Below are 72,089 nucleotides of genomic sequence, written 5' to 3' on the forward strand. Positions count from 1 at the left end.
GCCAAGGTTTCTCAAGTAGCTCGGGGACCTAACACTCACCTACCTGGGCCTATGTGGGAAATACCAGGAGCCAGTGGGCAAATTACAGGAGCATGAGTGACTCCTCCCTCCTCCCATTGCTAGCATGGTCACATGCTGGAGGTAACTGGTGAGTTGTTTGTGAGTCGGCCTCATGCTCCTGTAATTTGCCCACTGGCTCCTGGTATTGCCCACATAGGCCCAGGTAGGTGAGTGTTAGGTCCCCGAGCTACTTGAGAAACCTTGGCGCGGTGCTCTGGCTCAGACATGTCCTACACCGTAGGATATGTTGGCTAATCTCTCAATTTTAAAATCAGTTTGAGGGTTTAGTAAGACCACAGAGTGCACTTGTCTTTGCTATTATTTTGTTATATTGTTATATTGATTTTCTTGGACGCCCAACCAGTGCACTGAAATAGACAGTGCACTGTGTCAAAGAACGAGTGAGCAAACCAACACATGGGACGCCACGTGGGCCGCCAAACGAAAAGGAACTACACTACTTGACTTAGGGCTCATGCACACGACCGTTGTTTAGCGGTCCGTTTTTCCTGGATCCGTTGTTCCATATCTATTTTTTTTTCTCTGATTTAAGTCCTCTTCTGTTTCGTTATTCCACAAAACATATCCGTATGGTTTCCTTATGCAATATGTTTTTTGCAGATCGGAAACAGTAAGGCCCCTTTCACACGGGCAAGAATTCAGCGCGGGTGCAATGCGTGAGGTGAACACATTGCACCCGCACTGAATCCGGACGAATTCACTTCAATGGGGCTGTTCAGATGAGCGGTGATTTTCACGCATCACTTGTGCGTTGCGTGAAAATCGCAGCATGTTCTATATTCTGCGTTTTTCACGCAAAGCAGGCCCCATAGAAATGAACGGGGATGTGTGAAAATCGCAAGCATCTACATTCACACATGGTTGCTAAGGAGACAAGGGATGGGTTACCAGGGACCGCAATTACTTTATTATTTTCCATTATAACATGGTTATAATAGAAAATAATAGCATTCTTTAATTCTGAATGCTAAGTAAAAGGTCCATTGTGGGGTTAAAAATAAAAAAAAATGCAACTCACCTCATCCACTTGATCGCATAGTCGAGCTCGTCTTCTTTCTTCTTCTTCTTGCAGAACCTGGCTGGAAAAGGACCTTCAGTGACGTCATCGCGCTCACCATGTGGTGAGCGCGGTGATGTCAGCGCAGGTCCTGCTGAATGAATATAGAAGGTTTTCTAATAAAGACATGTTTCCGCTCAGTCAAACCATAAGTTATATGACTATAGATCTTGAAACTGGCACTGGTGTTAAGAATAACAAGAAGAGACTCCATCCTCCTGATCTATCTCTGATATAGGCCTCTTTCCCACGGGCGTGTGCGCCCCGTTGCCATATTGCAGACCGCATTTGTGGATCCGCAATACACGGGTGCCCTTCCGTGGGCATTCCTCATCACGGATGCGGACCCATTCACTTCAATGGGTCCGCAAATCCAGAGATGCGGAATGGTGCGGAATGGAAGCACGGAACAGAACCCTATGAAAGCACTACGGAGTGCTTCCGTGGGGTTTCGTCCCGTACTTCCGTTCCCCAAAAAGATAGAACATGTCCTATCATTTTGCGGAACGGCCGGATCGCGGAACCAATCAAGTGAATGGGTCCGCGATCCGCTGCGGCTGCCCCACGGACTGTGCTCCTGCATTGCGGCCCGCATTATGTGGGCTGCAGCACGACCATGGGGCACACACGCCCGTGGGAAAGAGGCTATAGTCTTTGTAGTTCTTATGTGACATATAGGCAGGTAAGGAATGGGAAATGAAATGCTGCAGTCAAGAATTTTTGTATATTTTTATTTTTTTTTATTTTTAAGGGAAAAAGGGGAGGGAAGAAAAGGGGAAGGGAAGAGAATTTTTTATTTTTTGGGAAACATTTTTTTATTTTTATTTTTTCATGGAGGGGGAGTAGGGAGAGAAAGTGAAGGCAGAAATGGGGAAGGGAAGTTTTTTTTTAAAGTTTTTTTGTTTTTGGGGAAGGGTTAAAATTTTCATTTTTTTTTTTTTTCCTGGCAGGTGGCAGTACAGGATGGTGCTTGACGGTTCGCCTTCACACTGGCTCTTTTTCCAGAGGCTCTCTAGATTTCATTTTCCTCCAGAACATGCAGATGCTGAAAAAAGAAAATCTATCAGTTATTTGATATTTGCTACTTACATGTCAGCTCTGAGTGAAATGTGTGCACAGATCCTCCAATGTTTTTTCTTACATTAGCTGCTTATCAGTCCACTGACATTATAACATGTCTGGCCTTGTAATATGCGCCAAATTTATCATGAAGCGTTCAGTATTGTGATAAATCTGGAGCATCCAGTGACTGCCTGGACTAAGTTTACACTGTGTAATGTGTAATATTTATCTAAAATACTACGCCTGTTCCACAGAGTATCTTATAGATGCTACCTACCATATGCCAGCGATCAGCATGATGGTGACGGAGCCGGCCACAGATATTGCTATGAGGGAAGCATTGTTGTTCTGTAGCTCCTCTAGAAGTGGCGGCTCAGGCGCTGTGATGTCAAGCACATCAGGAAGTGTAGGGCGAGGATGGTATTTTTTTGTCGCCTGTTCCGATTCGCTGATAACTAAATGAAGAAAACAATTACATTAATAGTTAATTCCATGAAGAGAACGATAATGACATTGTAGTGTATCTTATACATGAAAGAACATGAAATATATGTCAGAATATCAGAATCGTCTGCATCATGGAGGCTCAGAAGCACTGTCAAAACAAAAAGTGGCTCCAAAATACAGAAATGGCTAAAATCTTTCCATTATAGGTTTTTTCCTTACAAATACTAATGTAAAATAGCCCCACATTATAGGTGACAATTCAGATTTTCAGAACTAGATCCTTTCTCACTAATTATCACTCACAAGTAGATATGAATCCCGTGTATCTAAGAATTACCACTCAGCATAGTGCCAGTAATAATATGTCCTTACCTGCCACGTTATAGGTGATCTTACTCACTGGCACCTCAGAGTCCAGGATGGTGGTACACGTGTAGCGTCCGGAGTCCCCCATCTGTACGCCCTTGATCACTAGATAGGGCTCCCGGGTGATTTTGGGATTGTGTTCACGAGGCTATAGAAAAAATATGGAGAATTATCAGAGCCTCAGATATCACAACTATTTATAATATAATATTTGTAATTTACATAGTCATATCATTAAGACAAAAATTTAGAAAATTGCTGATGATAATTTGCTGACATGACAGAAAGTCTGATTTTAGACCATATTGAGCAGCCTGGTGATGATATTGGGTGAAAGGACTTTCTGCTAAGTGGTTTTTGAGTAATGAAAGGAATACGTTTGGGAAGCGCTGCCTTAAGATTATGGTCGTATAACTCATACTGAACAATCTCCCAATTTTACCCTGCATTGTACTTACCAGGGTGAACACGTTGTTATAGGTGTCCTCCAGCCTTGCGTACCATTCAAAAGTACAGTCCAGAATTAGTTCTTCATATTCTGGGATTTTTATATTTATCTCTAGAAAAACAGGAAAATGAAAGAAGATATTATAGAAGTAATTGTGTAGATATTCTGTCCTACATTTAGGGGTTGTCTCAATAACACGTCTCCTTCTATAAGACCTAATAGGAAATACGGCCATCATAGAGGAGACTGATAGTAACTGGTTATATTCTGCTATCTCCTCACCTCCACAGTTTACAGTCTCTGCCAGGTGAGACTTGTGATCTTTACATGGAGAGCAGGACCGTCCAGTTTTCAGATCTGAGAAAAGAAGAAAGAAATGAAATGTGAGCCGAGCATTAAAGACACTTATAATATTAGAATAAATATGATAATCATGTGCTGGTATCTATCACCCCTCTGTCACCTGCACATGGACAGGATACTGTACAGGCTGCCACAAATCACCCTTCTAGCCTGCTTATGGACTGAATCATATTAATGTAAATATCCTCCTGCTTTGGGAAGTCTGGTGTATACCAGTGACTGGTATATTTAGTGTACGGTGAGGATTTGGGGTCCTATATATTTACTAATGTACTATATGAATGTAGATATAAGAATAGAAACTTCTACTTTACCGAAACATCTGTTGGAGGTGCACAGGCAGCTGCATCTCTCCAAGTAGTCTGTGAAAAGAGGAGACATCATATAATAGTCAGCGAGTGCTGTGTAAAGTGCCTATGTAGTGCTGCTCACCTCTGTATAATAGGCACAGTACCCACAGTTTACACACACTAGTGGGAAAGGTCCATTGGCATGCATTATATAGTGTAATTCTAGTTACTCTGGCCTATGATAAAAATCTTATACTGTACCTTGATTTTTTGGAGGGCCCCCGGCGCAGACAACCTTCTCCTCGGCGCAGGTCTGACAGTTGATGTAGGTTTGCACCATTAATCCTGGGGAAATGCACTTGTGTTATAACCGTCCAATCTTATAGATAATAATAATAATAATAATAATAATGACAAGAAGCTGAATCTGGTATAAAATGTACTTACCACAGCTGTCTGCACCTGAGGAATGGAGAAGAAAGAAGACATTACTGACCGCTCTCATTGTCACACTCAGAAACCTCTAATCTCTGGGTCTCCTTATTATTACATGATGTCAGTGCCTCTGTGTTCGTCACTTTGTTTTCTAGATTTCCATTGACAGAAATCTCTGAGCCGCCCCAGAACGGTCCGGGCCTCTATAGAACGCAGCAGCTCCTAGTGCAAACATTCCTGGCAGCCAATCAGGTGCTGGCTTTCATATGTCCAGTACAGGGTAGGAGATAACAGCAGTGATCTGATTGGTGGCTGTGGGGATCTCTAGTTTGGGTCTACATTACTATTACTACAAGTGGCCTGTGTGTGTAATACATTTATATGTCATATTATAGCAGGTGTTATATCTAGAAGAACTCACCTTGTTTATTTGGACACCTCCCTAAAAGTGAGAAATGAAGAAAAGCAGAATTACTAATAGAGAACAATAGAGAACAGAAATCCCCTGTATATGAGGGCTCTATCTATAACACAAAAGAAAACTGCACGCATAGCAATTCCCAGTATAGAACATTTTATTACAATCGCTCCCTCCTGTCACTAGGCTGTAGGGAAAGGAAAACAAGTTGAAAACATCCTCTCTGACAACCTACCAGACACGTAGAAGATAAGTACAATGGTAGACAGAAGAAGATTCCACTTACTTTGGTTTGAGTCCTGGACGATAACCTTGAGCTTTTCTTTGAGTCGCTGGAAATGGAGTCCAATGATGTGAAGAAGCTGGATCTCTAAGATATATAAAGAGGAGAAGAATGAGAGTCCGATCCCCTCATCTATCAGTCTGAGCCCCCAACACACTAATTCCTATTAATAAGAGAAGTAGAATTTCCACCTACGTATAAAATATTGTACTTACCCTTAAAATCTATATCCTGGATGACGTCCACAGATTTTTTATATTCAGACGCAATTTCGGATATAGCATATTTATCTGGAAGGAAAATAATGGTACAATAATTATCTATCTATCTATAGATTATATGAAATTAAGATAATAGTAATAGTATAAGTACCCAGTATGCCGACTTCATCCTCAAGGTAGTTCAGGACTTTTTTCTCGGTGACTTTGGCAAACCGCTTGATGTTGACATAGGCTTCTATTGAGTCAATGTCATCGACTTGGCTTTTGATAAAGGTGTTGAATTCTTCCATAGCCATTTTCCCTCTGGAGTCGCATGGTATGCAACAGAGAGACTGTCCGATGAAGACAGATGTTACGAGCAGTAGAAGCCACATGGTCTGGATAGAACCAGACATCTTTAGTAAAATCGCTTCCTGTAGCAAATAATCACTAAGGACGCAAGAGAGCAGAACTATGTCCCACTGAGAAGACAACAGCACTGCACAGATTACAGCATCAGGCGCCGGTTAAGAGACAATGTCTTTATGACATCATCAGAATATGCAAATGAGGCTCTGAAACAAGCAATTGGATTGGTGGAAAATGGGATTATGACATCATATGCAAATAATTCTCTGGAACGTGAGATGTTTGAGGGAGAAAATAAGAATGTTCACTTAAAAAACATTTTTTTTAAGCCACAACTAATACATATCAAGACATTCTTTACAGAATATACATATCAGGCATGGGTAACAGAACATGTACCACCCGTATATTCCACTGTATGATGTTATCGGAATTTGAAAATGAGGCTCTGAAACACAAAAGTTATTGTGGAAAATGTAATTGTGTCATCATTATATGAAATATGCAAGTTATGTTCTGCTAGTGTTGGGCAATATACCGGTATCCACAATATAATGCAATATTAAAAAACGGTAATATGACGATATCATCGTTTCTTAAGTATCGTGGTATTTAATGACATCATAGGGGTGGCCGCTTCCATTATAGGTAGGTATGGAAGACCTATAATGAAAGCTGGTGGTTAAGGACTGACTCACGTGGTCTTCTCTTAATCTTGAGGCTGGCAAACGTCAGAACGTAGCTGTCTGTGTCACAGCGACATCACCTAGCATATGGGCGCCGCGGCTGACTTCACAGCAACTGCCAGTGCGGAGCTAGGCTGATGCTCTGCCTCACTCCTGTGTCCTGCTGCCAGGCTGCTGAGTGGGGCCATCATCTGTCAGTCAATGCCAGGGGCCTTCTAGCTGCTGCCCTCAGCTTCAGCCTGCCTCACTTGTCCACCCAGGCCCTCAGCTGCCCTGGACTGATGGTGGTACATGCTTCCCAAGTAATATACTGTATATTCAGGGGCGTAGCTAGAATTGACTGGGCCCCATAGCAAAAAAAAAATTATGGGCCCCCTCCCGGATCTCCCACCCCCACATACCTCTCAAACCTCGCCGCCACATCCGCAGGTCCTCATGCACTTACGACGGTTACGTGTAGGACTGAGCACAGACAGTTGGTCACTGGCAACGCATTTGTGCCAGTGTAGGAAATGTATGACTCTAAATGTCTGTGTATTTAAGTAGGACTAGTCAGAACTGCCATCCAGACTGCGGGACCACTCCAGGGGTCAAGTCCTGTGAAAAAAGTGTGGGAACTCCCTCAAGATCCACTGCCACCCCTCCCCCCTCAGAAAATTTAGTGCAACTTAAAACATAAACAAAAACTGGAATTTGCACTATACTGTATGTCTGTTCAGACATAATTCGTCTCTTTCATATTATAAGCTCCCCTTATATAGAATTTACTTACAGTTCTGAAGACTCAGGGGTGCTGACAAGCTTGGCCTCACGGGTGCTGGCAGGCTTGGCCTCACGGGTGCTGGCAGGCTTGGCCTCAGGGGTGCTGGCAGGCTTGGCCTCAGGGGTGCTGGCTGGCTTGGCCTCAGGGGTGCTTTGCAGGCTTGGCCTGAGGGGTGCTGGCTGGCTTGGCCTGAAGGGTGCTGGCTGGCTTGGCCGGGCAGAAGGAGTGTGGGAGACTGTGAGGCCTTTTTTCTCCAAGCTGCTCCGGAAAAAAATTTTTTTTAATTATACCTCAGGTCAGACCACCAATCAGACCCCCAATGTTAATCAGACCTCAGCTAACAGCCCCAATAAGATCCCCAATGCTAATAAGACTCCAATAAGACCTCAGATAACACCTCAGCTCAGACCCCAATATGAATGACCCCCAATCAGACCTCAGATAAGAGCCCCATGCCTTATAACAGCCCCCAGTAGCCTTATAGCAGCCCCCAGTAGCCTCATAGCAGCCCCCAGTAGCCTCTCCATCAGCCCCCAGTGCCTCTCGCCAGCCCCCAGTGCCTCTCGCCAGCGCGCAGTGCCTCTCCATTAGCCCCCAGTGCCTCTCACCAGCCCCCAGTGCCTCTCACCAGCCCCCAGTGCCTCTCAATCAGTCCCCAGTGCCTCTCAATCAGCTCCCAGTGCCTCTCAATCAGCTCCCAGTGCCTCTCACCAGCAGCCCCCAGTCAATGCCTCTCCATCAGCCTCCAGTGCCTCTCAATCAGCCCCCAGTGCACCCTCCCCGGTATTAAAATCATTGGTGGGCAGTGCACCCTCCCCGGTTTTAAAATCATTGGTGGGCAGTGCGCCCTCCCCCCCTCACCTGTATTAAAATCATTGGTGGGCAGTGCGCCCTCGCCGGTATTAAAATCATTGGTGGGCAGTGCGCCCCCTCCAGTATTATAATCACTGTTGGGCAGTGCAAGCCCTCCCCCCCAGCATTAAAATCATTAGTGGGCAGTGCGCCCTCCCCTCGGTAATAAAATCATTGGTGGGCAGTGCGCCCCCCCCAGTATTATAATCATTGGTGGGCAGTGCAAGCCCTCCCCCCAGTAATAAAATCATTGGTGGGCAGTGCGCCCCCCCCCCAGTATTATAATCATTGGTGGGCAGTGCAAGCCCTCCCCCCCCAGTATTATAATCATTGTGGGCAGTGCGCCCTCCCCCAACCCCCCCCCCCAACATTGGTGGCAGCGACAGTTCCAATCGGAGTCCCAGCAGTGTAATGCTGGGGCTCCGATCGGTTACTATGGCAGCCAGGACGCTACTGAAGTCCTGGCTGCCATGGTCAGTTAGTCAGCAGAATACTTACTTGCGCGGTGGCCGCCGGGCGCTCCTTCTTCTTGTAACTTACAGGTCTGTGCGGCGCATTGCTTATGCTTATAGCAATGTGCCGCACAGAACTGTGATGAGTTACAAGAAGGAGGAGCGCCCGGCGGCGACAGCGCATGTAAGTATGCTGCAGAGTAACTGGCCATGGCAGCCAGGATTTCAGTAGCGTCCTGGCTGCCATTACACTGCTGGGACTCGGAACTGCCGCTGCAACCAATGATGGGGGGGGGATCGGGGAGGGGGTAAGGCCGCATCCTCAGCAGGCGGACCGGGCCCAGTGGCACTGCTATAGCGATGCTGCCCGCTGTTACATCTATCTCTCCTGGAGGGGGCCCCATGGGCCCCTCTGACTTAGGGGCCCGGTCGCAATTGCGACCCCTATAGCTACGCCACTGTGTTTATTATGTATATGTACTGCAATGTGATGTTCCAATATCTGCACTGTATACTCGTGCATCACATTACTAGTACATCACATAACATGTTACATGTTATATATTACACATATAAGGCCACTGCATTTGCAGATATTGATGAGCTATATTCATGATGGGTCATCAATATCAGATTGGTGGGGGTCTGAATCTGATTAGCTGATTCATGCAGCCACTGCTCCAGAAATTATACTGTGTACGGAGCACAGCACAGCTCTGTGTATGGTATAGCGGCCATGCATTTGCACTGAAGCTCAACTCCTATTTAAGGGAATGACAGCTGAATGTCATGGATGAGATTTGCAGATAGCTGAAACTTATAAATAAACGAGCGACTGGCTTGATCCCACACTAAGGAGCTATTAGGTGAGCCCTAAAAAAACCCTAACAGCTCTCCCTGACTGCTATGCACATACAAGGGTCTCGATGGTAGACGATTGCATGCCCACGTACCTAAGCCTGTGTGACACCTGAAAACCCTATAATAGTGAGGGAGTCAGGGTCACCTAGAATCAAGCCAGCAAGCAAACACAATAAAGTAAAGGACTTATCTGAGCAAACAGCAGACGAAGCCTCCAGCAGTGAACACCTAATCCAGGAAGTAGTATAAACCGCAAAGTGAGGCAGTATGGGAGGGAATATAAAGGAAGACGATTATGTCTAAATAAGTGACACCTGGCAGAAGGAAAGGAGATGAGAAAGTGAAACCAAAACAAAGAACATCATACAAGAGGTAGAGAAGAACGTCTGCCAGACCTTCTCACAGAAGTGGCGGTGACAGTAACCCTCCCTCTACGGGTGGACTCCGGACACTCAGAGCACACCTTCTCAGGATGAGACCTATGGAAAGCCCTAATGAGACGAGTGGCCTTAATGTCCGCCACTGGGACCCACATCCTCTCCTCAGGACCATAACCCTCCCAATGAACGAGGTACTGGAGAGAACCGCGGATAATGCGAGAATCCACAATCCTAGAGACCTGAAATTCAAGATTACCATCAACAATAATCGGAGGAGGAGGCAAAGAAGAGGGTACAGTGGGTTGGACATAAGGTTTTAATAGGGACTTGTGAAAAACATTATGGATCTTCCAAGTCTGAGGAAGTCGGAAGACAACGGGATTGATGACGGACAAGATCTTGTAAGGCCCAATAAACTTAGGACCCAACTTCCAGGAGGGAACCTTCAGTTTGATATTCTTTGTGGACAACCACACCAGATCACCCACATTCAGGTCCGGACCAGGCACACGTCTCTTATCCGCCACACGCTTATATCTCTCAGTCATCCTCTTCAGATTACCCTGAATCTTTTGCCAAATAATCGACAAAGACGAGGAAAATCTCTCCTCATCAGGTAAACCAGAAGACCCCTCTCCAGAGAATGTCCCAAACTGCGGATGAAACCCATATGCACCAAAAAATGGTGACTTATCAGAGGACTCCTGGCGATGGTTATTTAAAGCAAACTCAGCAAGGACAGGTGCACTCTGCGGTATAACTAAACCCTCAAACTGATTTTAAAATTGAGAGATTAGCCAACATATCCTACGGTGTAGGACATGTCTGAGCCCGAGCACCGCGCCAAGGTTTCTCAAGTAGCTCGGGGACCTAACACTCACCTACCTGGGCCTATGTGGGCAATACCAGGAGCCAGTGGGCAAATTATAGGAGCATGAGTGACTCCTCCCTCCTCCCATTGCTAGCATGGTCACATGCTGGAGGTAACTGGTGAGTTGTTTGTGAGTCGGCCTCATGCTCCTGTAATTTGCCCACTGGCTCCTGGTATTGCCCACATAGGCCCAGGTAGGTGAGTGTTAGGTCCCCGAGCTACTTGAGAAACCTTGGCGCGGTGCTCTGGCTCAGACATGTCCTACACCGTAGGACAGGGGTGGGCAATTATTTTTTCGATGGGGCCACATGAGAAACTGAAAATATTTTGGAGGGCCGGGCCAAAAGGCTAAACTCAATACTGCATAAAATCACCGCGTCCTGGCACAGGCGGGCGTGATGACATCATCATGCCTGCCTGCGCTGGGATTTCACTACCAAATAGACCTCAGGCCTGTAGCCTATGACAAGTCTTGTCGCCATCTGCAAATTTTAAGGCGCATTGGCGACCATTTTGGTCGCCATCTGGAGCGCTGTATTGCATCAGTGACATGAACACTCTCCACATATAATGTTATATTACATCAGTGACATCACCGCTCTCCACATATAGGCGATATATTACATCAGTGACATCACCGCTCTCCACATATATGTGATGAGCGGTGATGTCACTGATGTAATGTATTACTTACCGGTATATGTGGACAGCAGTGATGTCACTGATGTAATATATTACTTATGTGTGGAGAGTGGTGATGTCACTGATGTAATATATTACTTATAAGTGATATATTACATCTGTGACATCACCGCTCTCCACATATAAGAGGCATATTACATCAGTGACGTCATCCCTTGGCGCTGGGGTGCGCAGCCAGGGCCGGCCTTAGGTGTTCAGGCGCCCTGTGTGAGCTAACCTTGTGGTAGTGTTACCTGCAGTCCTATGTAAAACCACAGATAACACTAGTGCTAAATAATGTAGTAGTGTTACCTGCAGTCCTATGTAAAACCACAGATAACACTAGTGTAGATCATGTGGAAGTGTTACCTTCGTCCTTAGTGTGCCTCCCTGTGTCTATCGCACAGACTCCATGCTGGCGCTGCCTCCTCTTCCATCTTCATCCCCGCACAGAACGTTCTGAAGCAGCTGCGTCAAGACATAGGAACACTGTGGGCAAGGTGATACACACAGGGAGAGACATACACACAGGGACGGGGACACACACAAAGGGACAGACACACTCACACACACACAGGGACGGACACACACAAAGGGACAGACACACACGGACGGACACACACAGGGACGGGGACACACACACAAAGGGACAAACACACACACACAGGGATGGACACACACACACACACACAAAGGGACAAACACACACACACAGGGATAGACACACACACACAAAGGGACAGACACACACACAGGGACGGACACACACACACACACACACAAAGGGACAGACACACACACACAGGGACGGACACACACACACTGGCACACTCAACATCAGCAGCAAGTCCAACCCTTAATGACCCCCACAATCCCTGGGGGGGGGGGTGATGTAGTAGCAGGCAGGAAAGCACACACTGTCCCCCTGTCCTATATGAGCCCCCCCCACCCCCACCAAATACCTGTAAGTTCTGTTAGTTGCTTGGCTTTGGCTGTGGCTGCTGGCTGGGGCTCCGCCTCCTTCCTCTTTCTGCCTGTGCGGCAGCTGCATCACGCTCCAGCAGCCACTGGTCTGCTCTGTTAAAGAGACAGGCAGGCCAGGCAGCAGAGCGGAGCGCAGAGCGGCCGCGGGCCCCGCCCCCTCCTCACTCCGGACAGTGACTCCGTGCTGTTACAGGGCCGGCGGCGGCGGCGGCAACAAAAATGCCGGGGGCCGGATTAAAAGGTCCGCCGGGCCGTATACGGCCCGCGGGCCGTAGTTTGCCCAGGTCTGCCGTAGGATATGTTGGCTAATCTCTCAATTTTAAAATCAGTTTGAGGGTTTAGTAAGACCACAGAGTGCACTTGTCTTTGCTATTATTTTGTTATATTGTTATATTGATTTTCTTGGACGCCCAACCAGTGCACTGAAATAGACAGTGCACTGTGTCAAAGAACGAGTGAGCAAACCAACACATGGGACGCCACGTGGGACGCCAAACGAAAAGGAACTACACTACTTGACTTAGGGCTCATGCACACGACCGTTGTTTAGCGGTCCGTTTTTCCTGGATCCGTTGTTCCATATCTATTTTTTTTCTCTGATTTAAGTCCTCTTCTGTTTCGTTATTCCACAAAACATATCCGTATGGTTTCCTTATGCAATATGTTTTTTGCAGATCGGAAACAGTAAGGCCCCTTTCACACGGGCAAGAATTCAGCGCGGGTGCAATGCGTGAGGTGAACACATTGCACCCGCACTGAATCCGGACGAATTCACTTCAATGGGGCTGTTCAGATGAGCGGTGATTTTCACGCATCACTTGTGCGTTGCGTGAAAATCGCAGCATGTTCTATATTCTGCGTTTTTCACGCAAAGCAGGCCCCATAGAAATGAACGGGGATGTGTGAAAATCACAAGCATCTACATTCACACATGGTTGCTAAGGAGACAAGGGATGGGTTACCAGGGACCCCAATTACTTTATTATTTTCCATTATAACATGGTTATAATGGAAAATAATAGCATTCTTTAATTCTGAATGCTAAGTAAAAGGTCCATTGTGGGGTTAAAAATAAAAAAAAATGCAACTCACCTCATCCACTTGATCGCATAGTCGAGCTCGTCTTCTTTCTTCTTCTTCTTGCAGAACCTGGCTGGAAAAGGACCTTCAGTGACGTCATCGCGCTCATCATGTGGTGAGCGCGGTGATGTCAGCGCAGGTCCTGCTGAATGAATATAGAAGGTTCTTCTATCTTCATTCAGCAGGACCGGCGCTGACGTCACCGTGCTCACCACGTGGTGAGCGCGATGACGTCACCGAAGGTCCTTTTCCAGCCAGGTCCTGCAAGAAGAAGAAGAAAGAAGACGAGCTCGACTATGCGACATCCCACATCTTTTTCCCCCAGCAAAGGTCACACCCTAGGCCCTTTAATCTGAGAGGGTCCAAAAGGTCCACATGTCCCATATGAGTAGACCAGTGCTGTACACCACACATGATAGTTCATGGCCCTGTTAGGTATTTTACATTGGAGCCCAGGTGCGTGAAGTTAGTCATCTAGATTTAGGAAGGTTTTCTAATAAAGACATGTTTCCGCTCAGTCAAACCATAAGTTATATGACTATAGATCTTGAAACTGGCACTGGTGTTACGAATAACAAGAAGAGATTTCATCCTCCTGATCTATCTCTGATATAGGCCTCTTTCCCACGGGCGTGTGCGCCCCGTTGCCGTATTGCAGACCGCATTTGTGGATCCGCAATACACGGGTGCCCTTCCGTGGGCATTCCTCATCACGGATGCGGACCCATTCACTTCAATGGGTCCGCAAATCCAGAGATGCGGAATGGTGCGGAATGGAAGCACGGAACAGAACCCTATGAAAGCACTACGGAGTGCTTCCGTGGGGTTTCGTCCCGTACTTCCGTTCCCCAAAAAGATAGAACATGTCCTATCATTTTGCGGAACGGCCGGATCGCGGAACCAATCAAGTGAATGGGTCCGCGATCCGCTGCGGCTGCCCCACGGACTGTGCTCCTGCATTGCGGCCCGCATTATGTGGGCTGCAGCACGACCATGGGGCACACACGCCCGTGGGAAAGAGGCCATAGTCTTTGTAGTTCTTATGTGACATATAGGCAGGTAAGGAATGGGAAATGAAATGCTGCAGTCAAGAATTTTTGTATATTTTAATTTATTTTTATTTTTAAGGGAAAAAGGGGAGGGAAGAAAAGGGGAAGGGAAGAGAATTTTTTATTTTTTGGGAAACATTTTTTTATTTTTATTTTTTCATGGAGGGGGAGTAGGGAGAGAAAGTGAAGGCAGAAATGGGGAAGGGAAGTTTTTTTTAAAGTTTTTTTGTTTTTGGGGAAGGGTTAAAATTTTCTTTTTTTTTTTTTTTCCTGGCAGTTGGCAGTACAGGATGGTGCTTGACGGTTCGCCTTCACACTGGCTCTTTTTCCAGAGGCTCTCTAGATTTCATTTTCCTCCAGAACATGCAGATGCTGAAAAAAGAAAATCTATCAGTTATTTGATATTTGCTACTTACATGTCAGCTCTGAGTGAAATGTGTGCACAGATCCTCCAATGTTTTTTCTTACATTAGCTGCTTATCAGTCCACTGACATTATAACATGTCTGGCCTTGTAATATGCGCCAAATTTATCATGAAGCGTTCAGTATTGTGATAAATCTGGAGCATCCAGTGACTGCCTGGACTAAGTTTACACTGTGTAATGTGTAATATTTATCTAAAATACTACGCCTGTTCCACAGAGTATCTTATAGATGCTACCTACCATATGCCAGTGATCAGCATGATGGTGACGGAGCCGGCCACAGATATTGCTATGAGGGAAGCATTGTTGTTCTGTAGCTCCTCTAGAAGTGGCGGCTCAGGCGCTGTGATGTCAAGCACATCAGGAAGTGTAGGGCGAGGATGGTATTTTTTTGTCGCCTGTTCCGATTCGCTGATAACTAAATGAAGAAAACAATTACATTAATAGTTAATTCCATGAAGAGAACGATAATGACATTGTAGTGTATCTTATACATGAAAGAACATGAAATATATGTCAGAATATCAGAATCGTCTGCATCATGGAGGCTCAGAAGCACTGTCAAAACCAAAAGTGGCTCCAAAATACAGAAATGGCTAAAATCTTTCCATTATAGGTTTTTTCCTTACAAATACTAATGTAAAATAGCCCCACATTATAGGTGACAATTCAGATTTTCAGAACTAGATCCTTTCTCACTAATTATCACCCACAAGTAGATATGAATCCCGTGTATCTAAGAATTACCACTCAGCATAGTGCCAGTAATAATATGTCCTTACCTGCCACGTTATAGGTGATCTTACTCACTGGCACCTCAGAGTCCAGGATGGTGGTACACGTGTACCGTCCGGAGTCCCCCATCTGTACGCCCTTGATCACTAGATAGGGCTCCCGGGTGATTTTGGGATTGTGTTCACGAGGCTATGGAAAAAAAATGGAGAATTATCAGAGCCTCAGATATCACAACTATTTATAATATAATATTTGTAATTTACATAGTCATATCATTAAGACAAAAATTTAGAAAATTGCTGATGATAATTTGCTGACATGACAGAAAGTCTGATTTTAGACCATATTGAGCAGCCTGGTGATGATATTGGGTGAAAGGACTTTCTGCTAAGTGTTTTTTGAGTAATGAAAGGAATACGTTTGGGAAGCGCTGCCTTAAGATTATGGTCGTATAACTCAAACTGAACAATCTCCCAATTTTACCCTGCATTGTACTTACCAGGGTGAACACGTTGTTATAGGTGTCCTCCAGCCTTGCGTACCATTCAAAAGTACAGTCCAGAATTAGTTCTTCATATTCTGGGATTTTTATATTTATCTCTAGAAAAACAGGAAAATGAAAGAAGATATTATAGAAGTAATTGTGTAGATATTCTGTCCTACATTTAGGGGTTGTCTCAATAACACGTCTCCTTCTATAAGACCTAATAGGAAATACGGCCATCATAGAGGAGACTGATAGTAACTGGTTATATTCTGCTATCTCCTCACCTCCACAGTTTACAGTCTCTGCCAGGTGAGACTTGTGATCTTTGCATGGAGAGCAGGACCGTCCAGTTTTCAGATCTGAGAAAAGAAGAAAGAAATGAAATGTGAGCCGAGCATTAAAGACACTTATAATATTAGAATAAATATGATAATCATGTGCTGGTATCTATCACCCCTCTGTCACCTGCACATGGACAGGATACTGTACAGGCTGCCACAAATCACCCTTCTAGCCTGCTTATGGACTGAATCATATTAATGTAAATATCCTCCTGCTTTGGGAAGTCTGGTGTATACCAGTGACTGGTATATTTAGTGTACGGTGAGGATTTGGGGTCCTATATATTTACTAATGTACTATATGAATGTAGATATAAGAATAGAAACTTCTACTTTACCGAAACATCTGTTGGAGGTGCACAGGCAGCTGCATCTCTCCAAGTAGTCTGAGAAAAGAGGAGACATCATATAATAGTCAGCGAGTGCTGTGTAAAGTGCCTATGTAGTGCTGCTCACCTCTGTATAATAGGCACAGTACCCACAGTTTACACACACTAGTGGAAAAGGTCCATTGGCATGCATTATATAGTGCAATTCGAGTTACTCTGGCTTATGATAAAAATCTTATACTGTACCTTGATTTTTTGGAGGGCCCCCGGCGCAGACAACCTTCTCCTCGGCGCAGGTCTGACAGTTGATGTAGGTTTGCACCATTAATCCTGGGGAAATGCACTTGTGTTATAACCGTCCAATCTTATAGATAATAATAATAATAATGACAAGAAGCTGAATATGGTATAAAATGTACTTACCACAGCTGTCTGCACCTGAGGAATGGAGAAGAAAGAAGACATTACTGACCGTTCTCATTGTCAGACTCAGAAACCTCTAATCTCTGGGTCTCCTTATTATTACATGATGTCAGTGCCTCTGTGTTCGTCACTTTGTTTTCTAGATTTCCATTGACAGAAATCTCTGAGCCGCCCCAGAACAGTCCGGGCCTCTATAGAACGCAGCAGCTCCTAGTGCAAACATTCCTGGCAGCCAATCAGGTGCTGGCTTTCATATGTCCAGTACAGGGTAGGAGATAACAGCAGTGATCTGATTGGTGGCTGTGGGAATCTCTAGTTTGGGTCTACATTACTATTACTACAAGAGGCCTGTGTGTGTAATACATTTATATGTCATATTATAGCAGGTGTTATATCTAGAAGAACTCACCTTGTTTATTTGGACACCTCCCTAAAAGTGAGAAATGAAGAAAAGCAGAATTACTAATAGAGAACAATAGAGAACAGAAATCCCCTGTATATGAGGGCTCTATCTATAACACTGCAATAATACAAAAGAAAACTGCACGCATAGCAATTCCCAGTATAGAACATTTTATTACAATCGCTCCCTCCTGTCACTAGGCTGTAGGGAAAGGAAAACAAGTTGAAAACATCCTCTCTGACAACCTACCAGACACGTAGAAGATAAGTACAATGGTAGACAGAAGAATATTCCACTTACGTTGGTTTGAGTCCTGGACGATAACCTTGAGCTTTTCTTTGAGTCGCTGGAAATGGAGTCCAATGATGTGAAGAAGCTGGATCTCTAAGATATATAAAGAGGAGAAGAATGAGAGTCCGATCTACTCATCTATCAGTCTGAGCCCCCAACACACTAATTCCTATTAATAAGAGAAGTAGAATTTCCACCTACGTATAAAATATTGTACTTACCCTTAAAATCTATATCCTGGATGACGTCCACAGATTTTTTATATTCAGACGCAATTTCGGATATAGCATATTTATCTGGAATGAAAATAATGGTACAATAATTATCTATCTATCTATAGATTATATGAAATTAAGATAATAGTAATAGTATAAGTACCCAGTATGCCGACTTCATCCTCAAGGTAGTTCAGGACTTTTTTCTCGGTGACTTTGGCAAACCGCTTGATGTTGACATAGGCTTCTATTGAGTCAATGTCATCGACTTGGCTTTTGATAAAGGTGTTGAATTCTTCCATAGCCATTTTCCCTCTGGAGTCGCATGGTATGCAACAGAGAGACTGTCCGATGAAGGCAGATGTTACGAGCAGTAGAAGCCACATGGTCTGGATAGAACCAGACATCTTTAGTAAAATCGCTTCCTGTAGCAAATAATCACTAAGGACGCAAGAGAGCAGAACTATGTCCCACTGAGAAGACAACAGCACTGCACAGATTACAGCATCAGGCGCCGGTTAAGAGACAATGTCTTTATGACATCATCAGAATATGCAAATGAGGCTCTGAAACAAGCAATTGGATTGGTGGAAAATGGGATTATGACATCATATGCAAATAATTCTCTGGAACGTGAGATGTTTGAGGGAGTAAATAAGAATGTTCACTTAAAAAACATTTTTTTTAAGCCACAACTAATACATATCATGACATTCTTTACAGAATATACATATCAGGCATGGGTAACAGAACATGTACCACCCGTATATTCCACTGTATGATGTTATCGGAATTTGAAAATGAGGCTCTGAAACACAAAAGTTATTGGATTGGTGGAAAATGTAATTGTGTCATCATTATATGAAATATGCAAGTTATGTTCTGCTAGTGTTGGGCAATATACCGGTATCCACAATATAATGCAGTATTAAAAAACGGTAATATGACGATATCATAGTTTCTTAAGTATCGTGGTATTTAATGACATCATAGGGGTGGCAGCTTCCATTATAGGTAGGTATGGAAGACCTATAATGAAAGCTGGTGGTTAAGGACTGACTCACGTGGTCTTCTCTTAATCTTGAGGCTGGCAAACGTCAGAACGTAGCTGTCTGTGTCACAGCGACATCACCTAGCATATGGGCGCCGCGGCTGACTTCACAGCAACTGCCAGTGCGGAGCTAGGCTGATGCTCTGCCTCACTCCTGTGTCCTGCTGCCAGGCTGCTGAGTGGGGCCATTATCTGTCAGTCAATGCCAGGGGCCTTCTAGCTGCTGCCCTCAGCTTCAGCCTGCCTCACTTGTCCACCCAGGCCCTCAGCTGCCCTGGACTGATGGTGGTACATGCTGCCCAAGTAATATACTGTATATTCAGGGGCGTAGCTAGAAATGACTGGGCCCCATAGCAAAAAACTAATTATGGGCCCCCTCCCGGATCTCCCACCCCCACATACCTCTCAAACCTCGCCGCCACATCCGCAGGTCCTCATGCACTTACGACGGTTACGTGTAGGACTGAGCACAGACAGTTGGTCACTGGCAACGCATTTGTGCCAGTGTAGGAAATGTATGACTCTAAATGTCTGTGTATTTAAGTAGGACTAGTCAGAACTGCCATCCAGACTGCGGGACCACTCCAGGGGTCAAGTCCTGAGAAAAAAGTGTGGGAACTCCCTCAAGATCCACTGCCACCCCTCCCCCCTCAGAAAATTCAGTGCAACTTAAAACATAAACAAAAACTGGAATTTGCACTATACTGTATGTCTGTTCAGACATAATTCGTCTCTTTCATATTATAAGCTCCCCTTATATAGAATTTACTTACAGTTCTGAAGACTCAGGGGTGCTGACAGGCTTGGCCTCACGGGTGCTGGCAGGCTTGGCCTCACGGGTGCTGGCAGGCTTGGCCTCAGGGGTGCTGGCAGGCTTGGCCTCAGGGGTGCTGGCTGGCTTGGCCTCAGGGGTGCTTTGCAGGCTTGGCCTGAGGGGTGCTGGCTGGCTTGGCCTGAAGGGTGCTGGCTGGCTTGGCCGGGCAGAAGGAGTGTGGGAGACTGTGAGGCCTTTTTTCTCCAAGCTGCTCCGGAAAAAAAATATTTTTAATTATACCTCAGGTCAGACCACCAATCAGACCCCCAATGTTAATCAGACCTCAGCTAACAGCCCCAATAAGATCCCCAATGCTAATAAGACTCCAATAAGACCTCAGATAACACCTCAGCTCAACCCCAATATGAATGACCCCCAATCAAACCTCAGATAAGAGCCCCATGCCTTATAACAGCCCCCAGTAGCCTTATAGCAGCCCCCAGTAGCCTCATAGCAGCCCCCAGTAGCCTCTCCATCAGCCCCCAGTGCCTCTGACCAGCCCCCAGTGCCTCTCGCCAGCCCCCAGTGCCTCTCGCCAGCCCCCAGTGCCTCTCCATTAGCCCCCAGTGCCTCTCACCAGCCCCCAGTGCCTCTCACCAGCCCCCAGTGCCTCTCAATCAGTCCCCAGTTCCTCTCAATCAGCTCCCAGTGCCTCTTAATCAGCTCCCAGTGCCTCTCACCAGCAGCCCCCAGTCAATGCCTCTCCATCAGCCTCCAGTGCCTCTCAATCAGCCCCCAGTGCACCCTCCCCGGTATTAAAATCATTGGTGGGCAGTGCACCCTCCCCGGTTTTAAAATCATTGGTGGGCAGTGCGCCCTCCCCCCCTCACCTGTATTAAAATCATTGGTGGGCAGTGCGCCCTCGCCGGTATTAAAATCATTGGTGGGCAGTGCGCCCCCTCCAGTATTATAATCACTGTTGGGCAGTGCAAGCCCTCCCCCCCAGCATTAAAATCATTAGTGGGCAGTGCGCCCTCCCCTCGGTAATAAAATCATTGGTGGGCAGTGCGCCCCCCCCCCAGTATTATAATCATTGGTAAGCAGTGCAAGCCCTCCCCCCAGTAATAAAATCATTGGTGGGCAGTGCGCCCCCCCCCCCAGTATTATAATCATTGGTGGGCAGTGCAAACCCTCCCCCCCAGTATTATAATCATTGTGGGCAGTGCGCCCTCCCCCAACCCCCCCCCCCCCAACATTGGTGGCAGCGACAGTTCCAATCGGAGTCCCAGCAGTGTAATGCTGGGGCTCCGATCGGTTACCATGGCAGCTAGGACGCTACTGAAGTCCTGGCTGCCATGGTCAGTTAGTCAGCAGAATACTTACTTGCGCGGTGGCCGCCGGGCGCTCCTTCTTCTTGTAACTTACAGGTCTGTGCGGCGCATTGCTTATGCTTATAGCAATGTGCCGCACAGAACTGTGATGAGTTACAAGAAGGAGGAGCGCCCGGCGGCGACAGCGCATGTAAGTATGCTGCAGAGTAACTGGCCATGGCAGCCAGGATTTCAGTAGCGTCCTGGCTGCCATTACACTGCTGGGACTCGGAACTGCCGCTGCAACCAATGATGGGGGGGGGATCGGGGAGGGGGTAAGGCCGCATCCTCAGCAGGCGGACCGGGCCCAGTGGCACTGCTATAGCGATGCTGCCCGCTGTTACATCTATCTCTCCTGGAGGGGGCCCCATGGGCCCCTCTGACTTAGGGGCCCGGTCGCAATTGCGACCCCTATAGCTACGCCACTGTGTTTATTATGTATATGTACTGCAATGTGATGTTCCAATATCTGCACTGTATACTCGTGCATCACATTACTAGTACATCACATAACATGTTACATGTTATATATTACACATATAAGGCCACTGCATTTGCAGATATTGATGAGCTATATTCATGATGGGTCATCAATATCAGATTGGTGGGGGTCTGAATCTGATTAGCTGATTCATGCAGCCACTGCTCCAGAAATTATACTGTGTACGGAGCACAGCACAGCTCTGTGTATGGTATAGCGGCCATGCATTTGCACTGAAGCTCAACTCCTATTTAAGGGAATGACAGCTGAATGTCATGGATGAGATTTGCAGATAGCTGGAACTTATAAATAAACGAGCGACTGGCTTGATCCCACACTAAGGAGCTATTAGGTGAGCCCTAAAAAAACCCTAACAGCTCTCCCTGACTGCTATGCACATACAAGGGTCTCGATGGTAGACGATTGCATGCCCACGTACCTAAGCCTGTGTGACACCTGAAAACCCTATAATAGTGAGGGAGTCAGGGTCACCTAGAATCAAGCCAGCAAGCAAACACAATAAAGTAAAGGACTTATCTGAGCAAACAGCAGACGAAGCCTCCAGCAGTGAACACCTAATCCAGGAAGTAGTATAAACCGCAAAGTGAGGCAGTATGGGAGGGAATATAAAGGAAGACGATTATGTCTAAATAAGTGACACCTGGCAGAAGGAAAGGAGATGAGAAAGTGAAACCAAAACAAAGAACATCATACAAGAGGTAGAGAAGAACGTCTGCCAGACCTTCTCACAGAAGTGGCGGTGACCCTCCCTCTACGGGTGGACTCCGGACACTCAGAGCACACCTTCTCAGGATGAGACCTGTGGAAAGCCCTAATGAGACGAGTGGCCTTAATGTCCGCCACTGGGACCCACATCCTCTCCTCAGGACCATAACCCTCCCAATGAACGAGGTACTGGAGAGAACCGCGGATAATGCGAGAATCCACAATCCTAGAGACCTGAAATTCAAGATTACCATCAACAATAATCGGAGGAGGAGGCAAAGAAGAGGGTACAGTGGGTTGGACATAAGGTTTTAATAGGGACTTGTGAAAAACATTATGGATCTTCCAAGTCTGAGGAAGTCGGAAGACAACGGGATTGATGACGGACAAGATCTTGTAAGGCCCAATAAACTTAGGACCCAACTTCCAGGAGGGAACCTTCAGTTTGATATTCTTTGTGGACAACCACACCAGATCACCCACATTCAGGTCCGGACCAGGCACACGTCTCTTATCCGCCACACGCTTATATCTCTCAGTCATCCTCTTCAGATTACCCTGAATCTTTTGCCAAATAATCGACAAAGACGAGGAAAATCTCTCCTCATCAGGTAAACCAGAAGACCCCTCTCCAGAGAATGTCCCAAACTGCGGATGAAACCCATATGCACCAAAAAATGGTGACTTATCAGAGGACTCCTGGCGATGGTTATTTAAAGCAAACTCAGCAAGGACAGGTGCACTCTGCGGTCTTACTAAACCCTCAAACTGATTTTAAAATTGAGAGATTAGCCAACATATCCTACGGTGTAGGACATGTCTGAGCCCGAGCACCGCGCCAAGGTTTCTCAAGTAGCTCGGGGACCTAACACTCACCTACCTGGGCCTATGTGGGCAATACCAGGAGCCAGTGGGCAAATTACAGGAGCATGAGTGACTCCTCCCTCCTCCCATTGCTAGCATGGTCACATGCTGGAGGTAACTGGTGAGTTGTTTGTGAGTTTGTGAGTCGGCCTCATGCTCCTGTAATTTGGCTAGGATATGTTGGCTAATCTCTCAATTTTAAAATCAGTTTGAGGGTTTAGTAAGACCACAGAGTGCACTTGTCTTTGCTATTATTTTGTTATATTGTTATATTGATTTTCTTGGACGCCCAACCAGTGCACTGAAATAGACAGTGCACTGTGTCAAAGAACGAGTGAGCAAACCAACACATGGGACGCCACGTGGGCCGCCAAACGAAAAGGAACTACACTACTTGACTTAGGGCTCATGCACACGACCGTTGTTTAGCGGTCCGTTTTTCCTGGATCCGTTGTTCCATATCTATTTTTTTTCTCTGATTTAAGTCCTCTTCTGTTTCGTTATTCCACAAAACATATCCGTATGGTTTCCTTATGCAATATGTTTTTTGCAGATCGGAAACAGTAAGGCCCCTTTCACACGGGCAAGAATTCAGCGCGGGTGCAATGCGTGAGGTGAACACATTGCACCCGCACTGAATCCGGACGAATTCACTTCAATGGGGCTGTTCAGATGAGCGGTGATTTTCACGCATCACTTGTGCGTTGCGTGAAAATCGCAGCATGTTCTATATTCTGCGTTTTTCACGCAAAGCAGGCCCCATAGAAATGAACAGGGATGTGTGAAAATCGCAAGCATCTACATTCACACATGGTTGCTAAGGAGACAAGGGATGGGTTACCAGGGACCCCAATTACTTTATTATTTTCCATTATAACATGGTTATAATGGAAAATAATAGCATTCTTTAATTCTGAATGCTAAGTAAAAGGTCCATTGTGGGGTTAAAAATAAAAAAAAATGCAACTCACCTCATCCACTTGATCGCATAGTCGAGCTCGTCTTCTTTCTTCTTCTTCTTGCAGAACCTGGCTGGAAAAGGACCTTCAGTGACGTCATCGCGCTCACCATGTGGTGAGCGCGGTGATGTCAGCGCAGGTCCTGCTGAATGAATATAGAAGGTTCTTCTATCTTCATTCAGCAGGACCGGCGCTGACGTCACCGTGCTCACCACGTGGTGAGCGCGATGACGTCACCGAAGGTCCTTTTCCAGCCAGGTCCTGCAAGAAGAAGAAGAAAGAAGACGAGCTCGACTATGCGACATCCCACATCTTTTTCCCCCAGCAAAGGTCACACCCTAGGCCCTTTAATCTGAGAGGGTCCAAAAGGTCCACATGTCCCATATGAGTAGACCAGTGCTGTACACCACACATGATAGTTCATGGCCCTGTTAGGTATTTTACATTGGAGCCCAGGTGCGTGAAGTTAGTCATCTAGATTTAGGAAGGTTTTCTAATAAAGACATGTTTCCGCTCAGTCAAACCATAAGTTATATGACTATAGATCTTGAAACTGGCACTGGTGTTAAGAATAACAAGAAGAGACTCCATCCTCCTGATCTATCTCTGATATAGGCCTCTTTCCCACGGGCGTGTGCGCCCCGTTGCCGTATTGCAGACCGCATTTGTGGATCCGCAATACACGGGTGCCCTTCCGTGGGCATTCCTCATCACGGATGCGGACCCATTCACTTCAATGGGTCCGCAAATCCAGAGATGCGGAATGGTGCGGAATGGAAGCACGGAACAGAACCCTATGAAAGCACTACGGAGTGCTTCCGTGGGGTTTCGTCCCGTACTTCCGTTCCCCAAAAAGATAGAACATGTCCTATCATTTTGCGGAACGGCCGGATCGCGGAACCAATCAAGTGAATGGGTCCGCGATCCGCTGCGGCTGCCCCACGGACTGTGCTCCTGCATTGCGGCCCGCATTATGTGGGCTGCAGCACGACCATGGGGCACACACGCCCGTGGGAAAGAGGCTATAGTCTTTGTAGTTCTTATGTGACATATAGGCAGGTAAGGAATGGGAAATGAAATGCTGCAGTCAAGAATTTTTGTATATTTTTCATGGAGGGGGAGTAGGGAGAGAAAGTGAAGGCAGAAATGGGGAAGGGAAGTTTTTTTTAAAGTTTTTTTGTTTTTGGGGAAGGGTTAAAATTTTCATTTTTTTTTTTTTTCCTGGCAGGTGGCAGTACAGGATGGTGCTTGACGGTTCGCCTTCACACTGGCTCTTTTTCCAGAGGCTCTCTAGATTTCATTTTCCTCCAGAACATGCAGATGCTGAAAAAAGAAAATCTATCAGTTATTTGATATTTGCTACTTACATGTCAGCTCTGAGTGAAATGTGTGCACAGATCCTCCAATGTTTTTTCTTACATTAGCTGCTTATCAGTCCACTGACATTATAACATGTCTGGCCTTGTAATATGCGCCAAATTTATCATGAAGCGTTCAGTATTGTGATAAATCTGGAGCATCCAGTGACTGCCTGGACTAAGTTTACACTGTGTAATGTGTAATATTTATCTAAAATACTACGCCTGTTCCACAGAGTATCTTATAGATGCTACCTACCATATGCCAGCGATCAGCATGATGGTGACGGAGCCGGCCACAGATATTGCTATGAGGGAAGCATTGTTGTTCTGTAGCTCCTCTAGAAGTGGCGGCTCAGGCGCTGTGATGTCAAGCACATCAGGAAGTGTAGGGCGAGGATGGTATTTTTTTGTCGCCTGTTCCGATTCGCTGATAACTAAATGAAGAAAACAATTACATTAATAGTTAATTCCATGAAGAGAACGATAATGACATTGTAGTGTATCTTATACATGAAAGAACATGAAATATATGTCAGAATATCAGAATCGTCTGCATCATGGAGGCTCAGAAGCACTGTCAAAACCAAAAGTGGCTCCAAAATACAGAAATGGCTAAAATCTTTCCATTATAGGTTTTTTCCTTACAAATACTAATGTAAAATAGCCCCACGTTATAGGTGACAATTCAGATTTTCAGAACTAGATCCTTTCTCACTAATTATCACCCACAAGTAGATATGAATCCCGTGTATCTAAGAATTACCACTCAGCATAGTGCCAGTAATAATATGTCCTTACCTGCCACGTTATAGGTGATCTTACTCACTGGCACCTCAGAGTCCAGGATGGTGGTACACGTGTACCGTCCGGAGTCCCCCATCTGTACGCCCTTGATCACTAGATAGGGCTCCCGGGTGATTTTGGGATTGTGTTCACGAGGCTATAGAAAAAATATGGAGAATTATCAGAGCCTCAGATATCACAACTATTTATAATATAATATTTGTAATTTACATAGTCATATCATTAAGACAAAAATTTAGAAAATTGCTGATGATAATTTGCTGACATGACAGAAAGTCTGATTTTAGACCATATTGAGCAGCCTGGTGATGATATTGGGTGAAAGGACTTTCTGCTAAGTGGTTTTTGAGTAATGAAAGGAATACGTTTGGGAAGCGCTGCCTTAAGATTATGGTCGTAAAACTCAAACTGAACAATCTCCCAATTTTACCCTGCATTGTACTTACCAGGGTGAACACGTTGTTATAGGTGTCCTCCAGCCTTGCGTACCATTCAAAAGTACAGTCCAGAATTAGTTCTTCATATTCTGGGATTTTTATATTTATCTCTAGAAAAACAGGAAAATGAAAGAAGATATTATAGAAGTAATTGTGTAGATATTCTGTCCTACATTTAGGGGTTGTCTCAATAACACGTCTCCTTCTATAAGACCTAATAGGAAATACGGCCATCATAGAGGAGACTGATAGTAACTGGTTATATTCTGCTATCTCCTCACCTCCACAGTTTACAGTCTCTGCCAGGTGAGACTTGTGATCTTTACATGGAGAGCAGGACCGTCCAGTTTTCAGATCTGAGAAAAGAAGAAAGAAATGAAATGTGAGCCGAGCATTAAAGACACTTATAATATTAGAATAAATATGATAATCATGTGCTGGTATCTATCACCCCTCTGTCACCTGCACATGGACAGGATACTGTACAGGCTGCCACAAATCACCCTTCTAGCCTGCTTATGGACTGAATCATATTAATGTAAATATCCTCCTGCTTTGGGAAGTCTGGTGTATACCAGTGACTGGTATATTTAGTGTACGGTGAGGATTTGGGGTCCTATATATTTACTAATGTACTATATGAATGTAGATATAAGAATAGAAACTTCTACTTTACCGAAACATCTGTTGGAGGTGCACAGGCAGCTGCATCTCTCCAAGTAGTCTGTGAAAAGAGGAGACATCATATAATAGTCAGCGAGTGCTGTGGAAAGTGCCTATGTAGTGCTGCTCACCTCTGTATAATAGGCACAGTACCCACAGTTTACACACACTAGTGGGAAAGGTCCATTGGCATGCATTATATAGTGTAATTCTAGTTACTCTGGCCTATGATAAAAATCTTATACTGTACCTTGATTTTTTGGAGGGCCCCCGGCGCAGACAACCTTCTCCTCGGCGCAGGTCTGACAGTTGATGTAGGTTTGCACCATTAATCCTGGGGAAATGCACTTGTGTTATAACCGTCCATTCTTATAGATAATAATATATAATAATAATAATAATAATGACAAGAAGCTGAATCTGGTATAAAATGTACTTACCACAGCTGTCTGCACCTGAGGAATGGAGAAGAAAGAAGACATTACTGACCGCTCTCATTGTCACACTCAGAAACCTCTAATCTCTGGGTCTCCTTATTATTACATGATGTCAGTGCCTCTGTGTTTGTCACTTTGTTTTCTAGATTTCCATTGACAGAAATCTCTGAGCCGCCCCAGAACGGTCCGGGCCTCTATAGAACGCAGCAGCTCCTAGTGCAAACATTCCTGGCAGCCAATCAGGTGCTGGCTTTCATATGTCCAGTACAGGGTAGGAGATAACAGCAGTGATCTGATTGGTGGCTGTGGGGATCTCTAGTTTGGGTCTACATTACTATTACTACAAGAGGCCTGTGTGTGTAATACATTTATATGTCATATTATAGCAGGTGTTATATCTAGAAGAACTCACCTTGTTTATTTGGACACCTCCCTAAAAGTGAGAAATGAAGAAAAGCAGAATTACTAATAGAGAACAATAGAGAACAGAAATCCCCTGTATATGAGGGCTCTATCTATAACACAAAAGAAAACTGCACGCATAGCAATTCCCAGTATAGAACATTTTATTACAATCGCTCCCTCCTGTCACTAGGCTGTAGGGAAAGGAAAACAAGTTGAAAACATCCTCTCTGACAACCTACCAGACACGTAGAAGATAAGTACAATGGTAGACAGAAGAAGATTCCACTTACGTTGGTTTGAGTCCTGGACGATAACCTTGAGCTTTTCTTTGAGTCGCTGGAAATGGAGTCCAATGGAGTCCAAAGCTGGATCTCTAAGATATATAAAGAGGAGAAGAATGAGAGTCCGATCCCCTCATCTATCAGTCTGAGCCCCCAACACACTAATTCCTATTAATAAGAGAAGTAGAATTTCCACCTACGTATAAAATATTGTACTTACCCTTAAAATCTATATCCTGGATGACGTCCACAGATTTTTTATATTCAGACGCAATTTCGGATATAGCATATTTATCTGGAAGGAAAATAATGGTACAATAATTATCTATCTATCTATAGATTATATGAAATTAAGATAATAGTAATAGTATAAGTACCCAGTATGCCGACTTCATCCTCAAGGTAGTTCAGGACTTTTTTCTCGGTGACTTTGGCAAACCGCTTGATGTTGACATAGGCTTCTATTGAGTCAATGTCATCGACTTGGCTTTTGATAAAGGTGTTGAATTCTTCCATAGCCATTTTCCCTCTGGAGTCGCATGGTATGCAACAGAGAGACTGTCCGATGAAGGCAGATGTTACGAGCAGTAGAAGCCACATGGTCTGGATAGAACCAGACATCTTTAGTAAAATCGCTTCCTGTAGCAAATAATCACTAAGGACGCAAGAGAGCAGAACTATGTCCCACTGAGAAGACAACAGCACTGCACAGATTACAGCATCAGGCGCCGGTTAAGAGACAATGTCTTTATGACATCATCAGAATATGCAAATGAGGCTCTGAAACAAGCAATTGGATTGGTGGAAAATGGGATTATGACATCATATGCAAATAATTCTCTGGAACGTGAGATGTTTGAGGGAGAAAATAAGAATGTTCACTTAAAAAACATTTTTTTTAAGCCACAACTAATACATATCATGACATTCTTTACAGAATATACATATCAGGCATGGGTAACAGAACATGTACCACCCGTATATTCCACTGTATGATGTTATCGGAATTTGAAAATGAGGCTCTGAAACACAAAAGTTATTGGATTGGTGGAAAATGTAATTGTGTCATCATTATATGAAATATGCAAGTTATGTTCTGCTAGTGTTGGGCAATATACCGGTATCCACAATATAATGCAATATTAAAAAACGGTAATATGACGATATCATCGTTTCTTAAGTATCGAGGTATTTAATGACATCATAGGGGTGGCCGCTTCCATTATAGGTAGGTATGGAAGACCTATAATGAAAGCTGGTGGTTAAGGACTGACTCACGTGGTCTTCTCTTAATCTTGAGGCTGGCAAACGTCAGAACGTAGCTGTCTGTGTCACAGCGACATCACCTAGCATATGGGCGCCGCGGCTGACTTCACAGCAACTGCCAGTGCGGAGCTAGGCTGATGCTCTGCCTCACTCCTGTGTCCTGCTGCCAGGCTGCTGAGTGGGGCCATCATCTGTCAGTCAATGCCAGGGGCCTTCTAGCTGCTGCCCTCAGCTTCAGCCTGCCTCACTTGTCCACCCAGGCCCTCAGCTGCCCTGGACTGATGGTGGTACATGCTGCCCAAGTAATATACTGTATATTCAGGGGCGTAGCTAGAAATGACTGGGCCCCATAGCAAAAAAAATATTATGGGCCCCCTCCCGGATCTCCCACCCCCACATACCTCTCAAACCTCGCCGCCACATCCGCAGGTCCTCATGCACTTACGACGGTTACGTGTAGGACTGAGCACAGACAGTTGGTCACTGGCAACGCATTTGTGCCAGTGTAGGAAATGTATGACTCTAAATGTCTGTGTATTTAAGTAGGACTAGTCAGAACTGCCATCCAGACTGCGGGACCACTCCAGGGGTCAAGTCCTGAGAAAAAAGTGTGGGAACTCCCTCAAGATCCACTGCCACCCCTCCCCCCTCAGAAAATTCAGTGCAACGTAAAACATAAACAAAAACTGGAATTTGCACTATACTGTATGTCTGTTCAGACATAATTCGTCTCTTTCATATTATAAGCTCCCCTTATATAGAATTTACTTACAGTTCTGAAGACTCAGGGGTGCTGACAGGCTTGGCCTCACGGGTGCTGGCAGGCTTGGCCTCACGGGTGCTGGCAGGCTTGGCCGCAGGGGTGCTGGCAGGCTTGGCCTCAGGGGTGCTGGCTGGCTTGGCCTCAGGGGTGCTTTGCAGGCTTGGCCTGAGGGGTGCTGGCTGGCTTGGCCTGAAGGGTGCTGGCTGGCTTGGCCGGGCAGAAGGAGTGTGGGAGACTGTGAGGCCTTTTTTCTCCAAGCTGCTCCGGAAAAAAAATATTTTTAATTATACCTCAGGTCAGACCACCAATCAGACCCCCAATGTTAATCAGACCTCAGCTAACAGCCCCAATAAGATCCCCAATGCTAATAAGACTCCAATAAGACCTCAGATAACACCTAAGCTCAGACCCCAATATGAATGACCCCCAATCAGACCTCAGATAAGAGCCCCATGCCTTATAACAGCCCCTAGTAGCCTTATAGCAGCCCCCAGTAGCCTCATAGCAGCCCCCAGTAGCCTCTCCATCAGCCCCCAGTGCCTCTCACCAGCCCCCAGTGCCTCTCGCCAGCCCCCAGTGCCTCTCCATTAGCCCCCAGTGCCTCTCACCAGCCCCCAGTGCCTCTCACCAGCCCCCAGTGCCTCTCACCAGCCCCCAGTGCCTCTCAATCAGTCCCCAGTGCCTCTCAATCAGCTCCCAGTGCCTCTCACCAGCAGCCCCCAGTCAATGCCTCTCCATCAGCCTCCAGTGCCTGTCAATCAGCCCCCAGTGCACCCTCCCCGGTATTAAAATCATTGGTGGGCAGTGCACCCTCCCCGGTTTTAAAATCATTGGTGGGCAGTGCGCCCTCCCCCCCTCACCTGTATTAAAATCATTGGTGGGCAGTGCGCCCTCGCCGGTATTAAAATCATTGGTGGGCAGTGCGCCCCCTCCAGTATTATAATCACTGTTGGGCAGTGCAAGCCCTCCCCCCAGCATTAAAATCATTAGTGGGCAGTGCGCCCTCCCCTCGGAAATAAAATCATTGGTGGGCAGTGCGCCCCCCCCAGTATTATAATCATTGGTGGGCAGTGCAAGCCCTCCCCCCAGTAATAAAATCATTGGTGGGCAGTGCGCCCCCCCCAGTATTATAATCATTGGTGGGCAGTGCAAGCCCTCCCCCCCAGTATTATAATCATTGTGGGCAGTGCACCCTCCCCCAGTATTATAATCATTGGTGGGCAGTGCAAGCCCTCCCCCCCAGTATTATAATCATTGTGGGCAGTGCGCCCTCCCCCAACCCCCCCCCCCCCCAACATTGGTGGCAGTTCCAATCGGAGTCCCAGCAGTGTGTAATGCTGGGGCTCCGATCGGTTACCATGGCAGCCAGGACGCTACTGAAGTCCTGGCTGCCATGGTCAGTTAGTCAGCAGAATACTTACTTGCGCGGTGGCCGCCGGGCGCTCCTTCTTCTTGTAACTTACAGGTCTGTGCGGCGCATTGCTTATTCTTATAGCAATGTGCCGCACAGAACTGTGATGAGTTACAAGAAGGAGGAGCGCCCGGCGGCGACAGCGCATGTAAGTATGCTACAGAGTAACTGGCCATGGCAGCCAGGATTTCAGTAGCGTCCTGGCTGCCATTACACTGCTGGGACTCGGAACTGCCGCTGCAACCAATGATGGGGGGGGGATCGGGGAGGGGGTAAGGCCGCATCCTCAGCAGGCGGACCGGGCCCAGTGGCACTGCTATAGCGATGCTGCCCGCTGTTACATCTATCTCTCCTGGAGGGGGCCCCATGGGCCCCTCTGACTTAGGGGCCCGGTCGCAATTGCGACCCCTATAGCTACGCCACTGTGTTTATTATGTATATGTACTGCAATGTGATGTTCCAATATCTGCACTGTATACTCGTGCATCACATTACTAGTACATCACATAACATGTTACATGTTATATATTACACATATAAGGCCACTGCATTTGCAGATATTGATGAGCTATATTCATGATGGGTCATCAATATCAGATTGGTGGGGGTCTGAATCTGATTAGCTGATTCATGCAGCCACTGCTCCAGAAATTATACTGTGTACGGAGCACAGCACAGCTCTGTGTATGGTATAGCGGCCATGCATTTGCACTGAAGCTCAACTCCTATTTAAGGGAATGACAGCTGAATGTCATGGATGAGATTTGCAGATAGCTGGAACTTATAAATAAACGAGCGACTGGCTTGATCCCACACTAAGGAGCTATTAGGTGAGCCCTAAAAAAACCCTAACAGCTCTCTCTGACTGCTATGCACATACAAGGGTCTCGATGGTAGACGATTGCATGCCCACGTACCTAAGCCTGTGTGACACCTGAAAACCCTATAATAGTGAGGGAGTCAGGGTCACCTAGAATCAAGCCAGCAAGCAAACACAATAAAGTAAAGGACTTATCTGAGCAAACAGCAGACGAAGCCTCCAGCAGTGAACACCTAATCCAGGAAGTAGTATAAACCGCAAAGTGAGGCAGTATGGGAGGGAATATAAAGGAAGACGATTATGTCTAAATAAGTGACACCTGACAGAAGGAAAGGAGATGAGAAAGTGAAACCAAAACAAAGAACATCATACAAGAGGTAGAGAAGAACGTCTGCCAGACCTTCTCACAGAAGTGGCGGTGACAGTAACCCTCCCTCTACGGGTGGACTCCGGACACTCAGAGCACACCTTCTCAGGATGAGACCTATGGAAAGCCCTAATGAGACGAGTGGCCTTAATGTCCGCCACTGGGACCCACATCCTCTCCTCAGGACCATAACCCTCCCAATGAACGAGGTACTGGAGAGAACCGCGGATAATGCGAGAATCCACAATCCTAGAGACCTGAAATTCAAGATTACCATCAACAATAATCGGAGGAGGAGGCAAAGAAGAGGGTACAGTGGGTTGGACATAAGGTTTTAATAGGGACTTGTGAAAAACATTATGGATCTTCCAAGTCTGAGGAAGTCGGAAGACAACGGGATTGATGACGGACAAGATCTTGTAAGGCCCAATAAACTTAGGACCCAACTTCCAGGAGGGAACCTTCAGTTTGATATTCTTTGTGGACAACCACACCAGATCACCCACATTCAGGTCCGGACCAGGCACACGTCTCTTATCCGCCACACGCTTATATCTCTCAGTCATCCTCTTCAGATTACCCTGAATCTTTTGCCAAATAATCGACAAAGACGAGGAAAATCTCTCCTCATCAGGTAAACCAGAAGACCCCTCTCCAGAGAATGTCCCAAACTGCGGATAAAACCCATATGCACCAAAAAATGGTGACTTATCAGAGGACTCCTGGCGATGGTTATTTAAAGCAAACTCAGCAAGGACAGGTGCACTCTGCGGTCTTACTAAACCCTCAAACTGATTTTAAAATTGAGAGATTAGCCAACATATCCTACGGTGTAGGACATGTCTGAGCCCGAGCACCGCGCCAAGGTTTCTCAAGTAGCTCGGGGACCTAACACTCACCTACCTGGGCCTATGTGGGCAATACCAGGAGCCAGTGGGCAAATTACAGGAGCATGAGTGACTCCTCCCTCCTCCCATTGCTAGCATGGTCACATGCCGATCGGTTACCATGGCAGCCAGGACGCTACTGAAGTCCTGGCTGCCATGGTCAGTTAGTCAGCAGAATACTTACTTGCGCGGTGGCCGCCGGGCGCTCCTTCTTCTTGTAACTTACAGGTCTGTGCGGCGCATTGCTTATAGCAATGCGCCGCACAGAACTGTGATGAGTTACAAGAAGGAGGAGCGCCCGGCGGCGACAGCGCATGTAAGTATGCTGCAGAGTAACTGGCCATGGCAGCCAGGATTTCAGTAGCGTCCTGGCTGCCATTACACTGCTGGGACTCGGAACTGCCGCTGCAACCAATGATGGGGGGGGGATCGGGGAGGGGGTAAGGCTGCATCCTCAGCAGGCGGACCGGGCCCAGTGGCACTGCTATAGCGATGCTGCCCGCTGTTACATCTATCTCTCCTGGAGGGGGCCCCATGGGCCCCTCTGACTTAGGGGCCCGGTCGCAATTGCGACCCCTATAGCTACGCCACTGTGTTTATTATGTATATGTACTGCAATGTGATGTTCCAATATCTGCACTGTATACTCGTGCATCACATTACTAGTACATCACATAACATGTTACATGTTATATATTACACATATAAGGCCACTGCATTTGCAGATATTGATGAGCTATATTCATGATGGGTCATCAATATCAGATTGGTGGGGGTCTGAATCTGATTAGCTGATTCATGCAGCCACTGCTCCAGAAATTATACTGTGTACGGAGCACAGCACAGCTCTGTGTATGGTATAGCGGCCATGCATTTGCACTGAAGCTCAACTCCTATTTAAGGGAATGACAGCTGAATGTCATGGATGAGATTTGCAGATAGCTGGAACTTATAAATAAACGAGCGACTGGCTTGATCCCACACTAAGGAGCTATTAGGTGAGCCCTAAAATAACCCTAACAGCTCTCCCTGACTGCTATGCACATTCAAGGGTCTCGATGGTAGACGATTGCATGCCCACGTACCTAAGCCTGTGTGACACCTGAAAACCCTATAATAGTGAGGGAGTCAGGGTCACCTAGAATCAAGCCAGCAAGCAAACACAATAAAGTAAAGGACTTATCTGAGCAAACAGCAGACGAAGCCTCCAGCAGTGAACACCTAATCCAGGAAGTAGTATAAACCGCAAAGTGAGGCAGTATGGGAGGGAATATAAAGGAAGACGATTATGTCTAAATAAGTGACACCTGGCAGAAGGAAAGGAGATGAGAAAGTGAAACCAAAACAAAGAACATCATACAAGAGGTAGAGAAGAACGTCTGCCAGACCTTCTCACAGAAGTGGCGGTGACAGTAACCCTCCCTCTACAGGTGGACTCCGGACACTCAGAGCACACCTTCTCAGGATGAGACCTATGGAAAGCCCTAATGAGACGAGTGGCCTTAATGTCCGCCACTGGGACCCACATCCTCTCCTCAGGACCATAACCCTCCCAATGAACGAGGTACTGGAGAGAACCGCGGATAATGCGAGAATCCACAATCCTAGAGACCTGAAATTCAAGATTACCATCAACAATAATCGGAGGAGGAGGCAAAGAAGAGGGTACAGTGGGTTGGACATAAGGTTTTAATAGGGACTTGTGAAAAACATTATGGATCTTCCAAGTCTGAGGAAGTCGGAAGACAACGGGATTGATGACGGACAAGATCTTGTAAGGCCCAATAAACTTAGGACCCAACTTCCAGGAGGGAACCTTCAGTTTGATATTCTTTGTGGACAACCACACCAGATCACCCACATTCAGGTCCGGACCAGGCACACGTCTCTTATCCGCCACACGCTTATATCTCTCAGTCATCCTCTTCAGATTACCCTGAATCTTTTGCCAAATAATCGACAAAGACGAGGAAAATCTCTCCTCATCAGGTAAACCAGAAGACCCCTCTCCAGAGCATGTCCCAAACTGCGGATGAAACCCATATGCACCAAAAAATGGTGACTTATCAGAGGACTCCTGGCGATGGTTATTTAAAGCAAACTCAGCAAGGACAGGTGCACTCTGCGGTCTTACTAAACCCTCAAACTGATTTTAAAATTGAGAGATTAGCCAACATATCCTACGGTGTAGGACATGTCTGAGCCCGAGCACCGCGCCAAGGTTTCTCAAGTAGCTCGGGGACCTAACACTCACCTACCTGGGCCTATGTGGGCAATACCAGGAGCCAGTGGGCAAATTACAGGAGCATGAGTGACTCCTCCCTCCTCCCATTGCTAGCATGGTCACATGCTGGAGGTAACTGGTGAGTTGTTTGTGAGTCGGCCTCATGCTCCTGTAATTTGCCCACTGGCTCCTGGTATTGCCCACATAGGCCCAGGTAGGTGAGTGTTAGGTCCCCGAGCTACTTGAGAAACCTTGGCGCGGTGCTCTGGCTCAGACATGTCCTACACCGTAGGATATGTTGGCTAATCTCTCAATTTTAAAATCAGTTTGAGGGTTTAGTAAGACCACAGAGTGCACTTGTCTTTGCTATTATTTTGTTATATTGTTATATTGATTTTCTTGGACGCCCAACCAGTGCACTGAAATAGACAGTGCACTGTGTCAAAGAACGAGTGAGCAAACCAACACATGGGACGCCACGTGGGCCGCCAAACGAAAAGGAACTACACTACTTGACTTAGGGCTCATGCACACGACCGTTGTTTAGCGGTCCGTTTTTCCTGGATCCGTTGTTCCATATCTATTTTTTTTCTCTGATTTAAGTCCTCTTCTGTTTCGTTATTCCACAAAACATATCCGTATGGTTTCCTTATGCAATACGTTTTTTGCAGATCGGAAACAGTAAGGCCCCTTTCACACGGGCAAGAATTCAGCGCGGGTGCAATGTGTGAGGTGAACACATTGCACCCGCACTGAATCCGGACGAATTCACTTCAATGGGGCTGTTCAGATGAGCGGTGATTTTCACGCATCACTTGTGCGTTGCGTGAAAATCGCAGCATGTTCTATATTCTGCGTTTTTCACGCAAAGCAGGCCCCATAGAAATGAACGGGATGTGTGAAAATCGCAAGCATCTACATTCACACATGGTTGCTAAGGAGACAAGGGATGGGTTACCAGGGACCCCAATTACTTTATTATTTTCCATTATAACATGGTTATAATGGAAAATAATAGCATTCTTTAATTCTGAATGCTAAGTAAAAGGTCCATTGTGGGGTTAAAAATAAAAAAAAATGCAACTCACCTCATCCACTTGATCGCATAGTCGAGCTCGTCTTCTTTCTTCTTCTTCTTGCAGAACCTGGCTGGAAAAGGACCTTCAGTGACGTCATCGCGCTCACCATGTGGTGAGCGCGGTGATGTCAGCGCAGGTCCTGCTGAATGAATATAGAAGGTTCTTCTATCTTCATTCAGCAGGACCGGCGCTGACGTCACCGTGCTCACCACGTGGTGAGCGCGATGACGTCACCGAAGGTCCTTTTCCAGCCAGGTCCTGCCAGAAGAAGAAGAAAGAAGACGAGCTCGACTATGCGACATCCCACATCTTTTTTCCCCAGCAAAGGTCACACCCTAGGCCCTTTAATCTGAGAGGGTCCAAAAGGTCCACATGTCCCATATGAGTAGACCAGTGCTGTACACCACACATGATAGTTCATGGCCCTGTTAGGTATTTTACATTGGAGCCCAGGTGCGTGAAGTTAGTCATCTAGATTTAGGAAGGTTTTCTAATAAAGACATGTTTCCGCTCAGTCAAACCATAAGTTATATGACTATAGATCTTGAAACTGGCACTGGTGTTAAGAATAACAAGAAGAGACTCCATCCTCCTGATCTATCTCTGATATAGGCCTCTTTCCCACGGGCGTGTGCGCCCCGTTGCCGTATTGCAGACCGCATTTGTGGATCCGCAATACACGGGTGCCCTTCCGTGGGCATTCCTCATCACGTATGCGGACCCATTCACTTCAATGGGTCCGCAAATCCAGAGATGCGGAATGGTGCGGAATGGAAGCATGGAACAGAACCCTATGAAAGCACTACGGAGTGCTTCCGTGGGGTTTCGTCCCGTACTTCCGTTCCGCAAAAAGATAGAACATGTCCTATCATTTTGCGGAACGGCCGGATCGCGGAACCAATCAAGTGAATGGGTCCGCGATCCGCTGCGGCTGCCCCACGGACTGTGCTCCTGCATTGCGGCCCGCATTATGTGGGCCGCAGCACGACCATGGGGCACACACGCCCGTGGGAAAGAGGCTATAGTCTTTGTAGTTCTTATGTGACATATAGGCAGGTAAGGAATGGGAAATGAAATGCTGCAGTCAAGAATTTTTGTATATTTTTATTTTTTTTTATTTTTAAGGGAAAAAGGGGAGGGAAGAAAGGGGGAAGGGAAGAGAATTTTTTATTTTTTGGGAAACATTTTTTTATTTTTATTTTTTCATGGAGGGGGAGTAGGGAGAGAAAGTGAAGGCAGAAATGGGGAAGGGAAGTTTTTTTTAAAAGTTTTTTTGTTTTTGGGGAAGGGTTAAAATTTTCATTTTTTTTTTTTTTCCTGGCAGGTGGCAGTACAGGATGGTGCTTGACGGTTCGCCTTCACACTGGCTCTTTTTCCAGAGGCTCTCTAGATTTCATTTTCCTCCAGAACATGCAGATGCTGAAAAAAGAAAATCTATCAGTTATTTGATATTTGCTACTTACATGTCAGCTCTGAGTGAAATGTGTGCACAGATCCTCCAATGTTTTTTCTTACATTAGCTGCTTATCAGTCCACTGACATTATAACATGTCTGGCCTTGTAATATGAGCCAAATTTATCATAAAGCGTTCAGTATTGTGATAAATCTGGAGCATCCAGTGACTGCCTGGACTAAGTTTACACTGTGTAATGTGTAATATTTATCTAAAATACTACGCCTGTTCCACAGAGTATCTTATAGATGCTACCTACCATATGCCAGTGATCAGCATGATGGTGACGGAGCCGGCCACAGATATTGCTATGAGGGAAGCATTGTTGTTCTGTAGCTCCTCTAGAAGTGGCGGCTCAGGCGCTGTGATGTCAAGCACATCAGGAAGTGTAGGGCGTGGATGGTATTTTTTTGTCGCCTGTTCCGATTCGCTGATAACTAAATGAAGAAAACAATTACATTAATAGTTAATTCCATGAAGAGAACGATAATGACATTGTAGTGTATCTTATACATGAAAGAACATGAAATATATGTCAGAATATCAGAATCGTCTGCATCATGGAGGCTCAGAAGCACTGTCAAAACCAAAATTGGCTCCAAAATACAGAAATGGCTAAAATCTTTCCATTATAGGTTTTTTCCTTACAAATACTAATGTAAAATAGCCCCACATTATAGGTGACAATTCAGATTTTCAGAACTAGATCCTTTCTCACTAATTATCACCCACAAGTAGATATGAATCCCGTGTATCTAAGAATTACCACTCAGCATAGTGCCAGTAATAATATGTCCTTACCTGCCACGTTATAGGTGATCTTACTCACTGGCACCTCAGAGTCCAGGATGGTGGTACACGTGTACCGTCCGGAGTCCCCCATCTGTACGCCCTTGATCACTAGATAGGGCTCCCGGGTGATTTTGGGATTGTGTTCACGAGGCTATGGAAAAAATATGGAGAATTATCAGAGCCTCAGATATCACAACTATTTATAATATAATATTTGTAATTTACATAGTCATATCATTAAGACAAAAATTTAGAAAATTGCTGATGATAATTTGCTGACATGACAGAAAGTCTGATTTTAGACCATATTGAGCAGCCTGGTGATGATATTGGGTGAAAGGACTTTCTGCTAAGTGGTTTTTGAGTAATGAAAGGAATACGTTTGGGAAGCGCTGCCTTAACATTATGGTCGTATAACTCAAACTGAACAATCTCCCAATTTTACCCTGCATTGTACTTACCAGGGTGAACACGTTGTTATAGGTGTCCTCCAGCCTTGCGTACCATTCAAAAGTACAGTCCAGAATTAGTTCTTCATATTCTGGGATTTTTATATTTATCTCTAGAAAAACAGGAAAATGAAAGAAGATATTATAGAAGTAATTGTGTAGATATTCTGTCCTACATTTAGGGGTTGTCTCAATAACACGTCTCCTTCTATAAGACCTAATAGGAAATACGGCCATCATAGAGGAGACTGATAGTAACTGGTTATTTTCTGCTATCTCCTCACCTCCACAGTTTACAGTCTCTGCCAGGTGAGACTTGTGATCTTTACATGGAGAGCAGGACCGTCCAGTTTTCAGATCTGAGAAAAGAAGAAAGAAATGAAATGTGAGCCGAGCATTAAAGACACTTATAATATTAGAATAAATATGATAATCATGTGCTGGTATCTATCACCCCTCTGTCACCTGCACATGGACAGGATACTGTACAGGCTGCCACAAATCACCCTTCTAGCCTGCTTATGGACTGAATCATATTAATGTAAATATCCTCCTGCTTTGGGAAGTCTGGTGTATACCAGTGACTGGTATATTTAGTGTACAGTGAGGATTTGGGGTCCTATATATTTACTAATTTACTATATGAATGTAGATATAAGAATAGAAACTTCTACTTTACCGAAACATCTGTTGGAGGTGCACAGGCAGCTGCATCTCTCCAAGTAGTCTGTGAAAAGAGGAGACATCATATAATAGTCAGCGAGTGCTGTGTAAAGTGCCTATGTAGTGCTGCTCACCTCTGTATAATAGGCACAGTACCCACAGTTTACACACACTAGTGGGAAAGGTCCATTGGCATGCATTATATAGTGTAATTCTAGTTACTCTGGCCTATGATAAAAATCTTATACTGTACCTTGATTTTTTGGAGGGCCCCCGGCGCAGACAACCTTCTCCTCGGCGCAGGTCTGACAGTTGATGTAGGTTTGCACCATTAATCCTGGGGAAATGCACTTGTGTTATAACCGTCCAATCTTATAGATAATAATAATAATAATGACAAGAAGCTGAATCTGGTATAAAATGTACTTACCACAGCTGTCTGCACCTGAGGAATGGAGAAGAAAGAAGACATTACTGACCGCTCTCATTGTCAGACTCAGAAACCTCTAATCTCTGGGTCTCCTTATTATTACATGATGTCAGTGCCTCTGTGTTCGTCACTTTGTTTTCTAGATTTCCATTGACAGAAATCTCTGAGCCGCCCCAGAACGGTCCGGGCCTCTATAGAACGCAGCAGCTCCTAGTGCAAACATTCCTGGCAGCCAATCAGGTGCTGGCTTTCATATGTCCAGTACAGGGTAGGAGATAACAGCAGTGATCTGATTGGTGGCTGTGGGGATCTCTAGTTTGGGTCTACATTAATAATACTACAAGAGGCCTGTGTGTGTAATACATTTATATGTCATATTATAGCAGGTGTTATATCTAGAAGAACTCACCTTGTTTATTTGGACACCTCCCTAAAAGTGAGAAATGAAGAAAAGCAGAATTACTAATAGAGAACAATAGAGAACAGAAATCCCCTGTATATGAGGGCTCTACCTATAACACTGCAATAATACAAAAGAAAACTGCACGCATAGCAATTCCCAGTATAGAACATTTTATTACAATCGCTCCCTCCTGTCACTAGGCTGTAGGGAAAGGAAAACAAGTTGAAAACATCCTCTCTGACAACCTACCAGACACGTAGAAGATAAGTACAATGGTAGACAGAAGAAGATTCCACTTACGTTGGTTTGAGTCCTGGACGATAACCTTGAGCTTTTCTTTGAGTCGCTGGAAATGGAGTCCAATGATGTGAAGAAGCTGGATCTCTAAGATATATAAAGAGGAGAAGAATGAGAATCCGATCCCCTCATCTATCAGTCTGAGCCCCCAACACACTAATTCCTATTAATAAGAGAAGTAGAATTTCCACCTACGTATAAAATATTGTACTTACCCTTAAAATCTATATCCTGGATGACGTCCACAGATTTTTTATATTCAGACGCAATTTCGGATATAGCATATTTATCTGGAAGGAAAATAATGGTACAATAATTATCTATCTATCTATAAATTATATGAAATTAAGATAATAGTAATAGTATAAGTACCCAGTATGCCGACTTCATCCTCAAGGTAGTTCAGGACTTTTTTCTCGGTGACTTTGGCAAACCGCTTGATGTTGACATAGGCTTCTATTGAGTCAATGTCATCGACTTGGCTTTTGATAAAGGTGTTGAATTCTTCCATAGCCATTTTCCCTCTGGAGTCGCATGGTATGCAACAGAGAGATTGTCCGATGAAGACAGATGTTAAGAGCAGTAGAAGCCACATGGTCTGGATAGAACCAGACATCTTTAGTAAAATTGCTTCCTGTAGCAAATAATCACTAAGGACGCAAGAGAGCAGAACTATGTCCCACTGAGAAGACAACAGCACTGCACAGATTACAGCATCAGGCGCCGGTTAAGAGACAATGTCTTTATGACATCATCAGAATATGCAAATGAGGCTCTGAAACAAGCAATTGGATTGGTGGAAAATGGGATTATGACATCATATGCAAATAATTCTCTGGAACGTGAGATGTTTGAGGGAGAAAATAAGAATGTTCACTTAAAAAACATTTTTTTTAAGCCACAACTAATACATATCATGACATTCTTTACAGAATATACATATCAGGCATGGGTAACAGAACATGTACCACCCGTATATTCCACTGTATGATGTTATCGGAATTTGAAAATGAGGCTCTGAAACACAAAAGTTATTGGATTGGGGGAAAATGTAATTGTGTCATCATTATATGAAATATGCAAGTTATGTTCTGCTAGTGTTGGGCAATATACCGGTATCCACAATATAATGCAATATTAAAAAACGGTAATATGACGATATCATCGTTTCTTAAGTATCGTGGTATTTAATGACATCATAGGGGTGGCCGCTTCCATTATAGGTAGGTATGGAAGACCTATAATGAAAGCTGGTGAAGGCTTAAGGACTGACTCACGTGGTCTTCTCTTAATCTTGAGGCTGGCAAACGTCAGAACGTAGCTGTCTGTGTCACAGCGACATCACCTAGCATATGGGCGCCGCGGCTGACTTCACAGCAACTGCCAGTGCGGAGCTAGGCTGATGCTCTGCCTCACTCCTGTGTCCTGCTGCCAGGCTGCTGAGTGGGGCCATCATCTGTCAGTCAATGCCAGGGGCCTTCTAGCTGCTGCTCTCAGCTTCATCCTGCCTCACTTGTCCACCCAGGCCCTCAGCTGCCCTGGACTGATGGTGGTACATGCTGCCCAAGTAATATACTGTATATTCAGGGTCGTAGCTAGAAATGACTGGGCCCCATAGCAAAAAAAAAATTATGGGCCCCCTCCCGGATCTCCCACCCCCACATACCTCTCAAACCTCGCCGCCACATCCGCAGGTCCTCATGCACTTACGATGGTTACGTGTAGGACTGAGCACAGACAGTTGGTCACGGGCAACGCATTTGTGCCAGTGTAGGAAATGTATGACTCTAAATGTCTGTGTATTTAAGTAGGACTAGTCAGAACTGCCATCCAGACTGCGGGACCACTCCAGGGGTCAAGTCCTGAGAAAAAAGTGTGGGAACTCCCTCAAGATCCACTGCCACCCCTCCCCCCTCAGAAAATTCAGTGCAACTGAAAACATAAACAAAAACTGGAATTTGCACTATACTGTATGTCTGTTCAGACATAATTCGTCTCTTTCATATTATAAGCTCCCCTTATATAGAATTTACTTACAGTTCTGAAGACTCAGGGGTGCTGACAGGCTTGGCCTCATGGGTGCTGGCAGGCTTGGCCTCACGGGTGCTGGCAGGCTTGGCCTCACGGGTGCTGGCAGGCTTGGCCTCAGGGGTGCTGGCTGGCTTGGCCTCAGGGGTGCTTTGCAGGCTTGGCCTGAGGGGTGCTGGCTGGCTTGGCCTGAAGGGTGCTGGCTGGCTTGGCCGGGCAGAAGGAGTGTGGGAGACTGTGAGGCCTTTTTTCTCCAAGCTGCTCCGGAAAAAAAATATTTTTAATTATACCTCATGTCAGACCACCAATCAGACCCCCAATGTTAATCAGACCTCAGCTAACAGCCCCAATAAGATCCCCAATGCTAATAAGACTCCAATAAGACCTCAGATAACACCTCAGCTCAGACCCCAATATGAATGACCCCCAATCAGACCTCAGATAAGAGCCCCATGCCATATAACAGCCCCCAGTAGCCTTATAGCAGCCCCCAGTAGCCTCATAGCAGCCCCCAGTAGCCTCTCCATCAGCCCCCAGTGCCTCTCACCAGCCCCCAGTGCCTCTCGCCAGCCCCCAGTGCCTCTCCATTAGCCCCCAGTGCCTCTCACCAGCCCCCAGTGCCTCTCACCAGCCCCCAGTGCCTCTCAATCAGTCCCCAGTGCCTCTCAATCAGTCCCCAGTGCCTCTCAATCAGCTCCCAGTGCCTCTCAATCAGCTCCCAGTGCCTCTCACCAGCATCCCCCAGTCAATGCCTCTCCATCAGCCTCCAGTGCCTCTCAATCAGCCCCCAGTGCACCCTCCGCGGTATTAAAATCATTGGTGGGCAGTGCACCCTCCCCGGTTTTAAAATCATTGGTGGGCAGTGCGCCCTCCCCCCCCTCACCTGTATTAAAATCATTGGTGGGCAGTGCGCCCTCGCCGGTATTAAAATCATTGGTGGGCAGTGCGCCCCCTCCAGTATTATAATCACTGTTGGGCAGTGCAAGCCCTCCCCCCCAGCATTAAAATCATTAGTGGGCAGTGCGCCCTCCCCTCGGTAATAAAATCATTGGTGTGCAGTGCGCCCCCCCAGTATTATAATCATTGGTGGGCAGTGCAAGCCCTCCCCCCAGTAATAAAATCATTGGTGGGCAGTGCGCCCCCCCCAGTATTATAATCATTGGTGGGCAGTTCAAGCCCTCCCCCCCAGTATTATAATCATTGTGGGCAGTGCGCCCTCCCCCAACCTACCCCCCCCCCCCCCCAATATTGGTGGCAGCGACAGTTCCAATCGGAGTCCCAGCAGTGTAATGCTGGGGCTCCGATCGGTTACCATGGCAGCCAGGACTCTACTGAAGTCCTGGCTGCCATGGTCAGTTAGTCAGCAGAATACTTACTTGCGCGGTGGCCGCCGGGCGCTCCTTCTTCTTGTAACTTACAGGTCTGTGCGGCGCATTGCTTATGCTTATAGCAATGCGCCGCACAGAACTGTGATGAGTTACAAGAAGGAGGAGCGCCCGGCGGCGACAGCGCATGTAAGTATGCTGCAGAGTAACTGGCAGCCAGGATTTCAGTAGCGTCCTGGCTGCCATTACACTGCTGGGACTCGGAACTGCCGCTGCAACCAATGATGGGGGGGGGATCGGGGAGGGGGTAAGGCCGCATCCTCAGCAGGCGGACCGGGCCCAGTGGCACTGCTATAGCGATGCTGCCCGCTGTCACATCTATCTCTCCTGGAGGGGGCCCCATGGGCCCCTCTGACTTAGGGGCCCCGTCGCAATTGCGACCCCTATAGCTACGCCACTGTGTTTATTATGTATATGTACTGCAATGTGATGTTCCAATATCTGCACTGTATACTCGTGCATCACATTACTAGTACATCACATAACATGTTACATGTTATATATTACACATATAAGGCCACTGCATTTGCAGATATTGATGAGCTATATTCATGATGGGTCATCAATATCAGATCGTTGGGGGTCTGAATCTGATTAGCTGATTCATGCAGCCAGTGCTCCAGAAATTATACTGTGTACGGAGCACAGCACAGCTCTGTGTATGGTATAGCGGCCATGCATTTGCACTGAAGCTCAACTCCTATTTAAGGGAATGACAGCTGAATGTCATGGATGAGATTTGCAGATAGCTGGAACTTATAAATAAACGAGCGACTGGCTTGATCCCACACTAAGGAGCTATTAGGTGAGCCATAAAAAAACCCTAACAGCTCTCCCTGACTGCTATGCACATACAAGGGTCTCGATGGTAGACGATTGCATGCCCACGTACCTAAGCCTGTGTGACACCTGAAAACCCTATAATAGTGAGGGAGTCAGGGTCACCTAGAATCAAGCCAGCAAGCAAACACAATAAAGTAAAGGACTTATCTGAGCAAACAGCAGACGAAGCCTCCAGCAGTAAACACCTAATCCAGGAAGTAGTATAAACCGCAAAGTGAGGCAGTATGGGAGGGAATATAAAGGAAGACGATTATGTCTAAATAAGTGACACCTGGCAGAAGGAAAGGAGATGAGAAAGTGAAACCAAAACAAAGAACATCATACAAGAGGTAGAGAAGAACGCCTGCCAGACCTTCTCACAGAAGTGGCGGTGACAGTAACCCTCCCTCTACGGGTGGACTCCGGACACTCAGAGCACACCTTCTCAGGATGAGACCTATGGAAAGCCCTAATGAGACGAGTGGCCTTAATGTCCGCCACTGGGACCCACATCCTCTCCTCAGGACCATAACCCTCCCAATGAACGAGGTACTGGAGAGAACCGCGGATAATGTGAAAATCCACAATCCTAGAGACCTGAAATTCAAAATTACCATCAACAATAATCGGAGGAGGAGGCAAAGAAGAGGGTACAGTGGGTTGGACATAAGGTTTTAATAGGGACTTGTGAAAAACATTATGGATCTTCCAAGTCTGAGGAAGTCGGAAGACAACGGGATTGATGACGGACAAGATCTTGTAAGGCCCAATAAACTTAGGACCCAACTTCCAGGAGGGAACCTTCAGTTTGATATTCTTTGTGGACAACCACACCAGATCACCCACATTCAGGTCCGGACCAGGCACACGTCTCTTATCCGCCACACGCTTATATCTCTCAGTCATCCTCTTCAGATTACCCTGAATCTTTTGCCAAATAATCGACAAAGACGAGGAAAATCTCTCCTCATCAGGTAAACCAGAAGACCCCTCTCCAGAGAATGTCCCAAACTGCGGATGAAACCCATATGCACCAAAAAATGGTGACTTATCAGAGGACTCCTGGCGATGGTTATTTAAAGCAAACTCAGCAAGGACAGGTGCACTCTGCGGTCTTACTAAACCCTCAAACTGATTTTAAAATTGAGAGATTAGCCAACATATCCTACGGTGTAGGACATGTCTGAGCCCGAGCACCGCGCCAAGGTTTCTCAAGTAGCTCGGGGACCTAACACTCACCTACCTGGGCCTATGTGGGCAATACCAGGAGCCAGTGGGCAAATTACAGGAGCATGAGGCCGACTCACAAACAACTCACCAGTTACCTCCAGCATGTGACCATGCTAGCAATGGGAGGAGGGAGGAGTCTGCGAGTCCCACTCAAGACTTGCTGATAAGGCCCAGGCCTCACAGGTGCACCTAAATGTAGCCTGTAGATGGAAAGCAGGCACATTTAAATTGGAGTTTATACACCTCCAGGAATCTCTATATATACAAACTTAAAAGAATGGCGTGGTATTAAACAAGCAGGACGTGCTCAAACCCACATGCAGTTGTGCATATATATAGGGGAGCAGATCCTGCACTTGTGGCCCATTGCTAATGACGATCCCCAGCAAAAATGCATACAGTGGAGGATGACCGCAGTGAACCACAAGTACCACAATAGACATCCTACACAAGATAGCAATTACAGGAGCATGAGTGACTCCTCCCTCCTCCCATTGCTAGCATGGTCACATGCTGGAGGTAACTGGTGAGTTGTTTGTGAGTCGGCCTCATGCTCCTGTAATTTGCCCACTGGCTCCTGGTATTGCCCACATATGCCCAGGTAGGTGAGTGTTAGGTCCCCGAGCTACTTGAGAAACCTTGGCGCGGTGCTCTGGCTCAGACATGTCCTACACCGTAGGATATGTTGGCTAATCTCTCAATTTTAAAATCAGTTTGAGGGTTTAGTAAGACCACAGAGTGCACTTGTCTTTGCTATTATTTTGTTATATTGTTATATTGATTTTCTTGGACGCCCAACCAGTGCACTGAAATAGACAGCGCACTGTGTCAAAGAACGAGTGAGCAAACCAACACATGGGAAGCCACGTGGGCCACCAAACGAAAAGGAACTACACTACTTGACTTAGGGCTCATGCACACGACCGTTGTTTAGCAGTCCGTTTTTCCTGGATCCGTTGTTCCGTATCTATTTTTTTTCTCTGATTTAAGTCCTCTTCTGTTTCGTTATTCCACAAAACATATCCGTATGGTTTCCTTATGCAATACGTTTTTTGCAGATCGGAAACAGTAAGGCCCCTTTCACACGGGCAAGAATTCAGCGCGGGTGCAATGCGTGAGGTGAACACATTGCACCCGCACTGAATCCGGACGAATTCACTTCAATGGGGCTGTTCAGATGAGCGGTGATTTTCACGCATCACTTGTGCGTTGCGTGAAAATCGCAGCATGTTCGATATTCTGCGTTTTTCACGCAAAGCAGGCCCCGTAGAAATGAATGGGGATGTGTGAAAATCGCAAGCATCCACATTCACACATGGTTGCTAAGGAGACAAGGGATGAGTTACCAGGGACCCCAATTACTTTATTATTTTCCATTATAACATGGTTATAATGGAAAATAATAGCATTCTTTAATTCTGAATGCTAAGTAAAAGGTCCATTGTGGGGTTAAAAATAAAAAAAAATGCAACTAACCTCATCCACTTGATCGCATAGTCGAGCTCGTCTTCTTTCTTCTTCTTTCTTCTTCTTCTTGCAGAACCTGGCTGGAAAAGGACCTTCAGTGACGTCATCGCGCTCACCACGTGGTGAGCGCGGTGATGTCAGCGCAGGTCCTGCTGAATGAAGATAGAAGGTTCTTCTATCTTCATTCAGCAGCACCGGCGCTGACGTCACCGTGCTCACCACGTGGTGAGCGCGATGACGTCACCGAAGGTCCTTTTCCAGCCAGGTCCTGCAAGAAGAAGAAGAAAGAAGACGAGCTCGACTATGCGACATCCCACATCTTTTTCCCCCAGCAAAGGTCACACCCTAGGCCCTTTAATCTGAGAGGGTCCAAAAGGTCCACATGTCCCATATGAGTAGACCAGTGCTGTACACCACACATGATAGTTCATGGCCCTGTTAGGTATTTTACATTGGAGCCCAGGTGCGTGAAGTTAGTCATCTAGATTTAGGAAGGTTTTCTAATAAAGACATGTTTCCGCTCAGTCAAACCATAAGTTATATGACTATAGATCTTGAAACTGGCGCTGGTGTTAAGAATAACAAGAAGAGACTCCATCCTCCTGATCTATCTCTGATATAGGCCTCTTTCCCACGGGCGCGTGCGCCCCGTTACCGTATTGCAGACCGCATTTGTGGATCCGCAATACACGGGTGCCCTTCCGTGGGCATTCCTCATCACGGATGCGGACCCATTCACTTCAATGGGTCCGCAAATCCAGAGATGCGGAATGGTGCGGAATGGAAGCACGGAACAGAACCCTATGAAAGCACTACGGAGTGCTTCCGTGGGGTTTCGTCCCGTACTTCTGTTCCGCAAAAAGATAGAACATGTCCTATCATTTTGCGGAACGGCCGGATCGCGGAACCATTCAAGTGAATGGGTCCGCGATCCGCTGCGGCTGCCCCACGGACTGTGCTCCTGCATTGCGGCCCGCATTATGTGGGCTGCAGCACGACCACGGGGCACACACGCCCGTGGGAAAGAGGCCATAGTCTTTGTAGTTCTTATGTGACATATAGGCAGGTAAGGAATGGGAAATGAAATGCTGCAGTCAAGAATTTTTGTATATTTTTATTTATTTTTATTTTTAAGGGAAAAAGGGGAGGGAAGAAAAGGGGAAGGGAAGAGAATTTTTTATTTTTTGGGAAACATTTTTTTATTTTTATTTTTTCATGGAGGGGGAGTAGGGAGAGAAAGTGAAGGCAGAAATGGGGAAGGGAAGTTTTTTTTAAAGTTTTTTTGTTTTTGGGGAAGGGTTAAAATTTTCTTTTTTTTTTTTTTTCCTGGCAGTTGGCAGTACAGGATGGTGCTTGACGGTTCGCCTTCACACTGGCTCTTTTTCCAGAGGCTCTCTAGATTTCATTTTCCTCCAGAACATGCAGATGCTGAAAAAAGAAAATCTATCAGTTATTTGATATTTGCTACTTACATGTCAGCTCTGAGTGAAATGTGTGCACAGATCCTCCAATGTTTTTTCTTACATTAGCTGCTTATCAGTCCACTGACATTATAACATGTCTGGCCTTGTAATATGCGCCAAATTTATCATGAAGCGTTCAGTATTGTGATAAATCTGGAGCATCCAGTGACTGCCTGGACTAAGTTTACACTGTGTAATGTGTAATATTTATCTAAAATACTACGCCTGTTCCACAGAGTATCTTATAGATGCTACCTACCATATGCCAGTGATCAGCATGATGGTGACGGAGCCGGCCACAGATATTGCTATGAGGGAAGCATTGTTGTTCTGTAACTCCTCTAGAAGTGGCGGCTCAGGCGCTGTGATGTCAAGCACATCAGGAAGTGTAGGGCGAGGATGGTATTTTTTTGTCGCCTGTTCCGATTCGCTGATAACTAAATGAAGAAAACAATTACATTAATAGTTAATTCCATGAAGAGAACGATAATGACATTGTAGTGTATCTTATACATGAAAGAACATGAAATATATGTCAGAATATCAGAATCGTCTGCATCATGGAGGCTCAGAAGCACTGTCAAAACCAAAAGTGGCTCCAAAATACAGAAAAGGCTAAAATCTTTCCATTATAGGTTTTTTTCTTACAAATACTAATGTAAAATAGCCCCACATTATAGGTGACAATTCAGATTTTCAGAACTAGATCCTTTCTCACTAATTATCACCCACAAGTAGATATGAATCCCGTGTATCTAAGAATTACCACTCAGCATAGTGCCAGTAATAATATGTCCTTACCTGCCACGTTATAGGTGATCTTACTCACTGGCACCTCAGAGTCCAGGATGGTGGTACACGTGTACCGTCCGGAGTCCCCCATCTGTACGCCCTTGATCACTAGATAGGGCTCCCGGGTGATTTTGGGATTGTGTTCACGAGGCTATAGAAAAAATATGGAGAATTATCAGAGCCTCAGATATCACAACTATTTATAAAATACGGTAATATTTGTAATTTAAATAGTCATATCATTAAGACAAAAATTTAGAAAATTGCTGATGATAATTTGCTGACATGACAGAAAGTCTGATTTTAGACCATATTGAGCAGCCTGGTGATGATATTGGGTGAAAGGACTTTCTGCTAAGTGGTTTTTGAGTAATGAAAGGAATACGTTTGGGAAGCGCTGCCTTAACATTATGGTCGTATAACTCAAACTGAACAATCTCCCAATTTTACCCTGCATTGTACTTACCAGGGTGAACACGTTGTTATAGGTGTCCTCCAGCCTTGCGTACCATTCAAAAGTACAGTCCAGAATTAGTTCTTCATATTCTGGGATTTTTATATTTATCTCTAGAAAAACAGGAAAATGAAAGAAGATATTATAGAAGTAATTGTGTAGATATTCTGTCCTACATTTAGGGGTTGTCTCAATAACACGTCTCCTTCTATAAGACCTAATAGGAAATACGGCCATCATAGAGGAGACTGATAGTAACTGGTTATATTCTGCTATCTCCTCACCTCCACAGTTTACAGTCTCTGCCAGGTGAGACTTGTGATCTTTACATGGAGAGCAGGACCGTCCAGTTTTCAGATCTGAGAAAAGAAGAAAGAAATGAAATGTGAGCCGAGCATTAAAGACACTTATAATATTAGAATAAATATGATAATCATGTGCTGGTATCTATCACCCCTCTGTCACCTGCACATGGACAGGATACTGTACAGGCTGCCACAAATCACCCTTCTAGCCTGCTTATGGACTGAATCATATTAATGTAAATATCCTCCTGCTTTGGGAAGTCTGGTGTATACCAGTGACTGGTATATTTAGTGTACGGTGAGGATTTGGGGTCCTATATATTTACTAATTTACTATATGAATGTAGATATAAGAATAGAAACTTCTACTTTACCGAAACATCTGTTGGAGGTGCACAGGCAGCTGCATCTCTCCAAGTAGTCTGTGAAAAGAGGAGACATCATATAATAGTCAGCGAGTGCTGTGTAAAGTGCCTATGTAGTGCTGCTCACCTCTGTATAATAGGCACAGTACCCACAGTTTACACACACTAGTGGGAAAGGTCCATTGGCATGCATTATATAGTGTAATTCTAGTTACTCTGGCCTATGATAAAAATCTTATACTGTACCTTGATTTTTTGGAGGGCCCCCGGCGCAGACAACCTTCTCCTCGGCGCAGGTCTGACAGTTGATGTAGGTTTGCACCATTAATCCTGGGGAAATGCACTTGTGTTATAACCGTCCAATCTTATAGATAATAATAATAATAATGACAAGAAGCTGAATCTGGTATAAAATGTACTTACCACAGCTGTCTGCACCTGAGGAATGGAGAAGAAAGAAGACATTACTGACCGCTCTCATTGTCAGACTCAGAAACCTCTAATCTCTGGGTCTCCTTATTATTACATGATGTCAGTGCCTCTGTGTTCGTCACTTTGTTTTCTAGATTTCCATTGACAGAAATCTCTGAGCCGCCCCAGAACGGTCCGGGCCTCTATAGAACGCAGCAGCTCCTAGTGCAAACATTCCTGGCAGCCAATCAGGTGCTGGCTTTCATATGTCCAGTACAGGGTAGGAGATAACAGCAGTGATCTGATTGGTGGCTGTGGGGATCTCTAGTTTGGGTCTACATTAATAATACTACAAGAGGCCTGTGTGTGTAATACATTTATATGTCATATTATAGCAGGTGTTATATCTAGAAGAACTCACCTTGTTTATTTGGACACCTCCCTAAAAGTGAGAAATGAAGAAAAGCAGAATTACTAATAGAGAACAATAGAAAACAGAAATCCCCTGTATATGAGGGCTCTATCTATAACACTGCAATAATACAAAAGAAAACTGCACGCATAGCAATTCCCAGTATAGAACATTTTATTACAATCGCTCCCTCCTGTCACTAGGCTGTAGGGAAAGGAAAACAAGTTGAAAACATCCTCTCTGACAACCTACCAGACACGTAGAAGATAAGTACAATGGTAGACAGAAGAAGATTCCACTTACGTTGGTTTGAGTCCTGGACGATAACCTTGAGCTTTTCTTTGAGTCGCTGGAAATGGAGTCCAATGATGTGAAGAAGCTGGATCTCTAAGATATATAAAGAGGAGAAGAATGAGAATCCGATCCCCTCATCTATCAGTCTGAGCCCCCAACACACTAATTCCTATTAATAAGAGAAGTAGAATTTCCACCTACGTATAAAATATTGTACTTACCCTTAAAATCTATATCCTGGATGACGTCCACAGATTTTTTATATTCAGACGCAATTTCGGATATAGCATATTTATCTGGAAGGAAAATAATGGTACAATAATTATCTATCTATCTATAAATTATATGAAATTAAGATAATAGTAATAGTATAAGTACCCAGTATGCCGACTTCATCCTCAAGGTAGTTCAGGACTTTTTTCTCGGTGACTTTGGCAAACCGCTTGATGTTGACATAGGCTTCTATTGAGTCAATGTCATCGACTTGGCTTTTGATAAAGGTGTTGAATTCTTCCATAGCCATTTTCCCTCTGGAGTCGCATGGTATGCAACAGAGAGACTGTCCGATGAAGACAGATGTTACGAGCAGTAGAAGCCACATGGTCTGGATAGAACCAGACATCTTTAGTAAAATCGCTTCCTGTAGCAAATAATCACTAAGGACGCAAGAGAGCAGAACTATGTCCCACTGAGAAGACAACAGCACTGCACAGATTACAGCATCAGGCGCCGGTTAAGAGACAATGTCTTTATGACATCATCAGAATATGCAAATGAGGCTCTGAAACAAGCAATTGGATTGGTGGAAAATGGGATTATGACATCATATGCAAATAATTCTCTGGAACGTGAGATGTTTGAGGGAGAAAATAAGAATGTTCACTTAAAAAACATTTTTTTTAACCACCTCAGCCCCCAGTGCTTAAACACCCTGAAAGACCAGGCCACTTTTTACACTTCTGACCTACACTACTTTCACCGTTTATTGCTCGGTCATGCAACTTACCACCCAAATGAATTTTACCTCCTTTTCTTCTCACTAATAGAGCTTTCATTTGGTGGTATTTCATTGCTGCTGACATTTTTACTTTTTTTGTTATTAATCGAAATTTAACGATTTTTTTGCAAAAAAATGACATTTTTCACTTTCAGTTGTAAAATTTTGCAAAAAAAACGAGATCCATATAGAAATTTTGCTCTAAATTTATAGTTCTACATGTCTTTGATAAAAAAAAAAATGTTTGGGTAAAAAAAAAATGGTTTGGGTAAAAGTTATAGCGTTTACAAACTATGGTACAAAAATGTGAATTTCCGCTTTTTGAAGCCGCTCTGACTTTCTGAGCACCTGTCATGTTTCCTGAGGTTCTACAATGCCCAGACAGTACAAACACCCCACAAATGACCCCATTTCTGAAAGTACACACCCTAAGGTATTCGCTGATGGGCATAGTGAGTTCATAGAACTTTTTATTTTTTGTCACAAGTTAGCGGAAAATGATGATTTTTTTTTTTTTTTTTTTTTTCTTACAAAGTCTCATATTCCACTAACTTGTGACAAAAAATAAAAAGTTCTATGAACTCACTATGCCCATCAGCGAATACCTTGGGGTCTCTTCTTTCCAAAATGGGGTCACTTGTGGGGTAGTTATACTGCCCTGGCATTCTAGGGGCCCAAATGTGTGGTAAGGAGTTTGAAATCAAATTCAGTAAAAAATGACCTGTGAAATCCGAAAGGTGCTCTTTGGAATATGGGCCCCTTTGCCCACCTAGGCTGCAAAAAAGTGTCACACATCTGGTATCTCCGTACTCAGGAGAAGGTGGGGAATGTGTTTTGGGGTGTCATTTTATATATACCCATGCTGGGTGAGAGAAATATCTTGGCAAAAGACAACTTTTCCCATTTTTTTATACAAAGTTGTCATTTGACCAAGATATTTATCTCACCCAGTATGGGTATATGTAAAAAGACACCCCAAAACACATTCCTCAACTTCTCCTGAGTACGGGGATACCAGATGTGTGACGCTTTTTTGCAGCCTAGGTGGGCAAAGGGGCCCATATTCCAAAGAGCACCTTTCGGATTTCACTCCTCATTTTTTCCTGAATTTGATTTCAAACTCCTTACCACACATTTGGGCCCCTAGAATACCAGGGCAGTATAACTACCCCACAAGTGACCCCATTTTGGAAAGAAGACACCCCAAGGTATTCCGTGAGGGGCATGGCGAGTTCCTAGAATTTTTTATTTTTTGTCACAAGTTAGTGGAAAATGATGATTTTTTTTTATTTTTATTTTTTTCATACAAAGTCTCATATTCCACAAACTTGTGACAAAAAATAAAAACTTCCATGAACTCACTATGCCCATCAGCGAATACCTTGGGGTCTCTTCTTTCCAAAATGGGGTCACTTGTGGGGTAGTTATACTGCCCTGGCATTCTAGGGGCCCAAATGTGTGGTAAGTAGGTAAATGACCTGTGAAATCCGAAAGGTGCTCTTTGGAATGTGGGCCCCTTTGCCCCCCTAGGCTGCAAAAAAGTGTCACACATCTGGTATCTCCGTACTCAGGAGAAGTTGAGGAATGTGTTTTGGGGTGTCTTTTTACATATACCCATGCTGGGTGAGATAAATATCTTGGTCAAATGCCAACTTTGTATAAAAAAATGGGAAAAGTTGTCTTTTGCCAAGATATTTCTCTCACCCAGCATGGGTATATGTAAAATGACACCCCAAAACACATTCCCCAACTTCTCCCGATTACGGAGATACCAGATGTGTGACACTTTTTTGCAGCCTAGGTGGGCAAAGGGGCCCATATTCAAAAGAGCACCTTTCGGATTTCAAAGGTCATTTTTTACAGAATTTGATTTCAAACTCCTTACCACACATTTGGGCCCCTAGAATGCCAGGGCAGTATAACTACCCCACAAGTGACCCCATTTTGGAAAGAAGAGACCCCAAGGTATTCGCTGATGGGCATAGTGAGTTCATGGAACTTTTTATTTTTTGTCACAAGTTAGTGGAATATGAGACTTTGTATGAAAAAAAAAAAAAAAAAAAAAATAAGCATTTTCCACTAACTTGTGACAAAAAATAAAAAATTCTAGGAACTCTCCATGCCCCTCACGGAATACCTTGGGGTGTCTTCTTTCCAAAATGGGGTCACTTGTGGGGTAGTTATACTGCCCTGGCATTTTCCAGGGGCCCTAATGTGTGGTAAGTAGGTAAATGACCTGTGAAATCCTAAAGGTGCTCTTTGGAATATGGGCCCCTTTGCCCACCTAGGCTGCAAAAAAGTGTCACACATGTGGTATCGCCGTATTCAGGAGAAGTTGGGGAATGTGTTTTGGGGTGTCATTTTACATATACCCATGCTGGGTGAGAGAAATATCTTGGCAAAAGACAACTTTTCCCATTTTTTTATACAAAGTTGGCATTTGACCAAGATATTTCTCTCACCCAGCATGGGTATATGTAAAATGACACCCCAAAACACATTCCCCAACGTCTCCTGAATACGGAGATACCACATGTGTGACACTTTTTTGCAGCCTAGGTGGGCAAAGGTGCCCAAATTCCTTTTAGGAGGGCATTTTTAGACATTTGGATACCAGACTTCTTCTCACGCTTTGGGGCCCCTAGAATGCCAGGGCAGTATAAATACCCCACATGTGACCCCATTTTGGAAAGAAGACACCCCAAGGTATTCAATGAGGGGCATGGCGAGTTCATAGAAATTTTTTTTTTTTGGCACAAGTTAGCGGAAATTGATATTTTTTATTTTTTTCTCACAAAGTCTCCCGTTCCGCTAACTTGGGACAAAAATTTCAATCTTTCATGGACTCAATATGCCCCTCACGGAATACCTGGGGGTGTCTTCTTTCCGAAATGGGGTCACATGTGGGGTATTTATACTGCCCTGGCATTCTAGGGGCCCTAAAGCGTGAGAAGAAGTCTGGAATATAAATGTCTAAAAAATTTTACGCATTTGGATTCCGTGAGGGGTATGGTGAGTTCATGTGAGATTTTATTTTTTGACACAAGTTAGTGGAATATGAGACTTTGTAAGAAAAAAAAAAAAAAAATTCCGCTAACTTGGGCCAAAAAAATATCTGAATGGAGCCTTACAGAGGGGTGATCAATGACAGGGGGGTTGATCAATGACAGGGGGGTTGATCAATGACAGGGGGGTGATCAATGACAGGGGGGTGATCAATGACAGGGGGGTGATCAGGGAGTCTATATGGGGTGATAACCACAGTCATTGATCACGCCCGTGTAAGGCTTCATTCAGACGTCCGGATGCGTTTTGCGGATCCGATCCATCTATCAGTGCATCCGTAAAAATCATGCGGACATCTGAATGGAGCTTTACAGGGGGGTAATCAATGACAGGGGGGTAATCAATGACAGGGGGGTGATCAGGGAGTCTATATGGGGTGATCACCACAGTCATTGATCACGCCCCTGTAAGGCTTCATTCAGACGTCCGGATGCGTTTTGCGGATCCGATCCATCTATCAGTGCATCCGTAAAAATCATGCGGACGTCTGAATGGAGCTTTACAGGGGGGTAATCAATGACAGGGGGGTGATCAGGGAGTCTATATGGGGTGATCACCACAGTCATTGATCACGCCCCTGTAAGGCTTCATTCAGACGTCCGGATGCGTTTTGCGGATCCGATCCATCTATCAGTGCATCCGTAAAAATCATGCGGACGTCTGAATGGAGCTTTACAGGGGGGTAATCAATGACAGGGGGGTAATCAATGACAGGGGGGTGATCAGGGAGTCTATATGGGGTGATCACCACAGTCATTGATCATGCCCCTGTAAGGCTTCATTCAGACGTCCGGATGCGTTTTGCGGATCCGATCCATCTATCAGTGCATCCGTAAAAATCATGCGGACATCTGAATGGAGCTTTACAGGGGGGTAATCAATGACAGGGGGGTGATCACCACAGTCATTGATCATGCCCCTGTAAGGCTTCATTCAGACGACCGGATGCGTTTTGCGGATCCGATCCATGTATCAGTGCATCCGTAAAAATCATGCGGACATCTGAATGGAGCTTTACAGGGGGGTGATCAGGGAGTCTATATGGGGTGATCACCACAGTCATTGATCATGCCCCTGTAAGGCTTCATTCAGACGTCCGGATGCGTTTTGCGGATCCGATCCATCTATCAGTGGATCCGTAAAAATCATGCGGACGTCTGAATGGAGCTTTACAGGGGGGTAATCAATGACAGGGCGGTAATCAATGACAGGGGGGTGATCAGGGAGTCTATATGGGGTGATCACCACAGTCATTGATCACGCCCCTGTAAGGCTTCATTCAGACGTCCGGATGCGTTTTGCGGATCCGATCCATCTATCAGTGGATCCGTAAAAATCATGCGGACGTCTGAATGGAGCTTTACAGGGGGTTGATCAATGACAGGGGGGTAATCAATGACAGGGGGGTGATCAGGGAGTCTATATGGGGTGATCAGGGGTGATTAGGGGTGATCAGGGGCTAATAAGGGGTTAATAAGTGACGGGGGGGGGGGTGTAGTGTAGTGTAGTGGTGCTTGGTGCTACTTTACTGAGCTACCTGTGTCCTTTGGTGGTCGATCCAAACAAAGGGGACCACCAGAGGACCAGGTAGCAGGTATATTAGACGCTGTTATAAAAACAGCGTCTAATATACCTGTTAGGGGTTAAAAAAAAACACATCTCCAGCCTGCCAGCGAACGATCGCCGCTGGCAGGCTGGAGATCAACTCTCTTACCTTCCGTTCCTGTGAGCGCGCGCGCCTGTGTGCGCGCGTTCACAGGAAATCTCGCGTCTCGCGAGATGACGCGTATATGCGTGACTGTGCGCAGGGCTGCCACCTCCGGAACGCGATCCTGCGTTAGGCGGTCCGGAGGTGGTTAAGCCACAACTAATACATATCATGACATTCTTTACAGAATATACATATCAGGCATGGGTAACAGAACATGTACCACCCGTATATTCCACTGTATGATGTTATCGGAATTTGAAAATGAGGCTCTGAAACACAAAAATTATTGGATTGGGGGAAAATGTAATTGTGTCATCATTATATGAAATATGCAAGTTATGTTCTGCTAGTGTTGGGCAATATACCGGTATCCACAATATAATGCAATATTAAAAAACGGTAATATGACGATATCATCGTTTCTTAAGTATCGTGGTATTTAATGACATCATAGGGGTGGCCGCTTCCATTATAGGTAGGTATGGAAGACCTATAATGAAAGCTGGTGAAGGCTTAAGGACTGACTCACGTGGTCTTCTCTTAATCTTGAGGCTGGCAAACGTCAGAACGTAGCTGTCTGTGTCACAGCGACATCACCTAGCATATGGGCGCCGCGGCTGACTTCACAGCAACTGCCAGTGCGGAGCTAGGCTGATGCTCTGCCTCACTCCTGTGTCCTGCTGCCAGGCTGCTGAGTGGGGCCATCATCTGTCAGTCAATGCCAGGGGCCTTCTAGCTGCTGCCCTCAGCTTCATCCTGCCTCACTTGTCCACCCAGGCCCTCAGCTGCCCTGGACTGATGGTGGTACATGCTGCCCAAGTAATATACTGTATATTCAGGGGCGTAGCTAGAAATGACTGGGCCCCATAGCAAAAAAAAAATTATGGGCCCCCTCCCGGATCTCCCACCCCCACATACCTCTCCGCCACATCCGCAGGTCCTCATGCACTTACGACGGTTACGTGTAGGACTGAGCACAGACAGTTGGTCACTGGCAATGCATTTGTGCCAGTGTAGGAAATGTATGACTCTAAATGTCTGTGTATTTAAGTAGGACTAGTCAGAACTGCCACCCAGACTGCGGGACCACTCCAGGGGTCAAGTCCTGAGAAAAAAGTGTGGGAACTCCCTCAAGATCCACTGCCACCCCTCCCCCCTCAGAAAATTCAGTGCAACATAAAACATAAACAAAAACTGGAATTTGCACTATACTGTATGTCTGTTCAGACATAATTCGTCTCTTTCATATTATAAGCTCCCCTTATTATCAGTGTTTCTCAAATAGTGGGGCGCGCCCCCCAGGGGGGGCGCCAGGCTCTGTAAAGGGGGGCTCGTTCAGGGCCTGGAGCTGGGGGCCGGCAATAGCGGTGGGGCGGTACGGTCACTGTACTATAGCCCCGCCCCACCGCTCCCTCCGGTATATTAATATAAAATGTATTATTGAATAAAAAGTTATTAAACATGCCCCCCTCACTCCTAATAGTACCGTATATCTGAATTTCTTCTGTATAATGCCGGCAGGCAGGCCGGGCGACCGGCGCGTCCCTCAGTGATGTTAATGAAGCAGGCGGTGCAGACAAGTGACGTCACTGAGGGACGCGCCGGCCGCCCGGCCCGCCTGCCGGCATTATACAGAAGAAATTCGGATATACGGTACTATTAGGAGTGAGGGGGGCATGTTTAATAACTTTAAACGGCGGCGGCGGGCACACGGAATCTGTGGATGGCACAGTTCAGGGGTGGGGGTCTGTGGATGGCACTGTTATGGGCTGGGGGGGGCACTGTGGATGGCACTGTTATGGGGTGGGGGGTCTATGGATGGCACATATATAACAGTGCCAGCCACAGATCCCCCTGTAACAGTGCCAGCCACAGATCCCCCCCATAAGTGTCCGTCATACACAGATCCCACCATAAGTGTCCGTCATCCACAGATCCCCCCATAAGTGTCCGTCATCCACAGATCCCCCCATAAGTGTGTGTCCGTCATCCACAGATCCCCCGCATAAGTGTCCGTCATCCACAGATCCCCCCCATAAGTGTCCGTCATCCACAGATCCCCCATAAGTGTCCGTCATCCACAGATCCCCCCCATAAGTGTCCGTCATCCACAGATCCCCCCCATAAGTGTCCGTCATCCACAGATCCCCCCATAAGTGTCCGTCATCCACAGATCCCCCCCATAAGTGTCCGTCATCCACAGATCCCCCCATAAGTGTCCGTCATCCACAGATCCCCCCATAAGTGTCCGTCATCCACAGATCCCCCCCATAAGTGTCCGTTATCCACAGATCCCCCCATAAGTGTCCGTCATCCACAGATCCCCCCATAAGTGTCCGTCATCCACAAGCGGCGTCTCACACGGCGTCGGTTGCCTAGCAACTCTACGGCTGGAGAGAGGGAGCCCCCGGCCCCCGACAAATGATACTATTTACACTCGCGCGGGGGGGCGCGAAATGTTTTCTTCTTCCTAAGGGGGGGGGGCATGACAGAAAATAATTGAGAAGCACTGGTTTAAGTTAAAGACTTTGTGTTTGCCTCTATACTGCGTCCGCTAGCCTGTCTACCAGAACAAATCCCCACAGGGTTCAAGGAAGCAGCGGCGGTAGCAGTCAGTCAGTATGGAGTGTTGGGGGTAAAATCACCCTCTCGGTGGTGTCGCAGTTTTTTGTTAAGCCACCGGAGGAGGTGAACATGGCCATTTGTAAAATCTATGGGCAGAAGGTTAAGCGTGGCCAGGGTGACAATTTTGGCTCTACAGCCCTGCATCAACTTATGCAGCATCACCATAAAGTGGCCTGGGAGAACCGTGGATCCGATGTGGTAGTCCAGCCTGCCACAGCAACCGCTGCATCACCAAGTGGCATGCACCTGATTTCAGGCAGTCAAGGCTCCACCACCTCAGCCGAAGGGAGCTGTCTATCCTTCCCATCTTCTGCTGGTCTGGATGCTCCTGCTCCTCGTCAGTCAATCCATCAGCAATCGATCACCGAAGCGATTGCCAAGATACAACAGTGTGCATACACTCATCCAATCGCACAGAAGCTGAATGTGCTCCTTGCCAAGTTGCTGGTGCTACAGTCCATCCCTTTCCAAGTGGTGGACTCTGCACATTTCAGAGAACTGATGGCTTGTGCTGAGCCGAGGTGGAGAGTCTTAGTAATTTCTTTGCCAAAAAGGCAGTACTAGCCCTGCACACGTATGTAGAACAGAACGTGGGCAAGTCCTTGAGCCTGTCGGTGTCTGCCAAAGTGCACGGCAGCGCCGACGTGTGAAGCTGTAACTACGGTTAGGGACAATACATGTCCTTTACGGCCCACTGGGTAAATGTGGTTCCTGCACAGCCACACCAACAACTTAGCCAGGTGACGCCGCATCTGCCTCCATATTCTCACGCCATTGGTCCTGCAACAATGTCCGCCTCTGCCTCCTCATCCTCCACCATGTCCTCAGCCTCCACTGCAGGGACAATTCACAGTGCCCCTCCAGCATACAGTACCACACGGCGGTGTCACACTGTTCTGCACCTCGTTTGCCTTGGTGAACGGAGTCACACAGTGAAGCAACTACTCCGTGTCCTTCATCAAGAATTTTAATCCTGGCTTTCTCTGCAACAACTCAAAATCAAAACCATGGTGACCGAAAACAGGAAGAACATGGCGTCAGCGATGCATCAAGGAGGGCTGAGCTATGCGCCCTGCATGGCACATGTGTTCAATCTGGTTGTCAAGTGGTTCCTGAAGTCTTCTACTCATCTGCAAGGCATCCTAAAAATGGGCAGGAAACTTTGCATGCACTTTAGCCACTCATACACCGCAAAGCACATCCTCCTTAAGCTGCAATGGCAGAACGGCATCCCCCAACATAGGCTGATATGCAACGTTTCCACCAGTTGGAATTCCATCCTCCATATGTTGGACTGACTATACGAACAAAGAAAGGCCATAAACAATTTCTTCATGATCCAAGCAGACAGGAGTACTCCCCTGTGTAACTTCGATGTCAGCCAGTGGAGCTCATGATTGACACCTGCCGTTTGCTCAGGCCCTTTAAGGAGGCCACGTTATTTGTCAGTCGCCAGGACTACGGGATGAACAACATCATTCCACTGCTTCATGTCCTAGAACAGATGCTGGTAAATCTGGCTGGTCAGGGGACTGGAGACGTGGCGCCTACATCTCAAGGCCCCATGAGCCCTGTGGGGGCTGAACTGGAGGAGGAGGAGGAGGAGGACATTGGAGCACAAGCAATGTGTAGAGAAATGGGTGTTTTTTTTACACAGGTGACAGGAGTGAAGGAGCAGGAGCAGCCAGAGGAGCTACAGGGCGAGGAGGAAGACGAGGCAAAGGACCCAGACACACCATGGCAGTATGCAGTGGAGATGAAGGCAGGGAGTCCCTCCGAGTCACTTGCACAAATGGCCCGATGCATGCTCATTCGCTTGCATAGTGACAGCCGAATTGTCAGCATTCGGCAGAGGGATGACTTTTGGCTCTCCACCTTGTTGGACCCTCGCTAGTGGCCCAAAATGGGGGCCTTTTTTTACACCTGTTGAGAGGGCGGAAAAAATGAACTACTATAGAGACATCCTATGTAGTCAATTGGCCGCTGCCTATCTGCGTCCATCCGCTCGCAGGTCTGACCGGGGGGCCCTCTGTGCTCACGTTTCACTGCCATGGCTGCTGGGGAGGGGTGGTGTGGCAGAACCAGTACCAGCTCCATCAGCAGCAGCCTGAGTCTACAGTCGCTATTGAGCAGCTTTCTTCACCCGCATAGTGAAGAAACTACTCACCAGCAGCAGCATCTAGACCTGGAGCAGAACCTGAACCGGCAGGTAGTGGCATACTTGAGGTGAACCCTGCCAGCCGACATTGAAGATCCGCTGGACTACTGGGCAGCCAAACTGTAGTGTGGCATCAGAGCGGGTGTTTAGTGCGGCGGGGGCCATAGTTACCCCAAGAAGAACTTGCCTATTTACCTTAAATGTAGATAGACTGACCTTTGTCAAGAGGAATCAGGCATGGATCAGTCAGGATTTCCACCCACCAATTCCTGATGCATCAGACTAGATCATCCATGGTGCCACACCAACACTTTGACAAAAGAGACTGGTTTCTTCTGGCTACCTGCCTCAGCTACTATTCTGATGCTGCCACTCGCCTGATGCCACACATCTGATGCCAAGTGCTCCTTCTTTCACCTACCATCTTCAGCGGGTACTTGTATTGCCACACACCTCCACACTATGTCACCTTGCCACTCTGTGGCCTCCTGATGCTGCTGCCATCTCCAGACTATGTCATTGTGCCACTCTGCGGCCTCCTGATGCTGCCGCCACCTACATACTCTGTGGTCTCCTCATGCTGCTTCCACCTCACCACTATGTCACCTTGCCACTCTGTGGTCTGCTCATGCTGCTGCCACCTCCACACCATGTCATTTTGCCACTCTGTGGCCTCCTGATGCTGCCGCAACCTCCACACTATGTCACCTTGCCCCTCTGTGGTCTTCTGATGCTGCTTTCACCTCACCACTATGTCATAGGGACACTCTGTGGACTTCTCATGCTGTTTACACCCTCCCTTCTTCATGACTGGACCACTATTTAGCCTTTTTGGCTTGGCTGACATCATCATTTATTTGACCCTTCCTCTGATCTGTCAGAAGAAAGGTAAAATGAGACGCACAACAGATCCTATCTGTGCAGCAGCTGTAAGTGTGGGGGAAATTACTAAATGGGGCAGTGTGGGGGAAATTACTGTGTGGGGGAAATTACTGTGTGGGGGAAATTACTGTATGGGGCAGTGTGGGGGGAATTACTATATGGGGCAGTGTGGGGGGAATTACTATATGGGGCAGTGTGATGGAAATTACTATATGGGGGCAGTGTGGGGGAAATTACTATATGGGGCAGTGTGGGGGAAATTACTATATGGGGCAGTGTGGGGGAAATTACTATATGGGGCAGTGTGGGGGCGTTTCTAATTAGGGGACATTATTTTTGGGGATACAGACATTACATACAGACATTATTACCTGGAGCACAATATAGGGTGTTATTATTACTGGGGGCACTTTAGAGGACATTGTAATTGCTGTAGATAGGGACCTTTGAGATAATTTATCAAACTGGTGTAAAGTAGAACTGGTTAAGTAGCCCATAGTAACCAATCAGATTCCACCTTCCATTTTTGACAGCTTCTTTGGAAAATGAAAGGTGGAATCTGATTGGTTGCTGTGGGCAACTAAGCCAGTTCTACTTTACACCAGTTTGATAAATGACCCCAATTATGAGAAATCTAACGTTTCTGTGTAACAAACTCTGCAGAAATGAGATGCGGCTGAAAGAATTTGTCATGGTGGTCTGGGTCAAACGGAGAAGAAGAGGAAAGAGAAGATCTACATGACAGGGGATGTCACTGGAAGTAAGAGGTATGTGGTGATATATTTTCCTTTATGTAGAGCGGGCTAAGATTTTAATTTGTAGATGTCACCTGCAGTCCTATGTAAAAGCCCAGATAACAGTGCTAACTTTCTGTGTGCAAATAATGTAGTAGAGGTTCCCTGCAGTCCTATGTAACACCTCACATAACACAATAATTCCCTGTGTTATGTGGGGTGTTACATATGACTGCAGGTAACATCTATAACATCTATACACAGAGAGTTAGGAGATTGGTGGGGGTCTGACTCCTGGCACCCCCGACAATCAGCTGTTTGAGGAGACCGCGATGTTCCAGTGAGCGCCGCAGCCTCTTTGCTCCAAGCACAGCTCTGTCCATTTGATAGCACTGAGCTTGGTATTGCAGCTCAGCCCCAATCACTCAGATGGGATTGAGCTGCACCTAGACCACGTGAACGATGAATATGATGTCATATGGCCTAGGAAGAGACTTTGGCGCACACGAAGCACCGCAGCCTCTTCATACAGAAATAAATTAAACTAAAATGGAGGGAGGGGCCCGTGTGGGATAGACAGCCGCGGGCCTCACATGCACTTAATCCGCCCCTGAACCTTGTATGCCAAACTTGAAAACAGAAGTTCGCTCATCCCTAAACATGTCCTATTATTGTCTGCATGAAGGACAAGCATAGGACTGTTCTATTATGGAACAACTGTTCCCACCATTCCGCAAAATGTGGAATGCACACAGCCAATATCCGTGTTTTGCGGATCCGCAGAGGTTGTGTGCATGAGCCCTTAGGGAAACAGCATAGCTTGCTGTGCTATGCTGTTTCCATTAGCTTTCATGCACCGCAATGGGAACTACTGAAACAGCATCACCGGCATGCTTCGCTGTTTCCCAGACGGCTGGTGGTCGGGGTGGTGTCTCATCTCGCCTTCATAATGGTGAGATGACACAATCCCTTTAAGCCTCTTAAGGCTGCCAGAATTCAGCATTAACTTAATACCCATCAGCTCTGAAAATACAAGGTATTATCCACATAGCTCAGTAGTTTTTAGAGGTTGCCATCAAACTTCTTAGGTGATATTCCTGAAATGATCATCTAAAACATGGTATGCTCAATGATACAGACCATTGATAGATCTATGATTACTGTGCAAAACAGGGGTAAAAAAAGAACATGATTTAATGGTTTGACTGAAGTAAATTTTAAATGATGTTGAGAATATTTGACAGAAGAATAATTTTGCGTGAGTAAATTAAATGAAGAATTTTACATCCAGTAGTTAAAAACTCAAGAATTTGAATTACAACCCTAGTATAAAGTATACACCTCTTTATACACTTTGTATAGACTGAGGATAAGTTGTAAAATATCTGATGCTTGTAGCTGGATGAGACAAATTATGATGTTGTGATGCTACTGTGTCACTAGATGGCAGAAATGTCTAAATTTTCAGGTCATGTGTTGTTGAGACAATCAGTTCAGCTACGTCAGCCATCATGTGTAGTGGAAAAAAGGGCAGTTCTCGTTTGTGTTTTTCTGTGGATGAAATGCAACGACTGAAATTTATTGTTAGTTTGTACTCTTATATAGCCTGGAAGTTATCACTGCTAATAAGGCATAGGTATTTAAAGGGCTTTTCCACCAATTAGATATTGATGACCTATCCTCCACATAGGTCATCAATATCATATCAGTGGGGGTCTGACACCCGGCACCCCAACAACCAGCCCTTTGTGGCCACAAGAAACGTAACAGTGGCCAGAAGCAAAAGGCTTGCTGGTGTATTGCTGCTCAGCTCCCATTCACCTGATCCTAACTGGAGAATAGGACAACAATATCTAAAAGCTGGAAAACCCTTTTAATGGCTGTAACTTTTTTGGGAACGACACACCCTTCAGCATCAATGACGTTCAGCACAAGTGAGAGGACAGCAGTACAGGAATAAGGCTGTGCTGATACATGGGAGCTAGTGAAGGCAGCAGCTTCCAGGACACACATCATATTCAGCATGTATTAAAAAGGAGGGACATGAGAACTTACATGTGAATAGTCAGAGGGTCTGAAAATGAATGAAGGTATGAAAATTGCAACCAGAACTTAGTATAACTGTACCAGAAAGGTAACCATTAAAACGTGTAAAAGTAATTTTTTCATATCAGAGGTGTCCATTGACAGATACTTCACAGAGGACAACTAAACAATATGTGAACAATGACATTCACATGGATTGGCACTGGCAGTTGTGTTTTGGAATATAAACAGTGTGCTTATGGTGTAGTTCCCGTCAAACAATTAAAATTCAGCTTTGCCATAGGTATTGTGGCAATCTGAATAGTGATGGGTGCAGTAAAGTCTCGGGGAAGCATGAAAAAGGGGTGTTGTTTGCACCAGGAGCGTGTCACCAAGGGGCCCGGCCTTGGTGGAGTGAAGGCCCTAGATATAGGTGGACACCAAGACACTTAACTTAGCTTGCTCCAGCTAGTCCGGGGCGGGCTTTTACTGGGAACAGGCAATGTGTTGGGTGGGTGCCTGTTCCCCATGCTCCAGTCCGGGATTTTGGAATATGCCCATGTCCAGGGATGGTATTCAGTCCTGTTGCTGGACTTGGGTGTGGCTCCCAGTCTGGGGAAGGAGACAGAGTTTTTATGAAACACAGTCCTGCTGGAGGCTCTGGAAGAGTGGTCTCAGCTGGGCTGGCTGAGGGGCCATGGGGCTAGGTGCTAGCCGGATTGTTGGGGGACACAGTGACGCTTGGGCACAAGTGGTCACAAAGCTGGAGTCGGGAGGACTACTGGGCCACACTCCCCCATAAAGGCACTGGACTTTAGACCATGTCTGAACAGTGCTCTGTACAGCCAGGAGGCTGATGGACATTGGGCTGGGAAAGCAGCATGTTATGACCGTGTATAACAGGTGCTTTAGGGGAGTCAGGTTATGTTATGTTTAGTTAGAGCCCAGGCGGGCAGGTGTATATTTTGTGTCATTTTTGCTGAGGTGCCAAATAAAGCGATGTTTGGACCTGAAACTTGGTGTCTGTCGAAGATATTTGTGTGAATGACCCCCGGAGAAGAGCTAACCCCCCACAGTATGGAGCTTTGCTTGAAAACACAAAGGAATTGTAGTCTGTGGTATGTTTTTAATCTTTATCCTAACATGAATAAACACCTTTTGAGGCTGCTTTTGCCACAAGCCCCTGAGGAGCTCTAGCAGAGGATGGGAGTGGCAGTGGCTCTAGCTGCAAAAGACTACCACAGTGGCTTTTCTCACTCCATTGCTCCCTAGGCCAGGACAATGAAAAGGGGACACAACATGATGTTGGGGTGCCCTTAATGGTGAAGTGGCTGGTAGATGGTGTTAGAGACCATAACCAAGCCAGATGTACCAAAACAAACTTCACTCTTTACTGAAGTGCAAAATGAGGGTTATAGTACATCCAACAGTATTATAAGACAATTCCCAGATGGTTTGTATGGTTATAGGCCAGGCCTAGCTTTGACATACTCCTACTTTTTCTAATGGCAATAATATTGTTGGTACGATAGCTATAATATGCTACTATAATATGCTAGCATATAGTGTTTAGGACAGGGCTCGACAAATCCCAGGCGCCAGGTCGCCATGGCGATCAAGAATTTGGTCCTGGCGCTTGGGTATTTGTCAGCCCGTTTTCAAAGGTGCACGGGCAACGGGTGCGGAGCGCCGGAGGGGGGCCCGTTCTGTCCGGAGGCAGCAGGAGTGGAGATGAGCGCCTCCATTGTGGAAGCGCTCATCTTCATATTCATCTGTATCGCCGTCCTCAGGACAGCGATACAGATGAATAGTGCGGAGGAGCAGGGGAGAGGCATCTCCCTTGCCCGTTCCTCGCACCGCCTGAGCCGTACAGTGCGGGACACAGGCCGGAAGAGGCCTGCATCGCATCACTGATAGCAGCATAAGGTAAGTATATGAGTTTATTGTTTTTATTATTTATCGTATACTGTGGCAAGAAGGGGGGTGGGGGCCCTATATCCTGGCACAATATGGGGGGTGGGCACTATGAAGAAGAGGGGAAGCACTATGGGGGCCCTATATACTGGCACAATATGGGGGGGGGCACTATGAAGAGGGGAAGCATTATGGGGGCCCTATATACTGGCACAATATGGGGGACACTATGGAGAAGAGAGGAAGCACTATGGTGGCCCTATATACTGGCACAACATGGGGGGGGGGCACTATGGAGAAGAGGGGTAGCACTATGGGGGCCCTATATACTGGCACATTATGGCGGACACTATGGCGAAGAGGGGAAGGAGCACTATGGGGGCATCTACTGGGGGCCCTTTGTGCTGGAATGCATTATTGGGGGGCCTCTATGGAGAAGTGTGGGGGGAGCACTATGGGGCCATCTACTGGGGGCTTTATGACACGGCACCGCTTGGCTCCTAACTTTTTTAGCTGGCGCCTAGATTCCAAAGAAATTTGTCAAGCCCTGGTTTAAGATACAACAGGCCAGGTCGTGTCCCAATGTGGATGGGGTCTTTAGAAAATTTCCACTTACAGCAGTAAAGTCTATAAACCTTTAGGTAGCAATGTACTTTACTAACTCAAGAGCACAAGAAAAGATTGTTTCCAGCTTCAGCGTATAAAAGTTTTCTTTATTTCAGCTTGTAGTATAAAATCCGACACAAAATCACATGGAGAGACACGGACAGATTGTGACGCGTTTCGGGCTGTGGTATTGAGCCCTTCTTCAAGACAATACCAAGGTACAAGCTGAAATAAAGAAAACTTTTATACGCTGAAGCTGGAAACAATCTTTTCTTGTGCTCTTGGACTAATCAAGTGTGGCTAGGTTCAAGCCACTCCTTTTCTGTGCTTCACACAGGTGACTAAAGGTGAGAGCTGCTAAAACCCCTTTTCTTATCATACTTTACTAACTCAGTTTGCTCAGCTATTACAGATCCTGGAACTAACTTCCCCCCTCCCCCAACACACACACACACACACACACACACCTACCTCTCCTTTCCTGGAGTACTGCAATGTCTTATTTTGGTAGATCATCCAGAAATGGTTATGGTTTGCAACTTGAGGCCTTGTACTTAGTCAAGTGAGCACATGGACAACCTCTCACTTCCACTGCACTTTCCTAGGGGTGTAGCTAAACAGTCCTCACATCAGCCTCCTCTAGGTGCTGTATCAGGGTTGGTTAACCCCATAGGACCCATACAAGAACCATACTGGGTACATATGGCATTAAAACACAATAACTGTTATTAGAGAACAAAACTATTTTGCAAGTACCCATGCCTGAATTACTTCACATTTCACGTCAAAAAACTATTTCAAAAAGGGTCTGAAAATGGCTTTGTAGGCAGAATGAATCTTGCTTAAAAACAAAACAAACAAATTTCATCATTTTCTCTTTTTAACTCACTTTTGGTCACTTGGCTCTGGACTCTTTAGTCTCTGTTGGCATGAAGCAACTCATCACTTGATGCAACCAAGCACCTGCATCTTCCAGTATTGCACTGCAGTAAACTCTTGCTAACCTCTTCTTTTCACTTGTATATAGAAAATAGTTCCTCAAACACATGGCCCCATTGATTTTACTTAGAAATAGCACTATGGTATGTAGTCCCACCTTACTTTTTTTCTCCGCTGTCCAGATAGAGAGCTCTAGCTATACATTTCTATGAATTTAGCAGTCGGGGGAGGAATGAATGAAAGGTGTCTTGATTACTTTAGCTGCTTCTCTATGAGATCACCACACTGACAAGGAGAGGAGGAAGAGAGCAGGGAAGCTAATGAGCCTGCCTGGTTGACCACTGAATGCAAGAGAAGGTGGATCAGAATTTCAGCCACATGAGAAACAACAAGAAGAGCTACCAGAAAAGAGAATGTAATATTCATATGCAGTACTCCAGACCTGGGGGTATTGGTAAACGCTCTATTGTAAATAGTTATGTATTGTATTATATTGTATTGTTCATGTTTTGGCAGTAACTACCAGTAAGGTTTTGGTTGGCAGGAACAGGGCTAACCACTCTATTCTTCCCCTCTTGGCGAAGTGGGCTGATCTGGCTTCTACCAGGAGGAGTAGTTCCTGTGAAACCTGAGTGAGGAGAGGAAGCACACTGCAAGAAGAATAATCCTTGGGAAGTCAGACAGCAGAATGAACAGCTGAACACCTGCATCAAAGACACTGTTGGAAGGTGTGGGACTACAGCTAAGACACCCATTGCCCAAATTACCATTAGGCTAGTTAAAGCAACCATCTGGGCCTGACAGAGGACATCTACACTAACAACTGCTAAATTGCAGCATTACGTTCACTTCTGACCTCATTCTACATTTCCACTGCAGTGATCCCCAGAGAGCAACGACCTGAGGTAGTACACTGAGACACAATACTTCATCAGGGCCGCTACCATTCCTATCCTCTGCACCGGCTCTTCTGGGGCT

The 72,089-nt window shown here is 45.8% G+C and overlaps 2 protein-coding genes and 3 long non-coding RNA genes across 5 annotated transcripts; all 5 read right to left on the minus strand.

The window, feature by feature from the left end:
* Positions 1–2,069: 2,069 nt before the first annotated feature.
* Positions 2,070–5,768, minus strand: LOC121005650 (izumo sperm-egg fusion protein 1-like). Its single transcript, XM_040438421.1, has 12 exons — positions 5,623–5,768; positions 5,466–5,540; positions 5,203–5,337; positions 4,971–4,991; positions 4,562–4,576; positions 4,376–4,459; positions 4,139–4,186; positions 3,744–3,818; positions 3,472–3,572; positions 3,020–3,161; positions 2,478–2,655; positions 2,070–2,183 (listed from the first exon to the last, which is right to left on the minus strand). The coding sequence occupies exons 1-12, from the start codon at positions 5,765–5,767 to the stop codon at positions 2,123–2,125; spliced, it is 1,080 nt and encodes a 359-aa protein (XP_040294355.1). The 5' UTR covers position 5,768; the 3' UTR covers positions 2,070–2,122.
* Positions 5,769–15,204: 9,436 nt separating this feature from the next.
* Positions 15,205–16,169, minus strand: LOC121003753. The gene is made up of 3 exons (XR_005779596.1): positions 16,139–16,169; positions 15,687–15,828; positions 15,205–15,322 (listed from the first exon to the last, which is right to left on the minus strand). It is a non-coding gene; the product is annotated as an uncharacterized LOC121003753 (long non-coding RNA).
* A 9,373-nt stretch (positions 16,170–25,542) lies between these two features.
* LOC121005651 (izumo sperm-egg fusion protein 1-like) lies at positions 25,543–29,243 on the minus strand. The gene is made up of 12 exons (XM_040438422.1): positions 29,099–29,243; positions 28,942–29,016; positions 28,731–28,811; positions 28,448–28,468; positions 28,039–28,053; positions 27,849–27,932; positions 27,612–27,659; positions 27,217–27,291; positions 26,945–27,045; positions 26,493–26,634; positions 25,951–26,128; positions 25,543–25,656 (listed from the first exon to the last, which is right to left on the minus strand). The coding sequence occupies exons 1-12, from the start codon at positions 29,241–29,243 to the stop codon at positions 25,596–25,598; spliced, it is 1,026 nt and encodes a 341-aa protein (XP_040294356.1). The 3' UTR covers positions 25,543–25,595.
* A 10,129-nt stretch (positions 29,244–39,372) lies between these two features.
* Positions 39,373–40,276, minus strand: LOC121005219. Its single transcript, XR_005779892.1, has 3 exons — positions 40,246–40,276; positions 39,794–39,935; positions 39,373–39,429 (listed from the first exon to the last, which is right to left on the minus strand). It is a non-coding gene; the product is annotated as an uncharacterized LOC121005219 (long non-coding RNA).
* A 10,486-nt stretch (positions 40,277–50,762) lies between these two features.
* LOC121005202 lies at positions 50,763–51,710 on the minus strand. Its single transcript, XR_005779889.1, has 3 exons — positions 51,680–51,710; positions 51,223–51,364; positions 50,763–50,858 (listed from the first exon to the last, which is right to left on the minus strand). It is a non-coding gene; the product is annotated as an uncharacterized LOC121005202 (long non-coding RNA).
* Between the last annotated feature and the right edge of the window lie 20,379 nt (positions 51,711–72,089).

Source organism: Bufo bufo, chromosome 6, assembly GCF_905171765.1.
Source record: "Bufo bufo chromosome 6, aBufBuf1.1, whole genome shotgun sequence".
NCBI lineage: Eukaryota > Metazoa > Chordata > Amphibia > Anura > Bufonidae > Bufo > Bufo bufo.

Excerpts from the sequence above, each read along its gene's own strand:
- LOC121005650 (XM_040438421.1), bottom strand. The coding sequence starts at position 5,767 with ATGGCTATGGAAGAATTCAACACCTTTATCAAAAGCCAAGTCGATGAC. Across the intron at positions 3,573-3,743 it reads AGAGACTGTAAACTGTGGAG|AGATAAATATAAAAATCCCA; the intron begins GTGAGGAGATAG and ends CTGTTTTTCTAG. Across the intron at positions 2,656-3,019 it reads GATCACCTATAACGTGGCAG|TTATCAGCGAATCGGAACAG; the intron begins GTAAGGACATAT and ends TTCTTCATTTAG.
- LOC121005651 (XM_040438422.1), bottom strand. The coding sequence starts at position 29,243 with ATGGCTATGGAAGAATTCAACACCTTTATCAAAAGCCAAGTCGATGAC. Across the intron at positions 28,469-28,730 it reads CGTCCAGGACTCAAACCAAC|GGAGGTGTCCAAATAAACAA; the intron begins GTAAGTGGAATC and ends TCTCACTTTTAG. Across the intron at positions 27,292-27,611 it reads CACCTCCAACAGATGTTTCG|ATCTGAAAACTGGACGGTCC; the intron begins GTAAAGTAGAAG and ends TTCTTTTCTCAG.